Source organism: Lathyrus oleraceus, chromosome 6, assembly GCF_024323335.1.
Source record: "Lathyrus oleraceus cultivar Zhongwan6 chromosome 6, CAAS_Psat_ZW6_1.0, whole genome shotgun sequence".
In the NCBI taxonomy this organism is placed as follows: Eukaryota; Viridiplantae; Streptophyta; class Magnoliopsida; order Fabales; family Fabaceae; genus Lathyrus; species Lathyrus oleraceus.
The window spans coordinates 9,735,888-9,807,976 of record NC_066584.1 but is presented as its reverse complement, the minus strand read 5'-3'; the positions used below and the strand labels follow the sequence as shown (position 1 = coordinate 9,807,976).

General features: G+C 38.3%; 2 protein-coding genes across 2 annotated transcripts; one reads left to right on the top strand and one right to left on the bottom strand.

The window, feature by feature from the left end:
* Window positions 1-37,531: 37,531 nt before the first annotated feature.
* On the bottom strand, window positions 37,532-41,505 carry LOC127096617 (origin of replication complex subunit 2). Its single transcript, XM_051035165.1, has 7 exons — window positions 41,258-41,505; window positions 41,017-41,166; window positions 40,830-40,936; window positions 39,846-39,978; window positions 39,415-39,688; window positions 38,230-38,454; window positions 37,532-38,147 (listed from the first exon to the last, which is right to left on the bottom strand). Exons 2-7 carry the CDS (start codon window positions 41,164-41,166, stop codon window positions 37,951-37,953), a joined length of 1,086 nt encoding a protein of 361 aa, XP_050891122.1. The 5' UTR covers window positions 41,258-41,505; the 3' UTR covers window positions 37,532-37,950.
* A 13,345-nt stretch (window positions 41,506-54,850) lies between these two features.
* On the top strand, window positions 54,851-60,898 carry LOC127096616 (uncharacterized). The gene is made up of 7 exons (XM_051035164.1): window positions 54,851-55,402; window positions 55,595-55,683; window positions 55,793-55,952; window positions 59,406-59,501; window positions 59,679-59,801; window positions 59,888-60,150; window positions 60,241-60,898. Exons 1-7 carry the CDS (start codon window positions 55,231-55,233, stop codon window positions 60,349-60,351), a joined length of 1,014 nt encoding a protein of 337 aa, XP_050891121.1. The 5' UTR covers window positions 54,851-55,230; the 3' UTR covers window positions 60,352-60,898.
* Window positions 60,899-72,089: the final 11,191 nt, after the last annotated feature.

Genomic DNA, 72,089 nt, shown 5'->3' with positions numbered 1-72,089 from the left:
ATCAGGATGGACCATATACTAGGCAGTACCTGAGAAGTGAAGGTCCAACTGGGTCGTACATTAGACCGTGTTGGAGTAGTTGAAGATCAGAATGGATCGTCCGTCAGATCGTATCTGAGTGGAAGGAGTTATATGTTGAGCTGAATCAGAATGAACCGTATGCTAGGCTATATCTGATAGTATTTGTATATGTTGTATTTGCAATAAATGTCTGGGATGGGCTTATAGATGCCATCGTTGGGAGGATGTCAGAATGGATGTTGACATGGAGCAGATCTGGAAGACGTATCTGAAGAAGAAAGTAGTCGTACGCTAGACTACACCTCGGAATGTACCATATGCTAGGCAGTATCTGAGGGATATAGTTGAATCTTGAATGTAATTGATAAAGATGTCCGTCTGAATGGACCTTTGTGTTGGTTGTATCTAGAGGATAATTAACCTGAAAAATAAAGTTAGCTTCATGCCATGTCATGATGCATGAGATGCAAATGTTGTATGCATGCATGTGCTGTGAAGTGATGTAATGAGTGAATTATGCGTCTGGAATGAATGCGAGCATTGTATGTATGCATATGTCATGAAATGATGTAATGTATATGATGCGGAATGAAAATTGTATGTAGGTATGTGATGTGAAATGATGTAATGAAGGCACTATGCGTCTGAAATGTTCTTCCAGGGGACTCTACTGGGAAATAAATCTCGGTCTTCTGGTCGGTGATATTTGTATTGATGACCCTTTCTTAGCTGGGGGATACTTGATTGCCGTCTGACGATGGAAACACTCAACAGAGCCTGGCTGGGGGTAGAAGAGATGACCCATTTGTCTAGCAATGCCACTCTCTTCTGGGAAATAATTGACGTTGCCGGGGAATAGGAGTAGCAACGGATTCATTGGAAAGCATGGTTAGACCTTTTCCTTGGTCCTGAAGTCTCGTAGTAATTGCAATTTCCATTTTAGGCATGTATTTTTGATAAACATTGATCATGTTCAAATGCACATATCAATTCAAATTAAATCAATGGACGTTTACGCAAACAAAACAGAGAAATAAAACCACAACATTTTTCGAAATGAAATTGCATTGATTCTGAAAGAGGGCCTATAAATAGGCAAGTGAGTACAAGGAGACAGAAATCCTAGTAAGAGGAAATTGTCAAGAAAGCAAAGAGAAAACTATGCAGAAAAAGTCCTATTGATTTTAATTCCACTACTGTCATCATGTCTTCAAGCATCTCATCTTCTGCTGTCGGATAGAGGTGATTGGCTTGTTCAGTCCCTTGAACTTGGTTGAAGCTGACAGAGAACGGGACATAGTCATACGCTTGAATCCCTAATTTTTGCCTGGACCGCCTTTTCAGGTTTTCAGTCCACCAGGATACCCGTTTTTGCCCAAGCCGCCTTTTCAGGTTTTCGACTTGCCGGGTGTACATTTTTATGTGTTTATCCCTAATTTTTGCCCGAACCCTTTTGGTTCGCCGGGATGCCCTTACTTTTGCCTAGGTACGTCGACCTAGCGGGTCTCTATTATGCGTAGTATTTTTTGACTATGTCCGCGTTCACAGGATGCGGGAAATCTTCGCCATCCATTGTAGCAAGTATCATGGCTCCACCAGAGAATACCTTCTTAACCACAAATGGCCCTTCGTATGTGGGAGTCCACTTGCCTCTGGGATCCCCTTGTGGTAGAATGATACGCTTGATCACCAAGTCACCAACTTGATACACCTGTCTCTTGACTCTTTTGTTAAATGCCTGGGTCATGCGCTTCTGATATATCTGCCCGTGACAAACAGCCGCAAGTCTCTTCTCATCAATCAAGTTTATCTGATCGAGTCGAGTCTGAATCCATTCATCTTCATCTAAGCCCGCCTCTTTCATGATTCTTAGAGAGGGAATCTGAACTTCCACCGGTAAAACGGCCTCCGTTCCGTAGACTAAAGAGAAAGGAGTTGCCCCCGTCGAAGTGCGTACTGAAGTGCGATAACCATGGAGAGCAAATGGTAACATCTCGTGCCAGTCTTTGTACGTTACTGTCATCTTTTGTATGATCTTCTTAATGTTCTTATTAGCAGCCTCCACGGCGCCATTCATCTTTGGCCGGTACGGAGAAGAGTTATGGTGCTTAATTTTGAACTGCGTGCAGAGTTCAGTAATCATCTTGTTGTTCAAATTAGTACCATTGTCAGTGATAATCCTTTCAGGGATGCCGTATCGACAAATAAGGCTATTCTTGACGAACCGTGCCACCACATTCTTGGTGACAGAAGCGAATGAGGCTGCCTCTACCCACTTGGTGAAATAATCAATAGCGACGAGAATGAAGCGATGTCCATTAGAAGCCGTAGGTTTAATCTCCCCGATCATATCGATGCCCCACATTGCAAAGGGCCAAGGAGCTGTCAACACGTTCAATGGAGCAGGAGGCACATGTACTTTGTCCGCATAGATCTGACACTTGTGACAGGTTCTGGAGTGATGGTGGCAATCAGCTTCCATGGTAGACCAATAATACCCTGACCTCAGAATCTTCTTGGCCATTGTATGTCCATTAGAATGAGTCCCAAAAATACCGTCATGCATGTCTTCCATAATCTTTTCTGCTTCCTTTGTATCCACACAGCGAAGCAGAGTCAAGTCATGATTACGTTTGTATAACACTCCATTACTCAGAAAGAATTTAGCGGAGAACTTCCTCAGGAATTTTCTGTCATTGATGGATGCCCCTTCAGGATATTCCTGAGCTTCTAAGTATCTTTTTACGTCGTGGAACCAAGGTTTTTCCCGTACTCCCTCAGTGTTAAGTTCATAACAGTATGCCGGTTCATCTAGTCGCTCAATGGTAATCCTGGGAGCTTCACCGTCCCATCTGACTCTGAACATAGATGACATGGTAGCTAATGCGTCTGCCAACTGATTCTCTTCTCGTGGAATATGTTCAAATGTAATCTCTTCAAAGTATGGAAGTAATGCCATTACCTGCTCTCGATAAGGGATGAGATTTGGATGTTTAGTATCCCATTCTCCTTTGATCTGACTGATTACCAAGGCCGAATCTCCGTACACACTCAAAAACTTGATTCGCCAATCTATAGCAGCTTTGAGTCCAAAAATACATGCTTCATACTCAGCCATATTATTGGTACAATGAAAACATAGTCTAGCTGTGAAAGGCGTATGGTAACCCTCGGGAGAAATGAGTACAACCCCAACACCATGGCCCAATGCATTAGAAGATCCATCAAAGACCATAGTCCATCGGGATCCCCATTCGGATCCCTCATCTGGTTTAGGTTTTTCGTAATCCGTAACAAGCATGACATCCTCATCTGGGAACTCAAAATTCATAGATTGGTAATCGTCCACCGCTTGATGAGCCAAATGATCCGCTAGCACGCTTCCTTTGATTGCTTTCTGGGTAGTATACTGGATGTCGTACTCTGTTAAGATCATCTGCCATCTCGCTATTCTTCCGGAGAGGGCAGGCTTCTCGAACATGTATTTGATGGGATCCATCCTAGAAATCAACAAAGTGGTATGATTCAACATATACTGTCTTAGTCGGCGAGCAGCCCAGGCCAAAGCACAGCAAGTTCTCTCGAGCAGTGAGTATCTTGTTTCACAGTCAGTAAACTTTTTGCTCAGGTAGTATATGGCATGCTCTTTTCGACCAGACTCGTCATGTTGCCCCAATACGCACCCCATTGAATTTTCTAACACGGTCAAATACATGATTAGAGGTCTTCCTTCGACTGGTGGTATCAGAATTGGAGGTTCCTGGAGATATTTCTTGATTTTGTCAAAGGCTTCTTGGCATTCGTCATTCCATATCATCTCTTGATTCTTCCTCAGTAATTTGAAGATGGGTTTGCAAGTGGCGGTCAAGTGGGAGATAAATCGGGCAATGTAGTTCAAGCGTCCCAAGAAACCTCTGACCTCCTTCTCCGTACGGGGAACTGGCATTTCTTGAATAGCTCTTACTTTAGCTGGGTCAACCTCAATTCCTTTACCACTGACAATAAAGCCCAAGAGTTTACCGGATCTTACCCCAAAGGTGCATTTGTTTGGATTCAATCTCAACTTGTACTTCTTCAACCTCTCGAACAGTTTGTATAAATGATCGAGATGTTCCTCTTCAGTATGGGATCTGGCTATCATGTCATCCACATATACTTCTATCTCATGATGAATCATGTCATGGAACAAAACCACCATAGCACGCTGGTACGTTGCCCCGGCGTTCTTTAGACCGAATGGCATTACTTTGTAACAGAAAGTGCCCCATTGCGTCACAAACGTAGTTTTCTCCATGTCCTCAGGTGCCATCTTAATCTGATTATAACCCGAGAATCCATCCATGAATGAGAATACTTTGTGTTGAGCGGTGTTATCTACCAGAACATCAATGTGCGGGAGTGGAAAGTCATCTTTGGGACTCGCTTTATTCAAATCTCTGTAATCTACGCACATTCGCACCTTACCATCCTTCTTTGGCACTGGCACCACATTAGCAACCCATTGAGGATAAGAAGTAACGGCTAGGAAACCGGCATTGAATTGTTTCATAACCTCGGCTTTGATTTTCTCAGACATTTCAGGACGCATGCGGCGAACCTTTTGCTTGACGGGACGACAGTCTTCCTTCATGGGCAGACGATGCACTACTATGTCAGTATCCAATCCGGGCATGTCTTCATAAGACCAGGCGAAAACCTCTACATAATCATGTAACATCCGAATCAATCTTTCTTTGACACTGTTTTCCAATCCTGCTCCTATTCTGACTTCTTTTCTTTCCACTTCAGTACCTAGATTTACGACTTCGAGTGACTCTTCATGCGGCTGTATAGTCCTTTCCTCTTGCAATAATAGTCTGGCAAGCTCTCCAGGGACTTCACAATCTTCCTCACTTCCATCTTCGGCTTGGTAGATCGGATTTTCAAAGTCATAATGAACAGTAGCGGAATTATTGTCAATAGGATCCAGAGTGGATACGGATCTGCGATTTGTGACGTGAGTGTGTGTAAGAATGCATAGCTTGTTTGAAAGACGGAAGGAAAAATAAAGAGCGCAATATTTGAATGCGAAAAAGTCCATTGATTTATTGAATATGAATATGCTTATGAAATGACAAAACCCTTAACAAATTAGCTATTGTGCCCCGGGCGTAGACACAATGCTTTAAGAAGTTCAATTGAAAAATTAAAATTTGCAATACTAAATGGATAATAACAATTACTCCTGACTAAAGGAGATCGGGATAGTGTCTTCAACCCTCCAATTATTGAGTCTGTCGCCAATTGTTGGGTAGATCCAGCTATCCAGGTCGCAATCACTGTCAGCATCCTCTACAGCATTGATTTGATCTTTGACCATCTTTTCAGAGCTAAATCCCAGACCAGATTTATCAGACTTGTAGGGTATGTTGATCAGTTGACCCCAGCCAGTACAGCCACCATCTTCAACCACAGCTTGAGCGTTCTTCAGGGAAACCATGGCAGGAGGAGCTCGAATAACCTCGGGCACAAGGGGAGTTGGCTTAAGGACAGGACTAGGCGGAGGAACCACTTCAAATGACTGAGTCGGAGTCTCGAAGAATTCACCATCCATCTCAACGTATCTGAAGGTATGCACACTACTGACAATGTATTCTTCTTCCCCACACACAGTGACGATCTTACCCTCTATTGGATACCTCAGCTTTTGATGGAGAGACGAAGCTACAGCACCTGCCTCATGAATCCAAGGGCGTCCCAGTAAGTAGGAATAAGCGGGGCGAATGTTCATTACGTGAAAAGTAGTGTCGAAAACCTGAGGTCCTATCTTGATAGGGAGAACCACTTCACCATGGACAACACTCTTTGCACCATCGTAAGCACGCACCACAATGTCACTAGGCTTCAATTCAATGCTCTTGCAGTCAAGTTTATCGAGCACGGCTTTCGGTAACACATTCAAAGAGGATCCATTATCGATCAACACATGAGACAGGGTGATCCCTTTACACTCAATGGAGATATGCAGGGCTTTATTGTGGTTCTTTCCCGCCGGCGTCAGGTCAGCATTGGAAAAACCTAGGCCACCGTCGACAGTCAGATTAGCAACATAGTTTTCGAACTGATCGACGGAGGTCTCCTGAGGTACATGGGCAGTCTTCAGGAATTTTATCAAGGCATTGGCATGAGATTCGGAAGATAACAACAAGGACAACATTGAGATTTTGGAAGGAGTATGCCCCAACTGTTCTACCACATCGAAATCACTCTTGCGGATGATTTTCAGCATTTCTTCCATTTCTCGTTTGGCAACATCTTCAGTAGTAGCTTTGATCGGTATCTCTGATTGAGAAGGGTTGACTGGTTCCTTTCCTCGGTTTTCGGGAACCGGAGGTGAGATCTCTGGAGAGAAGATCCTTCCGCTTCGAGTAACTTTACAAGTCCCAACAATGTCATTAGGATTAGCAGGGTCACCAACTTGCTTTACGCCATGGACATAAACATCACCTCCATAATTCCACGGAATAGCTTTGCTTGAGGAATACGGGATCGGGCCAGGTGCAGTAATGATCAGGGGAGCTACTCTGGGCTCAGCAACAATCTTCACAGGTATTCTGGGGGCAGTAATCTTCACTGGAACCTTGGACCTTGCAATTACAGATACTTCTTCAACAGGGTTTTCCGTCTTAGAAACCCTTTCAAAGAGAATTGTACGATCGTCCATCAGCTGTTGAATACCATTCCTCAACTTCAGACAGTCCTCGGGCCGGAGTATGCAGAGGTTGCAATCTTCAGTACAACCTGGAAATAAACCAGCTCGCAATAAATTCCTCTTTATGATCAGGAGAGGAGATGTTAAGTCCGCTATAGTAGTGATGAGAGAATCGTCATCGAGAGCATTAACAGCCTTGTCATGATTAGGCATAGGAGCAGTGATGACATTAGGAGCCTCCGGAGGCTCGAACTCAATTTCCCCAGTGTCGATCATGTCCTGAATTTTATTCTTTAACAGCCAACAATCGTTTGTATCATGCCCGGGGCTATCGGAGTGATATGCACACCTGGCATTGGGATTATAACGAGGCGAAGCAGTGTTGACATTTGCAGGAGGACCTCTGAGAGTGATTAGGTTTACCTTCAGCATACTTTGCAGTGCTTGTGCTAAAGTCATATTGAGCTTGGTAAACTGCCTTCTTGGTCTGTCTTGTCTTTGCTGGAAGTTTTGAGCTGGCGGGGCTGCGATCGTCACTGCTCCGATGGCATGGTCACCGATTTTCTTATTATGATTCTTTTGACCATACACAGCATTCGATTCATTCTTCCCATGGTAGGACTTTTTACTGCTTGTAGAAGTAGCTGCCTGTAATTTTCCACTTCGAATGCCGCTCTCCACCCGTTCACCTGTCAGTATAAGTTCAGTGAAACCTGATGAAGAACTCCCCAGTAGGTGGCTGTAGAATGGGCCAGTCAGAGTACCCATGAACAGGTCTACTAATTCTCGGTCAGTCATAGGGGGTTTGACCCTGCCGGCCAAATCTCTCCATTTCTGAGCATACTCTTTGAAGCTTTCTTTAGATCCCATGGCCATATTCTGCAACTGTAGCCGAGTAGGTGCTAATTCAGAATTGTACTGGTACTGCTTGTAGAAAGCCGTTGCTAGATCAGTCCAGGTGCGGATGTCAGAGCTCTCGAGCTGATAATACCATTCCAACTGAGTGCCAGATAGACTCTCTTGGAAGAAATGGATCCACAGTTTCTTATCAGTGGTATGCGGCTGAATCTTTCTCACATAAGCCCTTAGATGCATCTGAGGACAAGACGCACCATCGTACTTAGTGAAAGTGGGGATTTTGAATTTGCGGGGGATGGTCACATCGGAGACCAGACCCAGACTTTCGAAATCCAGACCAGGTGTCTTCTGACCCTCCATGGCTAGCATCCGTTCCTCCAGCAATTTATACTTATCATCTCTCGGAGAGTACTGTTCATTTTCATACTCTTCATCGTCATCCTCAGGGTTAGAGAAATCAGCATTCTCCTCCTCTGAATCATTCTCCGCCCCCTCTTCTGGACCATTCGGGATTCCAAATTTGATTCCCGTAGCCTGTCCTTTACGCCTTCTTCCCGGGTTAATGAAACTCACAGCTTTCTTGTCCTTCTTCTTTTCGGCCAAAAGAGCCTTCAGTTCCTCCTGCCCCTTGGATAAGCTTAGCATCATCTCCTTGAATTGAGCATTCTGAGTCTGGAGATCTTTGACAGTTTGTTCGAGATCCATTTTTCTGTTTAAGAGGCAGACCGTGAGAATATGGTCCTTTGGAATACCTGTTATGCAATGTTATGTTATGCGATGCAATGCATGAAATGTTTTCAAGGACTTTTGGGAATTTAACTTTGCGTAAGTTGCCAACAAGAGAGAAATGTTTATTGCTAATTTTTCAATGTTCATTACAAAAGGAATAATGATAAAATACAATGAAAGTTCAAGTCTCCCAGGGGCGACTTCTTTTTGGGCGAAGATATGCATTGAGTCTTCGTTCCTCATTGAGCTGACTGGTAAGTTCTAACACTTTCTTCCTTTCTGCATTGAACTGAGCTTCGAAAGTATCTCTCTCCTCTCTCAACTGGGTCCAGGATCTTTTCAATTCCTCAACATCAGTAGGCCTATCTGGATAAGGAATGGTCTGGGAAGTACCTCCTTCGACCTCTGATTCAACAATCAATAGTCCGACTGCAAGATATGGCATGACAAGTTCGCGAGCTCTGGCGCGTACCCATCTGAGATAAGGCTCCATAGGAATAGAATTTTTCTTTCCTAAATTGCTTCTTTTCACCATGCCCCAAGCTCGTACAAACCTTTGGCGGAGACCTTGAGAGTCATTGTCGTAGTCAAACACTATACCTTGAACAATCATTTCATGCGGACCATCCCTTCGAGCATACCCAAACTGACGTAGGGCTAAGGTAGGATTATAAGTAATACCTCCTCTTATCCCCATGAGGGGTACATTAGGGAATTCTCCACAACGGTCGATGATGATAACATTTTCTCTGAGGTTAGAACACCAACGGATGTCTAAATGGGAGAGTGCCATTATCCTTTGGGACCATTTCAGATTTTGATCATTCTTCAAGATTGATTGAGGAAGGTGCGAAATAAACCACCTAGACAATAGAGGTATGCAGCACATGAGAGTCCCTTGCCTCTTCATGGTACGAGTGTGGAGGGAATGCAAGACATCTCCAAGCAAGGTAGGCACAGGGTTATGAGTGAGGAATATCTTAATAGCATTCACATCTATGAATTGGTCCGGATTAGGGAATAGCACCAAACCATAGATTAGCAATGCTAGACCATCTTCAAAAGCATGGACATTCATAACTTTTAGGAATTCTCGGGCCTTACTTATCAGAAATTTGGCAAGTAAACCTTTAATTCCACTTCTTGTTACCCAATTAGTTTCAATGTCGGACTTTGTCATGTGTAAAGCTGCGGCAACTTCTTCGGCCTTTGGCATCTTTTCTAAACCGCTGAAGGGTACTTGATCGAGGATAGGTATCCCAAGCATCTTGGAAAACTCTTCCAATGTGGGTACCAACTGATAATCTGGGAAAGTGAAGCAATGATGCTTAGGATCGAAGAACTGGAATAGGACTCTCATCATATCTTCTTTGAAACCAGTGGTAACTAAGTTGAGAAGATGACCATGTTTCTTGTTGAACTGAGCATGATCGGGGAGTTCTGACACCAAATCCTTGAGTTGAGGAGGGATTGCTACAAGATTGATCCGGATAGTCTTCCTGGAAGCCATAACCTGTTCAACAGAGCAAAAGCTAAATTCCTAAGTCCTTGAAATGGTTAGTATGATGATGTTATGATGTTATGATGTTATGATGTTATGCAAGCACAAGCATGTCACACAACAATTATTCCTAGGTTTTAAGGCTTGCATGAGTTCCATAGGTAAGTACCCTCCCCACTGAAGTTTGGTTGGTTCAACCTGTCCTAGAATAGTAACCGGGTTCTAGAAGGATCTCAGATCATCGACCTTTCTTTAGGTCCACTTCAGTGCAACACCAAGTGGTTGACCGAAGCTTCCCTAAAGTCCAATCTCAAAGAGTGTAGTATCGAGTATCAACCAACCTCAGTCGGAACCGAAGCCAGTTATCTCACTACTTTCTAATGGCTAGGATGAGTCAATTAGGGTTCTAAAGGTCTGGTTAATGCTTTGATGACACCACGCGGAAGCCAAATTTTTCCTCAAATAACATGAGGACCATCAGGACAACCAAAGTGTCACATTAACCGTAGCTATCATTTTGACCATTCCAGTATACGCCGGATAGTCGCGATGATCTATTGCTACTTACCTAAGGTACACTAGATCCGGGTGTAGGATCTTTCACTCAAAGCCCCCTTAAAAGAAGGAATAATAAAACATAAATGATTTTTTTTTTTTTAAGATGGACCTCTCTTTGTATTTTCCCCAGCAGAGTCGCCAGTTCTGTCATACGGTGAACTGGACCTTATTGGATTTGTAATCGCAATGTCGCGGTTAGCAAGAGTCGCCACCGACTTTTCTTTTATCCCATAAGGAAAGGCGGAAAAGAACAGGAAAGACCTTAATTTAGATTCTTAGGTTCGAGAGGTACTTTATACAAAGGGAAGGTATTAGCACCCTTTGTATCCATGGTTATCCATGGGCTCTTAATTGCTCAATCATTTATGTTTTCCTTGTGTGAAAAAAGTGGTTGAGAAATGTATGAAAAATGTTTTGAAAACGAGAATTTAACTTTGTAATGATTCTTGCATGAATGTATACAAAGTGGTTATCTCGTATAGTTTTTTGAAAGTAGTTTAGAAAAATATAACTCGGCAATGATCCTAGTATGGATGTGTGCTAAGTGGTGATTTTCTAAAAAGGATATTTGAAAGGTGTGAGGTGTGAAAAGCATTTTTTGTTACGAATGAGCAATTAAGGTTATACCTGTCCGAGGTCTTTCCGGGCATTTCCCATCCTTATGAGGGTAACACTGTCCTTACTATTGAGAAGTAAGTAGTTTTATCCTGGGGATGTAGAAGGGTCATCGTAGGGTCATCGATAGGTCATTGAAGGCAACAGTTGTGAGGATACCTTATCATTCGAAGGGACTATCATCATTTAACCGTAGGCTATACCGAAGGGTCATCGAGGGACAAAAATGGTATTTTCGAAGGCAACGTCCGAGGGACTATGATGATTTTACCGAAGGGTCTTTGCTAAGGATATCCCCATATTCGCGGGACATGACCGTAATATCGAAATTGTGGGGTAATAAAGAGAGGTCCGATATCATTTATTTAAAGTCCATGTTTTAAGTTCATTAGGTAATTATGGTGATACCGCATTAAATCGATACATTAAAATCAACACATTAAGGATCACTACATTAAAATTAATTAGGCAATCAATATGAATCTTCACATTAAAGTGAAACAATTTAGAATCCATCTCCATGAAAGCTTCCCATGCATAAAGCGGAGTACCTAGCCGGCTATTTCTTCGGAAGTATGCTAGCCTTTACACCATGAACACACGGATTAAAGCATCGAGATAAAATATAATTGGAAATTGCACCATAAGATAAATATAACAGCCAGGAATTTAAGCCAAATAATGCAGGATTATCATCAGGTAAACATGAAATGGGCAGCAAAAGGGCAAAGCAGCCCCTGGCCTGGTCGCCTCTGCTTCGCCTAGCGAAGGCTCAGCGAAGGCTCGCTGCGGGCTCGCCTAGCGAGGAGCTAGCGAGCGGCCACGGGTTTGAAATTTGAGAACATTAGGACCTCAACCTGCAGCATGGCTTATGGCATCCAACGCATAATTATATGGTTCAGTTTCACAATATTCAAGCACATTTAAATTCTCATGCAAAACTCCAAAATATTTATGAATTCAATTATAATATCCTCCCCAAATTAAGAACATGAAGTGGTACCATATGCCAAATGAGAGTACAAAACGATATCATATGCAAATTAAGACACTAAAGTGGTACCACATGCAAAATAAGGACACAAAGTGATAATCATGTGTAGATTAAGACCCTAAAGTGATATCATATGCCAATTAAGAAACTAAAGCGATGATAGTGAGGCAAACCTGTTTGCAAATCGAGTTGCAACCTTGAATTGGCGAGCCGGATTGAGTTGGGCGACGGTAGTTTCGGAGCGGGTAAGCGGCCTTCAGGGTTTCCGCCTTCTGAACTCTTTGGATCAGCAGGGTTTCTGTGTTTCTCCCTCTGGATGCGTGTTTCCGTCCGTCTTCGTCCGTCTCCGTGTGTTCCTGTGTGTTTTCTTTCGTGGCAGAGGAGTAGGTATTTATAGTAGTGGTAGTAGTGACCTAATGGGCTTAAAGTGAGGTCCAAAAATTCAAATTCTCGCAAGCTTCGCTAGGCGAAGGAATTGCTCGCCTAGCGAGCAAACTAGGTCTGGGCCTTTTCCTGGGTCCAACTCTTCGCTGGGCGAGTGGCATGAGGCAATGTTCGCTAGGCGAAGGATTTGCTCGCCTAGCGAGCAAGCTATTTTGGGCCACTTTGGATTAGGCCTGTTGTGAGCTGGGCTTTTGTCCATTTGATGTCAGTGCCTTGCAGATCAAGTCAGAGGGTCTTGGAAAATGCTTTGTAGTATCAATGGGCAAATTTTGGGGTATGACACTATATATAGAAGTAAAAACACTTCTATTGACCAACATTTGCTATTTTTGAGTACAAGTGTTCAAGGAAACAAGAAAGAGTGAAATAGTTGTCAAAGATTCATCATCTTCATCTTCAACAGTCCACAATACATCAACTGCACACAATAACTTTTGATGCGATTTGTGATAGTTTGAAGGTGATAAGGTTCGAGGTAGCGATTGAAGAATCGGGTTCGAGTTGAAGTCTTGGCAGGTTCTTTCTTGAATAAAACCATTAGGGTTTTATCCTCCAATACCGGTTTGCGTTTGGGGGTTTTTGGACGGATTGCTTCATTATCTTTCAGCTGAGCGAAGGTAACTGATAAGAGAAAGTCTTCATCAGTTTAGTAGCGGAGTCGGTGTTTGAGTAGTGAAGAATCCGGGTTTGATTCGTTCGTGTTCGTGATCAGCCGGGCCAAGGGGTTGAAGAACGGAAGGTTCATCAACGAGTGGCAGGAAACGGAGGTCAAACATCAACAATCAAAGGTCTTGATTCATCTTGAATCAAGGGGCAAGGAAAAGAAGTATCATTCAACATATTGCAAATTCTGTTGTTTACATACTTTGCACTCCTTGTAAAAACGATTAAATCTCACAGGTGATATCTAATTAATCATCTCAATTCTATTTTTAGAATTGAGGGCAGACGTACCCCGAAGCGAGGACGGCGGGGGAACTGCCTCATCAAATCTCTGTCTCCTTTAATTTTCAGCATAATCTGTTTTTCTGCTTAAAATTTAAGTGATTTTAGTTTAAGCAATTTTAGCCAAACATTGATATAAGCTGAGTAAGTGTTTAAAAACTGCTGTTGAAATACCAAGTACAATAACATACTGTACTAGGATAAATTGATTCACTTACTCAACTCAAATATTACTTGAAGTGTTTGTGCACACCAAGTGTTTGTAAAATTGCCTAAGCCAAAGTTGCCTTAAGTTTGCATTGTGTTTCAATTTGGTATTTTGGTTCATTGGAACTAGGCTTGCAAATAAGTGAACTCTATCATTGATTGTGCATCTTGTGTAGTGAAGTGTATCTCTTTTAATCCAATATCCATTAGCTTGACGCATATCCGGTTTTCCAATAACGGTTCGTTTTTAGACTAATTTTCCTCGGCCGCTTCCGCACCTAAAAACATTTTTAAAACCAATTTTCCTTTTAAATTGGTAGCGCCGACTAAAGTTTTAATTGGGATCTATTCAACCCCCCCTTCTAGATCCGTGCCATAGTCTAACAAGTGGTATCAGGAGCTCCGGTTCACTCCGTGCTTCAAAATACAACGTTGATAGAAAATGGCTAACGAACCTAAAGGGGCTTACAATAGAGCTCCCGTTTTCAATGGTGAAAATTATAGTTATTGGAAAGACTGTATGCGGGTGCACATAAATTCCATAGATAGAAAAATATGGAATGTTATTCTCAATGGTCCAATTGAAATAACCATGACCAATGAGAATAATGAAATAGTGCCTAAGCCTGAAGCACAATGGACCGATGATGATGAAAAGAAATACAACTATGATTGGAAAGCCAAAAACATCTTAATCTCCTCATTAGGGGTAGACGAATACTATCGTGTATCCCATTGTCCTACTGCTAAGGCCATGTGGGATTCACTTCAAATTGCCCATGAGGGGACGAACGATGTTAAATTGGCTAGAATCAATACACTAACGCAAGAGTTTGATCTCTTTTTCATGGAGCAAGGGGAAACCATTGCCGACATGCAAAAGAGATTCACTCATCTAATCAATCGATTACATTCACTAGGTAAACCTATTTCCAATGATGTTGCTACTAATAAAATCTTAAGATGTCTTAACAGGGAATGGCAGCCGAAAGTGACCGCCATCAAAGAGGCAAACGATCTTACCATATTGGACTTAACAACATTGTTCGGCAAACTACAAGAGCACGAACAAGTTCTATTAAGCTTGGAACAACATGAAAGGAAAGATAAGAAAGACAAAGCCAAGGTGAGTGAAAAGAAATCAATTGCTCTAAAGACTTCCTCCTCAAAGTCTCAAGCAAAAGAGCAAAGTGATTATTCAACGAGTGACGAAGAAGAAGAGGACAAGAGTGAAGATATGGGGCTGTTCGTCAAACGCTACAACCGTTACGTGAGAAAGAACGGCATCCAACATTCCGAGAAGAACTTAGTTAACTTCCGGAAGCAATCTAGGTTCTCCAAAAATGATGACTTCAAAGGAAAAACAACTAGAGGGTCGTGCTACAAATGTGGAAAGCCGGGTCACTACAAACCGGATTGTCCGATGAACAAAAAGACAAAGGAAAAGGATTCATACAAATCACATAAGAAACCATCAAAGCCAAGGAGGGCATACATTGCTTGGGAAAGCGATAGCGACTCCTCCGATAATGAAAGCTCAAGTGATGAAGATGAAAACGCAAATCTATGTCTCTCTGCTCATCAAAGGAATAAGAAGAAACAGGTACGACATGCTAAATACGAAAACTCCTCTAGTATGTCTCATCATGAATTGCAAACTGTTTTTGAAACTTTACACTGTGAAGCAAAAGAGGCCTTTAAAAGGCTTGCCTCAAATAAGAAATTTTTTTCTCATTTAGAACAAAAAATTCAAGAATCCGAAAGGAAACTTGAGGCACTTAAGGCTTCTATAGTGGAAAGCACAAAAACTAGTTATGAGGACCTTAAAAGTAGAATGATGAACTATGGGTGTGATACTTGTTACATTTGGCAAGGTGAAGTAAGGAACCTAAAAGCCAAACTTGAAAAGGCTCTCGAGCCCAAGATTACATTTGCTATTGATAAGTCTAACTTTCGAAAAAGTATGGTTAATCCATATCAAAAATACAAATATGTTATAAAGGACGAAGATAGCAAAAGTAATCAAAATGAAAAGTTCTCTTGTCTCTATTGTTGCAAGAAAGGTCATTCCATTGCTAAGTGTAGATTTAGGAGATTTTTAGTTCCTAAAGGCATTTATCAATGGATGCCCAAATGCAACCAATTTGCTTCTCACCACTCAGGACCCAATAAGCCATTGGGTACCTCCTTTTGTTAATTATCTTATCACAGGTACAATGCCTCGAGACTACCGAGAGAAGATGGGTTCTCGATAGTGGATGCTCAAGGCATATGTCAGGAGACATATCTCTCTTCATTGACTTCGTGGCTAAGAAGAAGGGATATGTAACTTATGGTGACAATAACCGAGGAGCAATACTTGGTAAAGGTAGTGTAGGTAATCCCTCTTCCACTACTATTTCTGACGTATTGCTTGTCGAAGGTCTTAAACATAACCTACTTAGCATCAGTCAGTTATGCGACAAAGGATACAATGTATCGTTTTCAAAAGATTGTTGCAAAATTGTGCATACTGATGATAAGAAGAGCATGTTTAATGGTCTTCGTGTGAACAATGTCTATATGCTTGACTTAAATGAAGTATCGTTAACAAGTGACAAATGTCTTGTAACAATGAATGAAGATTCATGGTTATGGCATAGACGTTTAGCACATGTTAATTTCGACTTACTTAACAAAATAGTCTCAAAAGATCTAGTCCTAGGTCTCCCCAAAATTAAGTTCACCAAGGATCACCTTTGTGATGCTTGTCAAAAGGGGAAGCAAACGAGGATCTCTTTTAAATCCAAAAACATCGTTTCAACAACGAGACCTCTCGAGCTTCTTCATATGGATTTATTTGGGCCATCTAGGATTAAGAGTCTAGGAGGAAACTATTACGGTTTCGTAATAGTGGACGACTTTTCTCGATTTTGTTGGACTATTTTCTTAGTAAGTAAGAGTGACACATTCGCCGCCTTTGAACGATTTGCTAAGCTTTCCCAAAATAAACTAAATACAAACATTGTTGCAATTAGAAGTGATCATGGAGGTGAGTTTGAAAATCACTTATTTGAAGAATATTGCGGTAACCATGGTATTGATCATAACTTCTCCGTTCCACGTACTCCTCAACAAAACGGGGTTGTGGAGCGTAAAAACCGAATTTTAGAAGAATTGGGAAGAACAATGATCAACGAAAGTGGATTACCGAAATATTTTTGGGCCGATGCCATTAGTACGGCTTGTTATGTTTTGAATAGGGTGCTCATTCGCCCTATTCTAAATAAAACACCGTATGAGCTTTTAAAAGGGCGAAAGCCAAATGTTTCTCACCTACATGTCTTTGGTTGCAAATGTTTTGTGTTGAACAATGGAAAGGAAAACTTAGGAAAATTCGATTCCAAGGCCGACGAAGGTATCTTCCTCGGATACTCTCAATCTAGCAAAGCATATAGAATTTACAACAAGCGATTACTTACAGTAGAAGAGTCTGTGCATGTTACCTTTGATGAATCCAATCCGAGAAACGTCGGAAAGGATAGTGTTTTTCATGGTGCAGGTACATCTACCAAAGACATACTCAATGATGGCGAGCCGGGGATTGATCAACCCGACACAATCAAAATTGAGGAGGACAAAGATGTACTCCATGATGAAAGAGAAGTAGATCATCCGCCTTCAAACGATGATCTTCCTCAAGCTTGGAAGTCTTCCAAAGACCATCCAATCGACAACATTATCGGAGATATCTCAAAGGGTGTAACAACTCGGTCTAAGATAAGTAATTTCTGTTATCACTTCGCTTTCGTTTCGCAGATGGAACCTAAAAACCCTAAAGAAGCCCTACTCGATGAACACTGGTTTTTATCAATGCAGGAGGAACTTAATCAGTTCACCAGAAATGAGGTTTGGGACCTTGTCCCTCCTCCGCGAGATCATCGAGTAATCGGCACCCGATGGGTGTTTAGGAACAAGCTGGACGAAAACGGGGTAATAACCCGTAATAAGGCGCGTTTAGTCGCGCAAGGGTATAACCAAGAGGAAGGCATCGACTATGAGGAAACTTATGCGCCGGTTGCCCGACTCGAGGCTATACGCCTTCTCCTTGCCTTCGCTTGTGCAAAGGATTTTAAGCTATTCCAAATGGATGTTAATAGCGCTTTCCTTAACGGTCACATAAATGAAGAAGTGTATGTCGCACAACCTCCGGGTTTCGAATCCCATGAGTATCCTGATCATGTTTATAAACTAAAAAGGGCTTTGTATGGCCTCAAACAAGCTCCTAGAGCTTGGTATGAGAGACTAAGCAAGTTCCTACTAGATCAAGGTTACTCAAGAGGAAAGGTTGACACAACCCTCTTCATTAAACGTCAAGGAAAGCACTTGATACTAGTGCAAATTTATGTAGATGATATCATTTTTGGATCTACTAACATGAAGCTTGTGAGAGAGTTTTCTGACCTTATGCAGGGTGAGTTCGAGATGAGTATGATGGGGGAGCTCACATACTTCCTCGGTCTACAAATCAAACAGCTCAAAGAAGGAACTTTCGTGAGCCAGACAAAGTATTGTTTGGACCTTATCAAGAGATTTGACATGGCAAAAGCTAAGGCCATAGACACCCCCATGCCTACGTGTACCAACTTGAACAAAGATGAAGACGGTAAGGAAGTAGATGTAAAACGGTATAGAGGTATGATCGGTTCACTCCTTTATCTTACTGCTTCCCGTCCCGATATTATGTTTAGCGTATGCATGTGTGCAAGATACCAATCATGTCCCAAGGAATCCCATTTAAAAGCCGTTAAACGGATACTTCGATATTTATCCGGTACTCCGAAGTACGGACTATGGTATTCCAAAGGTAATGATTGTTCTTTGGTAGGTTTTTTCGATTCCGACTTTGCCGGTTGCAAATCGGATAGGAAAAGCACAAGTGGCACTTGTCATCTATTTTCAAACTCTTTGGTTAGTTGGCATAGCAAGAAACAAGTTTCTGTTGCTTTGTCAACCGCCGAAGCGGAATACGTTGCAGCCGGTAGTTGCTGTGCCCAAATCTTATGGATTAAGCAACAACTATTGGATTTTAACCTAAAACTGGAACGTATTCCCATATTTTGTGACAACACGAGTGCTATTAACCTAACCGAAAATCCTGTGCTACATTCTCGCACTAAACACATCGAAATTCGACACCACTTTCTTCGGGACCATGTAGAGAAAGGTGACATCGTGTTTGAACACGTAAACACTGAAAATCAACTAGCGGACATTTTCACAAAGCCGCTAGCCAATGAACCTTTCTTTCATATTCGCCGAGAACTTGGCATCCTCGATATTTCGGAAAGGGCACTCTAATCTGCTGTTTACATTCTTCCATTTTAAGCCTTAATACTGTACTTCTGACAAATTTATGTTGTTGCAAGCACATGTCTAATGTTCACTAAGTCACTTCAGCATTAAGGTGATATTGTTCCTCTTTCTATCTCTCTGCTAAATCTCATGACTTCAAAATGTTATCTCAAAATGATGTGGTTTATATATATATACTCTTATTATATCCCTTTGGTTGTGTATTGCTGTATGTGGTGTTAATTATGCATCAAACTTGTCATTGCATGTGCTGAGTAGTGAAAATTGAAAATTTTAAACTGTATGAGTCGACCGCACCAGGGTTATGGTCGACGCATGATTAAATAACTTTTGCATTTTCTCAAAAATCAAACAGTATGCGTCGACGCATACAGGGGTATGGTCGACGCATCGCTCACAGATTTCGTTTTTCTGCAAAAAATTTAAATCATCTCTCATGCATTCACATCATTAAATGTGCAATTACATTCCATCACCTTTCAAACTACCCACTACTTTGTAACTTGCATCTACATAGTGGCTATTGTTCTTTGATCTTCCATTTTCCCAAAACCCTAACCTTTCCACTATAAATTGGGAAAAACCCCTCTCTAGAAGAATCACTCTCAAAACCCTCATTAAACCTTCTCTCTATATCCAAATACTCAGTCTCAAACCCACTCAAATGGCCTCCTCATCACGCAGACCCTCCGGCAAAAGACCCCGAGAATCATCCGGTGCATCTCTTCCCGTATCTGCTGTATCACTCGTTCCACCTACTCGTGTCGAAATCTTCAACAAAGACATTGGTAAACGAGGAGTTGTGCAACAACATGCGTTCTACAGACTTGAAGCTGAACGTATGCACTTACCGGAAGTCCTGTCTCTGCTGCAGCATCAAGGTCTCCTAAACTTCTTGGAGTGCAACACTAAATATAGTGAAGACCTTGTCCGAGTCTTCTACTCCGGTCTTCATGAGAACTTTCGGGGACACAAGCTTTCCTCCAAAGTTGGCTCTACAAAGGTATCAGTTAAATCAAATTTCTGGAACAAATATTTTGATTTGTCTGTGGATGATGCTGGAAATCCCCTGCCTGAGGTGACTGATTCTCATCATATAGATGGCTATGAGTTTAAGCGTGCATTAAATGACATGTTGGTACGGCCATATTCTGATGATTTTGTGCAGAGTGACTTGTTCCCACGAACCGTCACTGCCGGCAAACTGAACGCTGGGGAAAGGATTCTTCAGTGGGTTGTCTCACGCATCCTGCGGCCCAAGAAGGGCGGTCTCTCCAGAGTCGAACAGCCCGAAGTTCATTTGATTTACATTCTGAAAAATAAGATAAAGATCAACTGGCCATACTACATTGCTAGTAGAATGTATAATCTTAGGGATTCCGGACGAGGAACTGCTCTCGCCTACGGATCCTTCATCCAAGAAGTCCTTACAACAGCCAATGTTAGTCATCCGTCCTTCCCGTTAACATCAATCTCACATGACAAAGAGTTTAGCACAAAAACCATGTCTATGATGGGATATCTATGGTGCAAGGAGCGGAAGCAATATAAGTTTGTTAGAAGAGCAAATATTCCTGTAAGGGATGACAGTGATGAAAGCGAAGAACAAGAAGATGAAGAGGGAAATGAAGAAGAAGAGGAAGAAGCAAGGCACGATGTTGGGCACAATGGTGGTGTTGACAGTCCTTCACCCATTGGTCACAATGGTGGCGATGACTACTCCGGCTCTGCTTGGGTACATCAGCCGGATACATATGAAGAAAATGCTCCACAATGGGGTGGCTGGGGTGAATGGCAACATTCAGGTTGGACAACTCAACGTGAATCTTACCAGCCATATCACCAAGTTGAGGAAGAATTTCCTCCATCCCCTCCACATCAAGCTGACTCTTCAGAGCTGTTGGAGATGATGCAAAGCATGCAACTTGCCCAACAAACCTTCATGCAATCCCAAGATGACCGACTTGCTCAAATTAACAATCAACTTCAAATCCAAAATGAGCGGATCGACAACCTCTCCACAACCCTAACTGAACGATATGCTGATTTGGATAGACAGGTTATAGGGAGTCTTAGGCATCTGGAAGGTGTATGTGATTACCTAGAAACTCTGGCTGACCCCAGCAGAAACCCAGGCGTATGCTACCATCCTGGACACCGTCACTTAAGACAATAGCCATTCATATGCACTTTACATGTTGCTTGTTGTTTTTGCATGTATTTTGTTGTTACTTTGCCTGTTTATGCACCACAACTTCATTATGTATTTTCTCCTTCTTAATTAATGACTATTGTTAAGAAATGATATTTGTGTGATATTATTTCGTTGGTATCTATATTTCTACTACTGCCTGTGAATTTGTCGTTGCAATCTTGAATAATTACTCTGTCTCTCTTTTTGATGTTGTCAAAGGGGGAGAAAAATGCTGACATGGCATTATCTGACAAACTGCTGACAAACTGCAAATGGCCTTAGATTACAAAAGAAAGGGGGAGTTGTACAAAATGTGTCAATACTGCATGATGTTCGTCACGCTGAGTTATACGGGTTGTCATCATCAAAAAGGGGGAGTATGTAAAGACAAAGTGTCATACAACATACGATATCAAGTTTCGATGATGACAAAAGACCATCATGCACGTCTACGAACAAATGCAACACATTACTCACCATATCCTTTTTCACGTTATCCTAAAGCTACTATAATCATTAAAAACATATAGACAAAGTGTGATCATGACCAAATACATGAAAATCACTAATCACAGCCTTTTTGCAGATTTGAAGGCTTTGAGTCGACCATAGGGGTCAGCTCAAAGCTCACGGGTCGGCGCAAAGGCTCTGCCCAAACTGGAGGGAGTCAGCGCAAAAACCCCTTGCGTCGACACATAGGGTCGACGCTTAACTCACGGGTCGGCGCAAAAATCCCTTGCGTCGACGCATGCAGTCGGCGCGTGCCCCACGGGTCAGCGCACGCCGACCCTATGGTTGACCATTCGCGCGCAAACTCAGTTTTCTGAGTTAATTCAAAGTTTAAATTTCTGTTATGTTTGTTTGGTTTTGTCTGTTACTATATATAGAAGTAAAAACACTTCTATTGACCAACATTTGCTATTTTTGAGTACAAGTGTTCAAGGAAACAAGAAAGAGTGAAATAGTTGTCAAAGATTCATCATCTTCATCTTCAACAGTCCACAATACATCAACTGCACACAATAACTTTTGATGCGATTTGTGATAGTTTGAAGGTGATAAGGTTCGAGGTAGCGATTGAAGAATCGGGTTCGAGTTGAAGTCTTGGCAGGTTCTTTCTTGAATAAAACCATTAGGGTTTTATCCTCCAATACCGGTTTGCGTTTGGGGGTTTTTGGACGGATTGCTTCATTATCTTTCAGCTGAGCGAAGGTAACTGATAAGAGAAAGTCTTCATCAGTTTAGTAGCGGAGTCGGTGTTTGAGTAGTGAAGAATCCGGGTTTGATTCGTTCGTGTTCGTGATCAGCCGGGCCAAGGGGTTGAAGAACGGAAGGTTCATCAACGAGTGGCAGGAAACGGAGGTCAAACATCAACAATCAAAGGTCTTGATTCATCTTGAATCAAGGGGCAAGGAAAAGAAGTATCATTCAACATATTGCAAATTCTGTTGTTTACATACTTTGCACTCCTTGTAAAAACGATTAAATCTCACAGGTGATATCTAATTAATCATCTCAATTCTATTTTTAGAATTGAGGGCAGACGTACCCCGAAGCGAGGACGGCGGGGGAACTGCCTCATCAAATCTCTGTCTCCTTTAATTTTCAGCATAATCTGTTTTTCTGCTTAAAATTTAAGTGATTTTAGTTTAAGCAATTTTAGCCAAACATTGATATAAGCTGAGTAAGTGTTTAAAAACTGCTGTTGAAATACCAAGTACAATAACATACTGTACTAGGATAAATTGATTCACTTACTCAACTCAAATATTACTTGAAGTGTTTGTGCACACCAAGTGTTTGTAAAATTGCCTAAGCCAAAGTTGCCTTAAGTTTGCATTGTGTTTCAATTTGGTATTTTGGTTCATTGGAACTAGGCTTGCAAATAAGTGAACTCTATCATTGATTGTGCATCTTGTGTAGTGAAGTGTATCTCTTTTAATCCAATATCCATTAGCTTGACGCATATCCGGTTTTCCAATAACGGTTCGTTTTTAGACTAATTTTCCTCGGCCGCTTCCGCACCTAAAAACATTTTTAAAACCAATTTTTCTTTTAAATTGGTAGCGCCGACTAAAGTTTTAATTGGGATCTATTCAACCCCCCCCCCCCTTCTAGATCCGTGCCATAGTCTAACAAGGTGGGGATGAGCGAGATTGGTAAATAAGGTCGCGCTTGAAGTGCGCTAGAAACCCCAGGAAATAGAAGCTCGCGCTTGAATCATACTTGAAGCCCCAAAAAATGGTTGAAGGCTCACTGAGTGCTCCCAGGCAAGACCAAGCGAGTGTAGCATAATTTTTAACCTTTAGAACAGCCAGAAACATGATTTTAACCCTAAATCCCATCATTTTTACACCCCTAAGCATCAATAAGACATGTATTACACAAAATATGCATGAAGAACAACAAGAACATCATGCCTCAAGGAATAACAACATCAACATAGCTTCAATACTCAACAATACATTATCAACATCAACACACGTATCATCATATCACACACACCCAATATCATATATAATGATATAACAACAATAGACATGCAACACACCAAGAAGGTCATGTATCAAACCTCAAGTTCACAAACATGGTAAGAATCATAAAACCCTAACTACCAAATTCGTGCAATTTCCCTAAAAGCTACAACTATCTAAGAACCCACCTCTAGAGATGAAGATGATGAAGAAATTGAGATGATTTGGTGGTGATGATGATGATTTCCTATGGTTTCTTCTTCTTCTTCTTCCCTTATTTCTCTTTTTTTTTCTCTTTCTCTTCTTTCTTTCCTTCCTTTCCTTTCTTTTCTTCTTTTCTTTCTTACTGGTTTTTCTATCTTTTTCTTTCTTATATATATATATATATATATATATATATATATATATATATATATATATATATATATATATATATATATATATATATATATATATATATATATATATATATATATGTGTGTGTGTGTGTGTGTGTGTGTGTGTGTGTGTGTATGTGTGTGTGTGTGTGCGTGTGTGTGCGTGTGTGTTTGTTTATGTGTATGTGTGTGGTTAGGAAATAAAGTTAGAAGTAAAATATCTACTTTTATATTTCTTACTACTAGACCAATTGATCAATTATTAATATTACCAAAATGTTATTTCTTGTACTAATTAATAATCGTCAGTCTTTTTTAATAAGGATTAATTTATAAGTCCACTGATTACTCTATTTTTTCCAGCTAACAACATTTAGAGCACTTAAGGGAATATGAGATATTACTGATTTAGTGGTTTATTTCACGTAATTTTTAGCAAGAACAATATACTTGGCTTTGAGTTACTATTTATATTCACTTTTTACATGTGTTAACGGGATCCCTTATAATGGAGGAAATCCAATCTGAAGTTTGGACGGCCACATGGGATAACTCATAAGTGTGGGTGAACCAAGAGACATGAATACTACCTATGTTTTTGTTCGTGAAGGCGGCCTAGTCCATGCTTTAAAGGTGTTAGGACCTCTTAAAGATTGGGGGGGGGGGGGTTGATTCTCCTTAAAGAAGACAATAGGATATGCAACAAATATGATAGGTGTTTCGTTCCCCATCATAAATGTTTATTCTCCTCGACAATATTTTTCCTTCCTTTCAATGATTTCGTGGTCGAAGTGTTTAATCATTTACTAATTACTTTTTAGCAACTATATCCGGTGAGTTGTTCTTACAGCAATATCTTCAATATTAACGAGAATAGAAGAATGGTGTGCAGACCACGTCGCTTTTCTTAAATCTCTTTAAAGCTTACCATAACTATGTTAATTCAGTGTCGGGTCAAGGTCTGATGTCTCTCAGATAGTGCACCAAGATGTTTCATATATACTCAAAGAGCGTGAAACACTTCAAATATCAGTATTTTTTGTTACTCCCCTCAACAATGTGGCTCATTCCAACATATGTATCATAGATCCTAGGTTTCTTCGTTGATGTTCTAACATATTCTCCAAGTTTTGGCATCAGAGTTATTTTTTGGCAGATTCGGGTTCATAAGATTACGAGATGGATGACCTGCCTCAAGAGGAAACTTACTTAAAAATGAAATTGGTGTATTTTTTGATAGTATGGACTATGTTTATCGTGTTGTCCCTTCTAATGTCACGACAAAGAAATATGGGAAGTGATACATAGAGATACTCGTTAGTTGATATCATCTCGAAAGAGGTTAGGCATACTACTTTTGGTAAGTATCATAGGGATACCCCTCCCCCCTTCTTGAATATCCTTTTGGTGCGTCACTTTATAACATTTTTATTAGTGGCTTGTAGAGAAAATGAAATGTTATAAAAATGATGCAACATGTGAGAATGAGTCATTGGGTCATACCTCTGACATGGATTATTGCCAATGCTCAGACAATTTAGGAGGTTCAGACAACGGGGGCCCTGTCTAGTAGATTACTCTATATACATCTAACATAGTGCATGCAGAGGTTTGTGACTCCCTAATAGGTTTGTAGTACGAGGCTGGGAGGAGTTCGACCGTCGTCCATGGCTGCGAGGAGTTCGACCATGAGTTCTGAGTTGGAGGCGCTCCAGGAATATATATTGTTTGTCTGTCGGTGTAGGATGCTTGAATTAGACATGGGTGAACCCAAATTTTGGGGAGGAACTTCCCTGAGTCGAGTTGTCACGCCCTCTTCACTCCTTCTCTGCCCTAATGTGTGAAAGGTCGGGGAGTTATGCACTTCTATTCCAGAAAATGACTACACTTAATTCTTGAGTAAGGTTAAGTTTGTTCATTAGAAGAAGTTAGAAGACCTGGTATTTTGTACTTGTTAGGCGTCAACTATTTTGGCATTTGGTGTTGGCGGGAGGGCATGCGTCTTTCTATATTTCCATCTTCAAAAGGAAAGGGAAATAGTCTAAATGGGCCAATATTCTTATAATAAAGCGAGACTGATATTTGGAGGAAGTTAAATGGGAATTTGTCTTGATTTCAGGGGTAGGATCTGTTGTATATCCTTTCGAGTATCCCGACACATTGATCGAGAAGGTTCACTCGATTGTCAAGGCAATGAAGAAGAAGGACGAAGCTTTGGATACTATATATACACCAATTACCAAAGCCAAGGACACTCTCCCTGAGGCTAATAAGGTGTTGGACTCTTGACTTAAAAGGGTAGGGGAGTTGGAGGCCTCTTTAAAATAAGTCTGAGAAGGTTGGAAGAAGACTAAGGATGGCCTTCAAGAGATGTGTCTTGAAAATATTTCTTTGTCTAAGGAGTATGTGAAGGCACTAGAAGACGGTTTCTTCGTCGTTCATTTATCCTTTGTGAGTTCATTATATTATGTGTAACATTTTTATCCTCAAGTGTATATTTCATGAGAGAAATTTCACCCATATCACTAAATAATGGATGTGAAGTCGGTTCTTGTTAGTGATGAGTTGGATGTGTAGTAACTTGTTGGTTTTTTTCTGGGCGTTCGTACTCAATGTAACTTCAATAAATATGTAAACTTTATAATTCCTGCTTGGCAGTATATTTTTTAATTTCTATTACTTACCGTTATTTTTACCTCTTATGGCATTGCTTTAAGTCTCGAGTTTGTTTTTGTTGGGGATAGCTTGTGTCTTTGAGGTCACGCTCAAAGTTTTATTAGTCGGTTATGAGGATCATTCCCAACCAAGGGTCAATTCCCCTTCCCTTTACCCAAGTGAAAACCTAGTTTGAGGTCGATGTGATGAGGATTCATTGTTATCTCTGGACTGGATAACTACTAAGAAGAGGTGAGCCTTTAACCGCCACTTAGTGGTTTTTGGTCTTTGTTGTGTGTTGTCATTATGGGACTTTGGTTGTTGTATTTGTATGTCAGTGGTGTTTATGACAACACCCTTAATTCGTTTGTAGTGGAGATTTGATTTCTTTAGTCGTACACTGAGGCGTTTGTGACAGCATCCTTGACTCATTGCTACATTTTACGATCACAAGGAAATGAGAGTTTAGTTCAGATTAATTTATTATTCACTATAATACACTTACATATCACAATATCATGTGCATTTTACATATGTAATAAAGTAAATTTAATCAAGCGGTGTAACCGCTACTTATTGGTCACTAAGGGTAAGTGGTTTTCGAATTCGACTTCCATCTAGAGTCTTCACCTATAGTTGTTACGCAGAATAATTTTCTTTACCTGTCGAGGGCTTGATTACCATATTTTTAAATGCATGACGAGGGAGGATATATTGATCTCAATGGTATTTCCTTTCTCTTTATTTTGGTTGCGTTGTAGAGCCTCATGTATCCTCTTTCCCTAGATAAATTGGTGCATATTATCACCGGCTCATCATGGACATTATGATACTTCAGATTAAGACGGATCGGGGAGCCATTGCGTCTAAATTATAGATGTTTTTGTAGGAAACCACCAGATATTGTAGGTTAGCCATCCATGTATCTCTTCCTTCTCCCAAGATGACCATCAACTCAACATACCCATAGGTATGGGTTACATTGCCATTGAAATCCTGTAAATAGGATCCTTTATAAGGCCATAACTTTTCCTTTTTCATCCCTAGCTATTCAAAGAGCACTTCGTACATGATGTTATAAAAGATTTTTTCGTTGATGAGGATTCTTGAGACATCAAAATTGGCTATTGTATCATTTATAACTAGAGGAAAGATCTCGTTTGAGGTCCCACCTACCTTTTCACTTTTTTGGAATCCGAGGATAGATGTTTCTAGTTCCCTGGTCAAACCCTTTCCCTCTTCTTTGCTTAAAACTATTAGTCTAGAGATTTTCCTCATCATCTTCCCCTTGTAAGGGTTCTTCTCCTTTGGAAGACCACCTGTAATAGATGCAATGTATTGGCGCTTTCCTTTATGGTCTTCCACTTCTTACCTAATGATGTCTTTTGCCCATTTTGCTCTAGTGATAGCTTCAATAGCTTTGTTAGGGTATTTTTTTTCTGCGAGAGGAATGTTTCATCTTTGGTGAATATTCTCTTCTCTTACGCCATCTCTTAATGTCATCGATTCTTTTACGGTAAGTCTTCCTTTATTAATTAGTTATTATATTGCTTCCTTCATATGGTTGCACTTATTTGTATTGTGGTTGTGACTCTTGTAGTAACAAAAGTATCAGGACTTGTCTGTCTCAGATGATTCTATAACTAGGTAGGGATTTGTGATCCTGGCTTCCTTGAACTCAATGTTTACACTCTCTTTCTATATTTTCTCCATAAAATTGTTCAAGGGAGTGTAAGAGTTGAACATGGATCGGGATCCACGATCCTCGTATTCTCTATGACGTGCATTATCTTTTTATGGTGCTCAGTTGTATCTGGAGTTCCCTGCTACCAGGCCTATATCTCCCTTTTAATCCAAGAGTCCATCTTCATAATTGATATAGGGTTAATCCATATTCAATAAATCAATTATATTATAAGCTCCCTCAACCCCTATCTTATCTCGAAACATACAGTCTGATCTTAACCCCTTCTTGAACATTCTACATTTAAGCTTGTCATTTGTGCCCCTCATTGCTACTGTAAATTCTGTAAAGTGGCCAATATAAGTGTGCATGGTTTCTTTCTTTTTCTTAGATACACCACTAATTGCGTCCATGGTCGTAGGTTTCTGCTTTCAGGAAGTAAATTGGGCGGTGAAGGCATCATAGAGGTTCTTCCACGGATCTATCCTCCCATCTGAGAAGGTTTTTAACTACAACATTACGGCTCTGGTTAGGGTTAGTGCGAAGATTTTTCACTTCACCCCCCCCCCCCCACCCTACGCATGGTAGTAATCTGTCACATTATCTATAGCTCAACATGTTCATCTAGATCTCTTGTTTAGTCATATCTCTACAACTTTAGAGGCTTCTCCAAAAACCTTAGGATCCTAATGTCAATTATGCTGAGGGACATTAGGTTCTTCTTTTTCTCTGGAGTTAGAGTTTATGTGTCATATCTTTCCCTTATTTAGGGATGACGTGTTGGTGAATGGTGAGGGCAGAGGACATCGGAAGGAGTATGATTATCATTTCATCCTCGACATAAGTCGTAAACTACTTATTTTGGGACTTATCTATGTGGCATGGTTGTACCAACAAAATTTGGCTCTATGGAGGAAGCCTAATTGCCCCGAGAAGCTGCCTCACATGTAATATTGTCTCTTGGTTAGGCATATTGAAGGCTCGCTTTAATCCTAAGAATCCTTTCAATCATGAATTATGAAATTTGTTGGTGCGCCATATTATATATGTTGTTTAGCAATTTTGTGGCTTCTTAGACTTCGATACTCCCCTACAAAGTTTGGTGGCTTATGAGCATTTCATGTTCACCTTGGCGAGGTTTTTGTGTGGAACTGAAGAACGAAAGGACATGGAATGTTCCTTGACTAACTCTTGGAGTAGGGGAATTTTGTTGTATAGGTTTGAAATGATTTGCCACCACAACTGGATCATCTTCTACTAGAGGAAGAAGAGGAAAAGGCAAAGCTCTACCAGCTTTAGTGGTTGCAACAACGAATTTTCGTTGAGTAAATGATTGAGTGAATTTGGAGTACAAGTTCGACTTTGAAGAAGATAAAAGAAAGTAAGGAGATACCTCAATAACTTCCATATTGGGATTTGAGTGAGCATTTCCTGGATTGTGGTCAGGTTGGCGTGGCGTTGTTCATCCTTTATTTTTCTTTTCTACATGAGAAACTTTGTCTTCCTCATTCCTTTTATCTTCAAAAGTAACAACATGCTCTTTTCTGACCTTGGTTGGGTTGCCATCAAAAGTTGTTTTCTTGTCTTTCTTATTTTTATTCTATCGTTGGACAGATGATTAAGCATGAACCTCACATTTCCCTCGAACTTTAAAGCTTCAGGTTGCAACTCTGATGGGCATGTGACTTTGATATTTTAGAGGAACAGGTGGAGTCGACTGCAAGTTTTCATACTTCTGCCTCTTTCTAGGGAGACTAGGAAGTTCAACAGATGTTAGTGGGATGAAAGATAAATTCTAATAAATGAGAGAAACTAAGAAGGTAATATGCACCAGAATTTCTTGATTGTGGGAGGCTTCAGTGTCTTTGTTCTTTTTACTTTTCTTTCTTGTTGGTCCTGCAGCGGAGGAAGTGTTTTCTCTCTTACGACCCTGGGAGGTAAGGACACAGGTAAGTTAGTTGTAAAATAATTTTTGTTTTAGAAAAGATGAAGGTATAGAAGTTTTAACTGTGTGGTTTCCTTTGTTGAGTCGGACCTTCCTTCACTATTATTGGATTTTTGTTGTGGTTCCTTCTTTTCCTTTGGATCAAGGGAAATAGCTTAAACAAGTTGACATGAGTAAAGGATAACATAAAAGGAAAATTGTTTAAAAAAATCCTAAGAGTCTTTTATTTCACCTTCTGAAATGGGTTTCAAGATTTGGACATGTTCGACATCAACATGATGATGGTCTTTATAGTTATCCATGTGATACTTAGTCGACGTTACTCAGTGACGAGGTTTTTTCAATTCGTTGTTTAAAGATGATAAAGACCCACATGGTAGCTAGTCTGGAATTGATGGTCAAAAAGGCAAGCCAAATTCACAGGTTGGAAATGGTGGAAGTTTGGAAAAGTAAAATTTTAAAGAAAAAATATACATATCTTCGACATAGGGATGAATTTTCAAACTTGGAAGTTTTTCAATAATTTTTTGTTTTAAAGCTACAACTACGTCATAAATGGTTCGAAAATATGACATGCTTTTATACAGTTTCGAAGTATATTTGGAAGTATTGGATTTATTTTATGTGTGTACCTTTGTTTTTCTTCTTCTGGTTCTGTAGAAATGAAAATGCATAAGTTATGCGTTGAACCATAACTAAAGGATCTATCACGCCTTCATAGTAGGCGGACCACCAGTCTTTGAATTCATTTGTGAAGTCAAATGAAGGACAAAACTAAAAAAGGTTGAGGAATAAATATTTTCTATTGAAGAATTTTATACAACTTTAGAGCCATTCTTTATCTGACTCATCAGTAATTATGAAGAGAAACTCTATTTTTGGAATAAGGGATTTTGGTAAAAATTGGCTAAGACCAATTTGCCCAACTACTACATTTGGTTGATAAGCAGTCGCCTTTATACCTGATGGAGAAGAACAAAGTTTGGTCGACAAGGAAAAAGGTCGGATAAATTATAACCAAATGGCACCAAGTTATCTTTGCTCTTTAAAAGAAGAGGTTGGGAATGTTTTTTCGAATCAAACTAGTCCATGACTCCGACTAATGAAAGATGTCATGGTCGAGACAAATGTTTTACAATTGTAAAGCATATCAAAATAGGTCTCACAAACTTTTTATGATGCAACATTGTCATCATCTGTATTAATCTGAGCAAGCCTTGTGCCTTCGACGCTACTCTCTAAATTAGGTGAAATATTGGTTTTGAGAGAAAGTTCAAAGGTGGCATTAAGCCACTACTGCAGGAGCCAAACATGGCCAAACACCAAGAGGCTTTCAGGATTTTCCTGTTCCTTGAGGTTATGAGAAGAGATCCCCAAAGATGCATAAAGGCCACACAAGATCAGTTTACAGAGACAAACGTCCCTCCTTTCATGAAGCTGAGTAGCCAGAGGTACAAACTTCTTGGCCACTTGAAGGGAACTGGAGCAAAAAACATAGCAAGAAAGCTAATAGGTGAGGAAAGTTGTGTTCTCTTGGGTGCCCACATTCTCTGTTGAAGCATAATTCTCTTTAATGTATGTGTTATAACTAGGGTTATCATAGGTAAATTTGGGTTTGGTTTTGGTGATCCTGGCGAGGTCAAGAATTTCTCCAGTTGGTCGAAGACCAACAATTGCTACAATGTCAAAATGCGTTGGAGTTATCATTCCACATGGTAAGTGAAATGTATAGGTTGGAGATTCCCAAAAGAAGATGGTGACAACAAGCATGTGAGAGTTGTACCTAGGGCCAACTCTTGAGAGTTGTATCAGGTCAAAGATACCATGATATTTCCATACATGTCCCTTCTTTTGTTGGACCTTATCTAAACACTTGATGTAGAAGGATTGTTGGTCGAAGAAGATAACTGAAACACGCGGTTCTTCATGAAAATAAGATATTCACGCACACTAAGGGTTCACAAAAGGGGAAACTCAAGAAGAAATATTCCAAAATATGGGTTTTTTTAATTTTCCTAGGTAGAGGATTCATGAAAGTGTGACATGCAATGAAATAGGGTATCAATACATGAGAATACCAGTTACGTCTCTTTTCCTCTTCCATAGGAGGCTCTGGGACATGGGTGCAATTATATTTGAGAATAGGTCCTGAGATATCAACAGCAGAAGGAAGACATGGGGCACGCTTAGGAGTAGAACTGGAAGTTATTATTAATTCTTAGGAGTTGTTAGAAAAGAAGAAGATTTTTGAAAGACGAGAGTAGAAGTTTCAGAAAAAATCTCAAGGAAGTTTCTAGAGTTCTGAGAGAAGGAGATGGTGGAAAAGGAACAAGAACATTGAAGAAGTGTATAAATAGTCACAAAGAGGATAAAACTATTCAATTTCCCTCTAAAAATATTTATGACAAGTGTCATTTCGAGACGGACATGGGCCATTTATTTTCTTTGGAAGAAATTAAATTAAATTATTTCTTAAAATATCATTTAATTTGTGGCCCATAATTATCCTAGGAAGAGCGATGATGATAATCTCCACGCATGTTTTTGGTGTGCTGGTTTGGTGAAAAGTGGTCATGATGACTATGACGTGTACATGTTATTCTGAACAGTATCGAGCAGTTACTAAAAACATCACCTTTCTTCTACTTTATATCATTGAAAGTGACATTTTTTGGGCATTTGTTAGCCTGCAAATTCTAGCTAAAGAAAGTCAACAAAAATTGGTAATAACTGCGTTAAAAACGTTAAGTGTCAAGAGGTTCAACCAAAAGCTTCGGATACTAGCTATGTCGACTAATTATTTTGACAAACCTGTCAGATGAGTCAAGGTAAAGGCTGATTTGGAGGAGTCCCAGAAACAGATCCATAATATTGGGATCACTTTCTCTTCAAAACACATTCAGAATCTTGAAAAGGGTTTCACAAATTAGATCTTCAACTAGTGTTGAAGTCGACACATCTACAAGGTATTATGGACTTAGGTTATTCTCAAGTCTAAAGACCTTGTGATATGAAGATGTCTCAGCACTATGGGAGCTGATCAAAGACTCTTTCCAGAGGCAGTAAAGAGGTCCAACGCAGTTATCAACGTGGTTATCAGCATGATGTTTGGTTTTTTCAGCGGTTTTTATTTTTAAAGATCAAGACGCATGGAAGCACGCTGGAGGATGGGAACACACGTATTAGAGTATGTGTCGAGCATTGAAGAAGTGATTGTTGTCGACGGTTATCAATGTAGTATTATATAAATTGACTTCTTGTATAGAATGAGAGGTTGCAATTCTTATCAGAAATCCCTATAGAACTCAAAGTACCCGAGTTACAAAGAGAAATGAGTTTGAGAGAAATATGTATGAATCTGCACATTATTTGTTTTAAGTCTTTTCAATTACAACAGTTATTTTATAACATTTCTTGTTGTTTTTGTTTATCATTTTTATCCAAAGCTTACTCCAATTAGCATTCACATCCAGTTCATTAGCATTCAAGCATTAACTTTAATCACAAACACTTTTCTTTTTGCATTTCTTTCTACACAAAATTGTCCTTGAGATTTTTTCAAGTTTAATCTCTTAAGTGAGCCGAACTCGTGATTGTTTACTAAATTTACCAGTAAACAACAATTCATTTAATTGCATTGTACCTTACGGTGTTCTGTAATTCTCTTAAGTACATCGTACCTTACGGTGTTCCTTACTTCACTTATTTATTCTATCTCTCATCAATTTGTCCTTATGTGTGTGACCTTGGTGGTTTTACTGTGGGACATGCAGCTCTCAAAGCCTCTTCAAGTAAGGTGGTCAAACATGAGAAAGTGTGTTCTTATAATAAACATGCTTTCATACCATTTGCCTTTGACACATTTGGTTTCCTAGCACCAGAAACAATTGATCTTTTACAGAGAGCCTAAAGACCTATGAATAACAATGTTGTATCTCCTAGGTCTATGAATATAATTTTTAAGAGGGTTGGTTTTTCCAACTAAAAAGAATAGCGGCACAACTTGTTGCTCGTTTTCCATCTATTTTTGTATAAACTTTATTATATTTAAATTTAAAAAATTATAAAGAAAAATATAATAAATAGTGAGCAATATCAAGCAACACATCATTGTTATCCAAGTCATGAAAATGTCAAGTGATCTGAAAAAACTTTTATGTGATAATGTTTGTGTGTGCAACTATCATTTTGCCCTCATGTATATATTGAACACAAGTCATAGACCATGTCACCCTTGTCCAGTTGAATATTTGGCTCATAGACATTTATCCTATTACGCAGGATGGACAAATTTCATATAGGTCACTCACGTCTCTCAGCATGATTGGTGGAGTAACGATCAACTGTCTTTATGATCATCAAGTTATTGACAACGTTTGATCAATAATAAATTACTCGAGTTCACATCTAAGGTTCATAGTGGTTTCAGGTTGAGTTGTGGTATACACCATTATCACCATGATAATAACTTATGATATTTTACATAACATTCTATGTAGTGTTCTCATAGCGGGTCAATATAGTATAAATATTACTCTTAATATTCATACCTATGTGAAGACTTAATAACTATTTATCCATGATTCATGAGATGTGATCGTCAATCTATCCATATAATAGTCACAATACTTTAATATTATCTCACTTCACAATAAAGCTTGACTAATGATACTTCAAAAAATGTCCTTATGTTTAATGTGATCTCATGATTAAGTCACACTTAATGTTTCATTAAACAGACTATCTATTCTAGAGACTTTATTATTTTGGAAAAACAAGTACCAAGTTCTAATAAAATTATTGGCCTTTAGGACTTATACCAAGAATCTTCCACTAGCACTAGAGACAATCAGACATGCACCTAATACTCATAAATCTAGTATGGTCATCATGTTTTTGTTGCACAAGAGGCTTTGCTAGTGAGTCAGTGACATTGACAAGTTTGGTACTTTGCATATATTCATATCTCATTTATCTATTATCTCTCGAATGAGGTGACATCGTCTAAGTTTGTGTTTGGATCGGTGGTGATATATAGGCTTATTAGCTTATGCGATAGTACCATTATCATGACAATAGAGATCAATGGGATCAACAATGATAAAGACTATGTCAAGTTCACTAATGAACTTCTTGATCCAAACAACTTCCTTTGTTGCATTTGAGGCAGCAATATACACAACCTTAGTTATAGAAAACTCACAAATGTGTTTTTTTTAGTGGAACTCTGAAGAGAAAACATAAATAGGACAAATGGTTTGGTTTGGTCCAATTTATATAAATCTCTTATGTGTTCTCTTCATTCATCCTTTCTTTATTTTTTTATGTTATTTTTATTGTATATCGCTCTTCATCTTTCTCTTCTTTCTATATTTTTAGACACCGTTCTCTAATTTTTTTAACTAATATGATAAAAATATATTTAAAAGAGAAAATGATAAGTTTTAAGTAATAAAATATTTATACTAGCTTATTAAAAAAGAAAAAAATGACTATTGATCTTTAAAAAAGAATTGTAAACCTAAATCTAATGATGAATTATGATATCTTAATCGTGCTCTAGTATGGAAGCACTAGTATGGCAGCAGAGTATCCGCAAATAATTGAACATTTAAATTTATGACAATAAAAAACGAATAAATATTTAATATTAGAATATTATGTATTTTTAAGTTAGATGTTCACTTGACCTTTATGGTAGGGTTGTAAGATTTGAAAAATCTATAATTTTCGGGGTTTTTTTTATAAATTATTTCAAGCAATTTATAGAATTTTTTATTAATTTTTCTGATACTATCTTAGTTAAAAAATTAGATATAATTGAATATATAATTTTTTATTTATAAACTAATTTAATATGAGATTAATAAATATGTACTCAAATGTGTAAAAAAAAATTATATTATCAATTCATTATCATCCATTTGAATTACTTTATAAGTGATGAAAATAAATATTAAATTCTTTTTAATATGCAACATCTTAGAATAATTTATAATACAAAATTATTATATTTCAATTAAATTCATTTAATATAATTTTATCAAACATTACAACTAGAATCCGTTAGATTATGGATTATCAGCTGTCAATTAAATTATAAGTCTTCCGCTACAAATTTCTTCTTTATAAGTTAACTTTTGTGGCATATTTTACTAACCAACATTACATTTTTTGTCAAATAAAAAACCTAATCCTTTGAAATCAATGGCGAAGACCCGCAATTGTCGCCTCCATTTACAAGTAATCAATGGAACCAATCAACAAAAACAAGTTAAATTCTCATTCTTGCGCGTGTTTATCACTGCCCATGTGATCAATTAAAATCATAGGAAGAAGAATTGAAATGAAAATGGTCAATGCCTAAAACTTATAGTGGCAGTGTTTCTTTTTCCTGGGTTTTTTTTCATGTGATACTTATCATGATTATAGTACTATATAACATTTTGACTAAGTCTCTGTAGTAACATTTTGAGCAACATAGTACTATATAGCCTATAGAACTTGTCTTTTAAAAAAAAGCCTGTAGAGTTTAATTTAATTCATTCATTGGAAAAAATGAATTGGAGCAAGTCATCATGATTCATGAATAGACGCAGGCGCGTGACAGCTTAATTAAAAAATTTCTAAACTTTTGTTTCTGAAAGAGTCAACTATATCCATAATCATTAATCAGTTATTATCATGTAAGTATGTACTACAGCACCTTATTTGTCTATTTCTATGTGAGTGTCATTTTCCACTTTTTCCTTAATCAAATTATCATCTAAATCACCATTTTGCCACTTAAAATTAAGTGCGGATAAATTTGAACCGTTCGATTAAAACCGACAGACGGTTACATGATGGTTAAATAGAATTTCCATACACATTTGTTCTACTTAATCAGTAGTTAAACTAGTTTTACATGATTAAAAAAGGTGATTTGCTTAACTTATCAAAAACTATGGCTCAATGGCTTTTCATATCAATGGCTTAAGCCTCAGTTATATAAAAGAGTAGACCCCAACAATATGATATTATTCTTTACATTATCAATAAAAAATTCTTTTAGCGTATTAGATGCTCAACCAACCAGTCAAGCCAGACAACATAAAGTTGTACATGTTTTTTGCAAGCTGTAAACATATTCATATTTATCAACTGAGTGTGGCCTTCAAACAATAAACTTTCAAATACGCGTATTCTCCAGCACAACTCACAATCACCCCATTACTTGCGCTATATACTAAATATTATTCTAACTGCAATCTAGTTATTATACTTGTAACCACGCCGTTTCACTGATTATTATTGGTGTGACATTGTCAACAACAATTGTAAACTATTCTTTAATGATATAACATACACCCATGTTATGTGATTTAGATTGATAAACATTTGGTATCTATTTCTCTCGACATAATGGTCCATCCTATCAGGCTGAGAAGGGGACCTGTCCCTATTTCTTCTAATATGTAAAATTTGACGATCAAAACATAGCTTTAAATGTTTTCACAATCAAAACATTTTTTTCAGATCAAGAACAAAACTTGTTTTAGTGACTAAAAATTGCTTCATAAGGCTCCTTCCCATTAGGAATGAGCTTCAGATGATTTGAATTCCATTTAATATATAATGCCTATCATAGATTTCTGGAAAAATGACTAAATGAACTAATTTGTTTGCGCTCGTACGATTTCATTGGAATTGTGATCCCGGTACTAACTGATCTCGAGTAGAACTTTTTGAAGTGCTTCTGTTGTTAGAGGGATGTACAAGCAATCTTGACCGTCAGAATGCCTCTTGGTTTTGACCAGCTCGTGGTCTTTAAATTCCGTCAAATGAGAATTCAAGGTAACCTGGCTGCTAACGAGGAAACGTTCACGGCAGACTGAGTAGAGATCGCTGATTGGCATTCCTGGAGGGATAAAAACAGTTTAAGAAACCATGTATACGAAAATAACAGAATATGATATTTAAGTAAAATGATAAAAACTTGCCTTCATCGGGATGAGAAAGTTGATATTCAGCAAGAACTTTGAATACACTCTGGGCGTTGGGTGTCAAACTTTGCAAAACTATTGAAGCTGTTTTAACACTTTGGCTGGCACTGCCGTGTGCAAGAATCAGAGGATAGAACATGCCTTCAACCTTATATGGGGCAAATGTAGGAACATGATACCAGCACCAATTGAACTGTGTGTGAGCCATATTCTTGTCCCAAACTGCCAACAGAAGATGTAACTGTTAAGCAATAGCAGAGGCAACAAAAATCCTTCATATAGTCGCATAAACTTCATTTTTTCCTCTACTGCAACAAGAATCATTTTTCTGCTCCTACACTAAGATTAAATTATGCCAATATGTTCTATCAACACCTACTCTTGGGTGGGGGCAACCATTTAGGTCCAAATCATTTTTAATAGTTTAGCTGTTTTTCTTTATCGTCTCCTACATCTGATAGTGCAGTCTATTTTCCATTGATCAATTCTTACTAATGATCTTTTGCTCATTTGACCAAGCTAGCTTATATATGTCATTCTAGCACCTTTTACTCAATACGTGCCACTCCAATTGTCTAATACTATCGGTTCTAATCTTATTCATTTCAATCCTATAAACAACTGTAAAACAGAGGTGTGAAAAAATAATATAGTAGCAATTTTATGTTTCGAGACCAAGAAAAGTTTAGGTTCTTCAACTTTCGAAAAGGGTGATACCACATAGTCTCATTGTCCAGTTAAACAGCAGAAGTTCACAGGAAGACTAAGAACTGTGAAACAGAGGTGTGAAAAAAATAATACAGTAGTTCAGCTGGACAATAAGACTATGAACAGTGAATAGTCTTATTGTCCAGTTAAACATATCATCAAACAAAAGTTCAATGATATGTTTTAAAAAGGCCTTTATACATTTTTTTTTTATCTTGAATTAACAATGAAGTAATTGATATATCCAAAATATTTATAAATTGCACTATTCGAGCTCCTATTCACAGATCATAGTTCAAACTCTCAATAAATCTCCAGCAGATGATAAAAAGACCAATTTAAACATGCAGAAAAAAATTCAAGCAAACATAACATCAAGGAATATCTAAAGATGAATTATGCCAATACTGACTGCACTAACAATTTACAAGTATTATATTCACAGGATAATTGGACAGTATGAAATAAACTTACACAGGGGAGCATTAACATGGTCAATAGAGGCAACCATACGAATATGGGTACAAGAAGCCAGTCGGGCAAGAAACTGTTGGGTTTCAGAGTCTCTTAATCCTGGTCCATCAATATTGTGAATGACTACACAAACAAAAAAATCCTTGTCCTCTACTTCCACTTCATACAAAAATGTAAGAAGATCTTCTATAGATTGAGAATTGAGCTGCCGGCCAGAAACCCTTCGTTTAGCTTTCACTTGATCGCATAGAAGTTCAGCTAAAGTTATTAGAACCTAATATATTGAAAGAAAAATAAATCTTAGAACATAGCACACTCGTGATCCTTCACTAATCCATTCGCTTGTCTCTAATGCTGCATTTACTTTTCACTACCAAACAAAGTATAATTACACGCTTCTGTGGAATGCAAGATCTTAAGTGGAAACAAACCTGTTTTAAGTTAATGGTCTGAAGATATCCGTTAATGACAACTACAGAATATTCGGTCAATGTCTTCGAAGCAAAGTCTTCAATCAAAGCCTTCTTAGACCCAAAGCCATACATTAGAAGAGCGAAGCCACAGCTGACTCATTCGGAAAAAAGTGAAGGTCAAAATATTTCCATGGTAGACAAAATCACATTTTAAAAAGATAAAAATTATTCAACAAGCTATTATCCATTATACAGCAACGAATGAGTATAAAACGGTATTTATAAATTATAATAGCTTTTGTGACTAACCTCGTATTACAAAATAGTTTATGATATATACATAAGTTGTATTTAACTTATTTTAATAAACTCTAGGGTATAGCTTATGAAGACTGCTTATGTAGAGCATACTTCAGTTTATCCTTCAATTTCATTTTCCATTCATCTCAAATTCTACATTTATTGTGGAAAGTAAATAAATAAATGCACAAAGTACACAACGATTAATCACAAAGTTCGACTAATTGTACCTATATATCTCCGACAATAGAATGGCCACTGCACTTTTCTATTATGCAATGAATTACAGTTTTCTAGTGCAAAGCTTTGTTAAAATACAATTGTCTAGTAAGTTCTATTCTCTTGCTACACTACACTCAAGCATATGTCCATCTATCTGCGAATATGATCCGTACTCAACCGAAACAAACATTAAGAACACTATTGAGAAAATCTCAAGTCTCACATTGGTTACAGATAGACCATGAAAAGAGTTTACATAGAGGGACACCCCTCACCTTCCAAACCGGTTTTGTAAGGATGAATTAGGTCAAACTCTAATTCTAATAAACACGTATAGATTTTTCAAAATGTAACTTACAGAATTCAATTGCATATGATATAATATATTTTCTAGTGTGTTAAACACGCACTTAACATATTTCATACCTCAAAAGCCCTCTAGATACAATAATTGTCGAACGGTAAGGATGAGAAGCATACCTTAGGGAGAGAAGCCATTCAGGATACATAGCTGTATAAGAATCCATTAATCGAGCAATCTCGTTTTCATGCTTTGGTTGAATGTGCAATGCAGCTTCCCTAAGTTCCTACACACATACAAAATCAAAATGCAAAGTATAAGCAGAAATTCAGAGAATAAAGTTCATTTTCATTCGACAATTGGTACCTGTTCATCAACAACATCGATGTCAGTAATCTTGCGCTTTGATTTCTTTACCGAAGATTGTACTTCCTTCGCTAGAAAATAATTTCTAGAGAATTCCAAATCCTCTTCTTCGTCTTCCTCTTCCTCCTCCCAATGTTCATTGTTTTTCATCTTTCAATCAAACAAAAAAAAAGTAAGCGACATTGAAAACGAAATGCAAATTTATTATTGTGCACCTTATCATCAAAAGTTCATACCATACCTTAGAAAAATCTTCAAAAATAAAGTTCAATACAAACTTATTAAAAATTGATTCTGGATTCTCTGGCGAGGGTGCAACAACGATGCTCCGGTGAGGGTGCAACAACGATGCTCCGGTGAGGGTGCAACAACGATGCTCCGGTGAGTTTATGGAACTGTAGCAGTTCTAACTACTCTTGTGCCCTACTAGTACCCTAGATGATTTCCCGCCATTTTTCATCGGGTTGGTTTAGGATAACCCGGTATAATAAATAAACCAGGTTGGGTTTTCATCGTGGTCGATGACTATTTAACAAAATGAACCGAAATAAACCCACGAAGAGGATGAAAGAAAAAAAAAATTAAACAAAAGTTATAAATTATATAATATTCTCTCCCTTCCTTTTTTAAGTATATTTTTTTAAAACTTTTTGTTTATCTTAAAAAAATGTAATCATTATTTTATTTTTTAAATAATAATTTTTATTTTATTTGTAATATTTTTAATTAATTATTATATTTATTTTACTTTTTTTTTTGTAATAATTGCTTATGAATAATTTTGACAAAAATACAATTAATATTATCTTAAACTATACAAATAACAATTAAAAAAAATTATTTTATTTAATAAAAGTGACACTTAAAAAGAAACTAAGAAAATATAAATTATTAAGTAAAAAAACTTAACTAAAAGTTATAAACTATATAAATTATTAAGTTAGATATTTTTTTTATTTATAAATATCCTACAATTTTATTTTAGTTTCTCTAAAAAAAAATTCTTCCAATGATAGTTCTCTTAAATTTTTTGTTCATAATTTTGATCTCTCCTATTAATCTCCTTTATCAAAAGTTTATGTGGAGGGATATTTGGCATATAATTGGCATATTTGCATCATGCTTGTTGAATAACTACTATATACTATTAACTTATTGAGTAAATGAGTTTATAATCAATATAATTTAGAAATAGAAAAAAATTATCATTTATTTTTAATTTATAAATGGAAAATAACTGACTCTCATTTAAAAAAATTATCATTTACTTTTAATTATCATATATTCACTTTTTATTCATTTTAGAACCTTTCTCTCTTAGTGTCATTGACAAGTGCCATTAACATTGATCGAACTTATAGTCTCGCAACTTTATTTATGTCGCATTGGTTCTTATTTGTAGTAGTGTTTGAAGATTTGTATCACCAAATCGAAGATTGGTGTATTTGAGTAAGAAAAAATAATGTTGCTTTTTGGTGTGGTCTTATACTGAGTGCATTGAAAGCTCCTTGTAGTCTCTTAGAGACATGAAAAAAATCGTAATTTATGGTCCTTCAACTCTACAATTTAGGTTGATCCACATGTTCCTCTCAACTTCTCAAATTGTTGTTTGAATATTAAATTAGGGTTTATGTGTGCCTCTATTTCTGATGTGTTTGATCTTATACTAATATGGGTGAGTTTTAATCCAATTTTAGGGTTTTGTTTGTTGATTATGGATCGTATGTTCGACTGTAGTTTGATGTTATACAATATGTAGTATTTGACACAATTATATTGTATTTGACTCAATTTAAACTAATTTTACTATATGCGTTATGCATAACACATATGTTTATTTAAGGTGGTATTCTACATTAATGGTTGTTTCGTAAAAGACCATAAGTTAAGATATGAGGTTGGGGAAGTGTATGCATACATTGGACAAGACCTGTATTTCTGGTCCTATTTTGAAACCTGTAATTTAATCAAGGGGATGGACTCAGAGTTTGATGTTGAGGTTATGTAAATATGGTGAAAACATGATGGTGGTAGTTTATAAGTATATATAAAACCCCTTAGGGATGGAGATGCAACTGGGATATTTGTGTTTGTTGAGAAGTATTACTGTGAGGTTGAAATATTCACTGAGCCCAAACCAAATGGAGGGGAGACAATATTTATGGACAGGCTAAGACAGAGAAATAAGGGGAAATTGTGAAGAGGATGTTAAAAAATCTAATGAATCATGTGATGAATCTGTCAATGGTGTACCTTCTAAAGATAATGAAGAAGAGAGGACAAATAGATTTAATGAAGGTCAACATATCAATACATGTGTTGGGGATGCTGTTGCCAAAAGTGAACCAACCAATCATGGTTTTATCACAATAGAGATGGATAGGGAACATATCATAGAATAAGAGTATATGACTGATGAACTTGACAGCGGAGCAGAAGTTGACAATTGTGATGATAAGCCAAATGTAATTCTTCATTCTTTTTGGAAGCTTGAATGTTTCAAAACCATCTTGTAAAACCTTTTTTATCTTCACTATCACACTTTTGAGGTAACTTGTCATTATCATATTTCTCAATGTCACTAAAACCTATAAAGTTTTTCTTTGGAACCTCACCTTCATTCACATAATCAATTGAACCACTACCTTCAACTGATTCTTCCACCTCCACTTGTGTTCCTTAGTCAACTAACCTTGGATTTTCCCTTTCTTTTGCCTTTTCCTTTGCCCATCCCCTTTCCTTTGCCATCCTCATTATCAACTGCATTTTCTTCACCAATTCATATTACATCATCATCTGAATCGCCAGAGTTCATATTCAAAGCACGTTCATATTCACTACTACCACCAGCTTTTTGGTTAAAATCCAGTCCCCCATCCTCTTCTTGGTTACAAATTAGTCCCCCATGTAACACCCCGATAAAATAAGATAATTATTTAAATTGAGTTAATAATATATTTATTAATTTAATTAAATAATTGGAATTATTATTATTATTGGAATAATAATTATTGGAATATTATTGGAATTATTATTATTGGGTTATTATTTTAGTGGAATAAAAGTTGGAAGTTAGAAAAGGTCCCATTTAGTAAAAAGGTTTATTTTTCACGTGAAAAAGGAAAAGAGACAGAAAGTGGAAAAGGGCAAAGAGAGCCAGAGAACAAGGGTTGAAGGGAGGAAGAGCTTGAAGCTTAAAGATTCGCCGGATTAACTCAGGTAAGGGGGGTTATCATCGTTTAATGGGTATTATGGGATAATATGTAATGGGTAGTGATAAACCATTGATTTACCTCTGATTGGAATAATTATGCTGGAAATTGTGAACTTTTGGGATGAACGAATCTGGATTGAAATTGAAGGAAATTCGTAGGAATTAGATGCAATAGTGTTAGGATTTGTGAGATTGAATAAGATATGATTTGTGTTAAATGATATGAACGAATACGGTGTAAAATTGGACTGTGGAAGGTTGGATCTGAGGAATTTCGTAGCAGAGAAAGCCATTGCAGATCTGGAAATTCTGGTTTCTGGTCATACGCGTATGGCACTAGGCAATACGCGTATGAGATGCTCTGGTACGCGTATGGCACTAGGCAATACGCGTATGGATGAGGAAGATGATGTTTTGAACGTGTTTTGGTCTCTGTTTGTACGCGTATGGGGATGTGGTACGCGTAGCATACGCGTATGGGATGGTATTACGCGTATGGGTTTTGGCTGAGAAATGGGCCATACGCGTATGGGACTAGGCAATACGCGTATGGGCAGACTTGTGGTTTTCCTGAACTGTTGTTGTGCAGTTTTTAGTTGTTCAGCTGAGTAATGTAATTTAGCTGATGTATGATATATTAGGGATCATTCCCCGTTGTTTCGAGTAGTATAGGTATTAGTAGAGTGTGCTAATACTGTGGTTGTTATTTGGCATGATATGATATGCTTATGTGATAAAATACTGATGATGTGTGATGGTATGCATGATGCTGTGAATGTATCAGTTATGTGTGCAATTGTGAATAGACTGTTTTATGGCTTAGAGTGTGAGCATATGTCTATTCTTGAATTGTTGTTGATGATGTAGCATTGCTAGGTGATTAGCATGCATATTGTGGCCTTATGGTGGTAGCTAATTCCCATTGTGAGGAATTAGTGAGTTAGTCATTATGGACTGTTGTCGATGTTTACATGCTAGGTGAATTAGCGTGCATAGCATAGCCCTTGAGGGGTGGTAGCTAATTCCCGTGGTGAGGAATTAGTGAGTGAGTCACTAGGTCTCAAATGAGTGGGACTAGTTGGACTTGGTAGTCGTGCCTGGATTTGGACGGTGAGGTGAACTATATGTTCACAAATAGTCGGTACCGCATGCATGGAGTCTCATTGCATTTGTATTGTATGACGTATAATATGAATGGATGTATTCCAATATTATACGTGTGTTTTGTGGTTGAATTGAGTATGATTTTAGTTGATGTTGTCGTTGCTGAATGTATGATCTGATTAGGGTGATGAATGTGTGAAATTACTTGGCATTACATGTTAATTTATAATGCTTATTATATCGATTGAGGAACTCACCCTTACAACTATTTTTCAGGTAACGAGCAGTGATTGAGTAGAAGCTAGTCCTTGGAGTCTAGCGTAGTCCTTAGTGGGTCATGCTCTGGTAGATGTAACATCGGGAGGGGATGTTTTACTATGTTTTCATTTGGTTGTTGAACAACTTTACATGTAATGTATTACATGGTTTGAATGTTGTTAGTTTTTATCCGCTGCGAATTATGCAAATGTTTTATTTTGATTAAATAAATGAGCATGACAGGGTATTTTGATGATTGGTGTGAAATGATTGTGTGACACCCTTAAGGGCATAATTACTCTGATTGATATTTTGTTATTTTAATTAAATATTTGGGGTATTTTTAGAAGGGTGTTACATTAGTGGTATCAGAGCATAGTCGGTCGAGTCGAGTCGTAATTATTCTGTTCCCTTGTACGGGATAGGTGTTGTGTAACCCTATCAGTACTTGGGCTTTCAGAATAGAGATGGCTGGAAGAGGTAGAGACGATGCTGTGATTGCTGAGGCTCTGGGTATGCTCGTTGGAGTACTTGGGGGAAATCCGAATGTTGTGGGAATGGGAACTGCTCGTCAACTGAGTGAGTTCCAGAAGAGCAATCCTCCAATGTTCAAGGGGGCATACGATCCAGATGGTGCTCAGAAGTGGCTGAAGGAGATCGAGAGGATCTTCCGAGTAACTGAGTGTGCCGATAACCAGAAGGTCAGGTTCGGTACGCATATGCTGTCAGAAGAAGCAGATGATTGGTGGGTTGCTACCCGCACTGAGTTGGAATCTGTTGGCAATGCTGAGGTCACTTGGGCGGTGTTCAGAGAGAGATTTCTGAGGAAGTACCTTCCAGAGGAGGTCAGAGGAAGGAGAGAGATAGAGTTCTTAGAATTGAAGCAGGGCAATCGGTCTGTTACTGAGTATGCTGCTAAGTTCACAGAGCTGTCGAAGTATTACATTCCCTATGATGAGGCTACTGGAGAATTTTCAAAATGCGTGAGGTTTGAGAACGGGTTACGTCCCGAGATCAAGCAGGCTATTGGGTATCAGCGGATTAGAGTGTTCTCTAATTTGGTCGACTGTTGCAGAATGTTTGAACAGGATACCAAGGCCAGAGCGGAAAGCTATCAGCAGAGGGTTGATAGGAAAGGCAAGAATCAGAATGACCGTGGGAAACCGTATGCAGCTGGCAAAGGTTTCCAGAGACAGAGTGGGATGAGGAGACCTAGTGGGGGAGACTCCAGTGTCCCTGCTAAATGTTATAGATGTAGTCAGGTTGGACATCGTTTCTATGAGTGTACCAGTGCTGAGAAGAAGTGTTTCAAGTGTGGCAAAGGTGGCCACTTGGCGGCAGGGTGCCGGTTGAGGACTGCGACTTGTTTCAACTGTGGAGAGGTGGGTCATATCAGTCCACAGTGTCCTAAGCCGAAGAAAGAGAATCAGTCAAGAGGCAAGGTCTTTGCTTTATCGGGTTCGGAGACTGCTGCAGATGATCGTTTAATCCGAGGTACGTGTTATATTAATGGCTTTCCTCTTGTAGCTATTATTGACACAGGTGCGACTCATTCCTTTATATCTTTGGATTGGGCTGTGAAACTTAAGTTAGAGATATCTGAGATGCTTGGAAGTATGGTGATTGATACTCCTGCGAAGGGTTCAGTGACTACTACTTCAGTTTGTTTAAATTGTCCTTTGAGTATTTTTGGTAGAGACTTTGGAATGGACCTTGTGTGTCTTCCACTTGTGCAGATTGATGTTATCTTGGGTATGAACTGGTTGGTGTTTAACCGAGTTTCTATCAACTGTTTTGATAAGACTGTGATCTTTTCTGAGAGTGAGGAAGGAAAGAGTTTGTTTCTATCAGCGAGGCAGGTGAATGAGGCAGTAGCAGATGGGGCAGAGTTGTTTATGCTGTTAGCGACTTTGGAGGCTAAAGATAAACTGGTGATTTGCGATCTAGCTGTGGTGTGTGATTTTCCTGATGTGTTTCCTGAAGAAGTGAATGAATTACCGCTAGAGCGCGAAGTTGAGTTCTCGATTGATTTGGTACCTGGTACTAGGCCGATATCGATGGCTCCTTACCGTATGTCTGCTGTTGAGTTAACTGAATTGAAGAGTCAGTTGGAAGATCTGTTGGATAAGAAATTTATTCGTCCGAGTGTGTCACCGTGGGGTGCACCAGTGTTATTGGTTAAGAAGAAAGAAGGTACTATGAGGTTGTGTGTGGACTACAGGCAACTGAATAAAGTGACGATCAAGAATCGGTATCCTTTGCCGAGGATTGATGATTTGATGGATCAGTTGGTTGGTGCGAGTGTGTTCAGCAAAATAGATTTGAGATCGGGTTAGCATCAGATACGTATGAAAACTGAGGATATTCAGAAGACTGCTTTCAGAACAAGGTATGGACATTATGAGTATTCTGTAATGCCTTTCGGTGTGACTAATGCGCCTGGAGTATTTATGGAGTATATGAATAGGATTTTCCATCCGTACCTAGATAAGTTTGTTGTGGTGTTTATTGATGACATTTTGGTGTATTCGAAATCTGAAGAAGAGCATGCTGAGCATTTGAGAGTGGTGTTAGGAGTTCTACGAGAAAAGAAGTTATTTGCTAAACTATCCAAGTGTGAATTTTGGTTAGAAGAGGTTAGTTTTCTTGGTCATGTGATTTCAAGAGGTGGTGTTGCTGTTGATCCTTCTAAGATAGAAGCGGTATCTAAGTGGGAAGCTCCGAAGTCAGTTTCTGAGATAAGAAGTTTTCTTGGACTTGCAGGTTATTATAGGAAGTTCATTGAAGGATTTTCTAAGTTGGCATTACCGTTGACGATGTTGACTAGAAAGGGGCAAGCGTTTGTTTGGGACTCAAAATGTGAAGAAGGTTTCCAAGAGTTAAAGAGAAGGTTAACTACTGCTCCTATTTTGATATTACCGAGTCCGTCAGAACTATTTGAGGTTTTCTGTGATGCTTCATTGTTGGGTTTGGGTGATTGTTGACAGATTGACAAAATCGGCTCATTTCATTCCGATCAGAATGGATTATCCGTTAGAGAGATTAGCTGAGTTGTATATTGAGAAGATTGTAAGTTTGCATGGTATTCCGTCGAGTATTGTTTCGGACAAAGATCCTAGATTTACATCCAAGTTCTGGGAAGGTTTGCAGAGGGCTTTGGGAACTAAGCTGAGATTGAGTTCTGCATATCATCCACAGACTGATGGTCAGACTGAGAGGACGATTCAATCACTGGAAGATCTTTTGAGGGCTTGTGTTTTGGAAAAAGGAGGTGCTTGGGATTGTTATTTACCTTTGATTGAGTTCACCTACAACAATAGTTTTCATTCGAGCATTGGTATGGCACCGTTTGAAGCTTTGTATGGTAGGAGATGTCGGACACCTTTATGTTGGTATGAGTCCGGTGAGAGTGCTGTGGTTGGACCGGAGATTGTTCAACAAACTACGGAAAAGATTAAGATGATTCAGGAGAAGATGAGAATTGCTCAGAGTCGTCAGAAGAGTTATCACGACAAGAGGAGAAAGTCACTTGAGTTCCAAGAGGGAGATCATGTGTTTCTTCGTGTTACTCCGATAACTGGGGTTGGTCGAGCTTTGAAGTCGAAGAAGTTGACACCTCGATTTATTGGTCCTTATCAGATTTTGGAGAGGATAGGGGAGGTAGCCTATCGTATCGCTTTACCGCCGTCACTTGCGAATTTGCATGAGGTTTTTCATGTGTCTCAGTTGAGGAGGTACATTCATGATCCGTCGCATGTAGTCCAGATAGATGATGTACAGGTGAGAGATAACCTGACTGTTGAAACATCACCTATGAGGATCGAGGATCGAGAGTTGAAGCAGTTGCGGGGTAAAGAGATTGCTTTGGTAAAGGTAGCTTGGGGAGGACCAGCAGGTGGCAATGTGACTTGGGGACTTGAGAGTCAGATGAAGGAGTCTTATCCTGAGTTGTTCGCTTGAGGTATGTTTTCGAGGACGAAAACTCTTTTAGTGGGGGAGAGTTGTAACACCCCGATAAAATAAGATAATTATTTAAATTGAGTTAATAATATATTTATTAATTTAATTAAATAATTGGAATTATTATTATTATTGGAATAATAATTATTGGAATATTATTGGAATTATTATTATTGGGTTATTATTTTAGTGGAATAAAAGTTGGAAGTTAGAAAAGGTCCCATTTAGTAAAAAGGTTTATTTTTCACGTGAAAAAGGAAAAGAGACAGAAAGTGGAAAAGGGCAAAGAGAGCCAGAGAACAAGGGTTGAAGGGAGGAAGAGCTTGAAGCTTAAAGATTCGCCGGATTAACTCAGGTAAGGGGGTTATCATCGTTTAATGGGTATTATGGGATAATATGTAATGGGTAGTGATAAACCATTGATTTACCTCTGATTGGAATAATTATACTGGAAATTGTGAACTTTTGGGATGAACGAATCTGGATTGAAATTGAAGGAAATTCGTAGGAATTAGATGCAATAGTGTTAGGATTTGTGAGATTGAATAAGATATGATTTGTGTTAAATGATATGAACGAATACGGTGTAAAATTGGACTGTGGAAGGTTGGATCTGAGGAATTTCGTAGCAGAGAAAGCCATTGCAGATCTGGAAATTCTGGTTTCTGGTCATACGCGTATGGCACTAGGCAATACGCGTATGAGATGGTCTGGTACGCGTATGGCACTAGGCAATACGCGTATGGATGAGGAAGATGATGTTTTGAACGTGTTTTGGTCTCTGTTTGTACGCGTATGGGGATGTGGTACGCGTAGCATACGCGTATGGGATGGTATTACGCGTATGGGTTTTGGCTGAGAAATGGGCCATACGCGTATGGGACTAGGCAATACGCGTATGGGCAGACTTGTGGTTTTCCTGAACTGTTGTTGTGCAGTTTTTAGCTGTTCAGCTGAGTAATGTAATTTAGCTGATGTATGATATATTAGGGATCATTCCCCGTTGTTTCGAGTAGTATAGGTATTAGTAGAGTGTGCTAATACTGTGGTTGTTATTTGGCATGATATGATATGCTTATGTGATAAAATACTGATGATGTGTGATGGTATGCATGATGCTGTGAATGTATCAGTTATGTGTGCAATTGTGAATAGACTGTTTTATGGCTTAGAGTGTGAGCATATGTCTATTCTTGAATTGTTGTTGATGATGTAGCATTGCTAGGTGATTAGCATGCATATTGTGGCCTTATGGTGGTAGCTAATTCCCATTGTGAGGAATTAGTGAGTTAGTCATTATGGACTGTTGTCGATGTTTACATGCTAGGTGAATTAGCGTGCATAGCATAGCCCTTGAGGGGTGGTAGCTAATTCCCGTGGTGAGGAATTAGTGAGTGAGTCACTAGGTCTCAAATGAGTGGGACTAGTTGGACTTGGTAGCCGTGCCTGGATTTGGACGGTGAGGTGAACTATATGTTCACAAATAGTCGGTACCGCATGCATGGAGTCTCATTGCATTTGTATTGTATGGCGTATAATATGAATGGATGTATTCCAATATTATACGTGTGTTTTGTGGTTGAATTGAGTATGATTTTAGTTGATGTTGCCGTTGCTGAATGTATGATCTGATTAGGGTGATGAATGTGTGAAATTACTTGGCATTACATGTTAATTTATAATGCTTATTATATCGATTGAGGAACTCACCCTTACAACTATTTTTCAGGTAACGAGCAGTGATTGAGTAGAAGCTGGTCCTTGGAGTCTAGCGTAGTCCTTAGTGGGTCATGCTCTGGTAGATGTAACATCGGGAGGGGATGTTTTACTATGTTTTCATTTGGTTGTTGAACAACTTTACATGTAATGTATTACATGGTTTGAATGTTGTTAGTTTTTATCCGCTGCGAATTATGCAAATGTTTTATTTTGATTAAATAAATGAGCATGACAGGGTATTTTGATGATTGGTGTGAAATGATTGTGTGACACCCTTAAGGGCATAATTACTCTGATTGATATTTTGTTATTTTAATTAAATATTTGGGGTATTTTTAGAAGGGTGTTACATTAGTGGTATCAGAGCATAGTCGGTCGAGTCGAGTCGTAATTATTCTGTTCCCTTGTACGGGATAGGTGTTGTGTAACCCTATCAGTACTTGGGCTTTCAGAATAGAGATGGCTGGAAGAGGTAGAGACGATGCTGTGATTGCTGAGGCTCTGGGTATGCTCGTTGGAGTACTTGGGGGAAATCCGAATGTTGTGGGAATGGGAACTGCTCGTCAACTGAGTGAGTTCCAGAAGAGCAATCCTCCAATGTTCAAGGGGGCATACGATCCAGATGGTGCTCAGAAGTGGCTGAAGGAGATCGAGAGGATCTTCCGAGTAACTGAGTGTGCCGATAACCAGAAGGTCAGGTTCGGTACGCATATGCTGTCAGAAGAAGCAGATGATTGGTGGGTTGCTACCCGCACTGAGTTGGAATCTGTTGGCAATGCTGAGGTCACTTGGGCGGTGTTCAGAGAGAGATTTCTGAGGAAGTACCTTCCAGAGGAGGTCAGAGGAAGGAGAGAGATAGAGTTCTTAGAATTGAAGCAGGGCAATCGGTCTGTTACTGAGTATGCTGCTAAGTTCACAGAGCTGTCGAAGTATTACATTCCCTATGATGAGGCTACTGGAGAATTTTCAAAATGCGTGAGGTTTGAGAACGGGTTACGTCCCGAGATCAAGCAGGCTATTGGGTATCAGCGGATTAGAGTGTTCTCTAATTTGGTCGACTGTTGCAGAATGTTTGAACAGGATACCAAGGCCAGAGCGGAAAGCTATCAGCAGAGGGTTGATAGGAAAGGCAAGAATCAGAATGACCGTGGGAAACCGTATGCAGCTGGCAAAGGTTTCCAGAGACAGAGTGGGATGAGGAGACCTAGTGGGGGAGACTCCAGTGTCCCTGCTAAATGTTATAGATGTAGTCAGGTTGGACATCGTTTCTATGAGTGTACCAGTGCTGAGAAGAAGTGTTTCAAGTGTGGCAAAGGTGGCCACTTGGCGGCAGGGTGCCGGTTGAGGACTGCGACTTGTTTCAACTGTGGAGAGGTGGGTCATATCAGTCCACAGTGTCCTAAGCCGAAGAAAGAGAATCAGTCAAGAGGCAAGGTCTTTGCTTTATCGGGTTCGGAGACTGCTGCAGATGATCGTTTAATCCGAGGTACGTGTTATATTAATGGCTTTCCTCTTGTAGCTATTATTGACACAGGTGCGACTCATTCCTTTATATCTTTGGATTGGGCTGTGAAACTTAAGTTAGAGATATCTGAGATGCTTGGAAGTATGGTGATTGATACTCCTGCGAAGGGTTCAGTGACTACTACTTCAGTTTGTTTAAATTGTCCTTTGAGTATTTTTGGTAGAGACTTTGGAATGGACCTTGTGTGTCTTCCACTTGTGCAGATTGATGTTATCTTGGGTATGAACTGGTTGGTGTTTAACCGAGTTTCTATCAACTGTTTTGATAAGACTGTGATCTTTTCTGAGAGTGAGGAAGGAAATAGTTTGTTTCTATCAGCGAGGCAGGTGAATGAGGCAGTAGCAGATGGGGCAGAGTTGTTGATGCTGTTAGCGACTTTGGAGGCTAAAGATAAACTGGTGATTTGCGATCTAGCTGTGGTGTGTGATTTTCCTGATGTGTTTCCTGAAGAAGTGAATGAATTACCGCCAGAGCGCGAAGTTGAGTTCTCGATTGATTTGGTACCTGGTACTAGGCCGATATCGATGGCTCCTTACCGTATGTCTGCTGTTGAGTTAACTGAATTGAAGAGTCAGTTGGAAGATCTGTTGGATAAGAAATTTATTCGTCCGAGTGTGTCACCGTGGGGTGCACCAGTGTTATTGGTTAAGAAGAAAGAAGGTACTATGAGGTTGTGTGTGGACTACAGGCAACTGAATAAAGTGACGATCAAGAATCGGTATCCTTTGCCGAGGATTGATGATTTGATGGATCAGTTGGTTGATGCGAGTGTGTTCAGCAAAATAGATTTGAGATCGGGTTAGCATCAGATACGTGTGAAAATTGAGGATATTCAGAAGACTGCTTTCAGAACAAACACACCCTCCTTTAAACCACTAAAAACCTCAAAAATAACCATAGAAATCTGAGTCTACTTCCCGAACCTCCTATAATCCCTTGTAACCTAATATGTTAAACTCAACAAACACACCCTCATGATGGATAACACATTGAAATCTATCAATCATGACCTATTCAAACCAAATAATAAAGAGATGAGTCTTTGAAGAAGGAGAAAACGATAAAGGTTTACTTTTTAATATAGTAAACAAATTAGATAATCGTACCTTAGAAGAAAACTGGAAATGAACAATGGTGAAAATGTTTATGTATCGTCTTCTTCGTCGCTCAAGTCTTCTTTTTCATAGTTAGGGTTTGAGATTATGAGAGAATAAACTAGGATTCAAAACAAAAGAGTTTAAAGAGACAAATGTGTTTTTGTTGGTAGGTGAAAAGTTAAGAAATTATATTTCTAAAGTTGAAAAAGATTTTCATAATTTAAATTAAAATAAATTTATTAATAATTAAAAAATAAAAATAATATGCCATGTCATATTTTATATATACTGCTCAACTTCCACATAGACGTTTTTAAATCGTTTTTCCTATAGAATTAACATAATGGATTTTTAGACTAACAAAAATGTTTTAAAGAATTATAGTGTAACATTTTTAAATTAAGGGACTAAATATAAATAATAAATTAAATTAAGAGATTAAAAGATGAATTAATCTTTATTATTATATTTTTTTTAATAATATATATATATATATATATATATATATATCAATTTTTAATTTTTAATTAAAATATGTTTTTATATTTATTTTTTGATAGAAAAGTTTTTAACGTGAAATGGTGATGTATAAATACAAAATACATAAAATATCACCCTTCCTAGAATATTTATGAATATAAATATATTACATTTATTTCTTTTTTGAAGAGATTATTGAACTCAAATGTACAAACTAAAATTAAAATCAAAATCATAAATTTGAATAATTTTTTTTATAAAAATATTAAAATTAATCAAATTATTAATTAAAACAAATATAATTATATTAAATGTGTAATAAATATGCACCGTAATAATGTGAGACTCTATTTATTAGTTTTTATCTTTCAAATATAAAATTAAAAGACAAAACAATTGTCAAATGCGTGAGATCTCTTAAATTATTAGACATATCTTCATGATTAGTTTGATAAATTAATTGTTTATTAAATTTCTTTTATAGCACTGTCTTTTATTAATTTAGGACACATTTAAGAAAAATTAGGAAAGTAAAGTTCAAGCGCATTTTAGCAGAAGCAGCAGGTCCACCATTAATGGCGAAACGAACCACCAAACCGATTAGTTAATCCAACCAATTCCCACCACTCTCACATAATTCCAACTTTCGATTCGCACGAGGAAGAATCTAGCAAATCCTCTTGTGCGACCAAACAAAATTTGGGTTTTTTGTCCCATTTCGTGGATCGATCTATTTTGGGGTTCACAAGCAACATTTAAGATTAAAGTTGCAACCTTTTTGGTCTGAGAAAGAGAAAAAGAAACAAGGGCAATGGTGGAATGAAGATAAAGGTGAAAACAAGAAGAAGAGAAGGGACATGGCAAGAAGTGAGTGGGGGATTCAAATTCAATCTAGAAGTGGAAAGTGGGTTTGTTCATACAAGAAAATCACTATCTTAATTTGTCTTTTCAACATTGCCATTGCTCTCTATTGTCTTCGTTCTCTTTATGCTTCTCTTTATATCTACTCTGGTAGTGTTGCCAGAAACAGTAAGTTCTTTTTTTTTTTTTAATGATGTTTATGTTTGTGTTTATGTGTTGTGTTTTTGCCTAAAACAGAAAAAGACTAAGACAAACTAAAGGGTAAAAAAAGTTTGTGTTTTTATGGTTTATGATTAGTTTTTGAAACACCCCAAAATGGAGAGATTATTGTTTTGCATGTTTCTAACTAAGTCTTTTCAGTTGTAGTGTATAAACCAGATCAGATTCGGAAAATGGAAGAGTCAGACCGAATTAGGAAGTCATACAAACCTGTGGAGTTAATGAAATGGGTAAGTACTAAGAACTAAGAAGTTTATGAGATCCTTCAGCACAAAATCACTTATTGTTAAGCTGGATTTAGGTTTGTTGATTGATGTTATGAATATTTTGTGAAAAAAGGTGAAGGAATTAAAAGGGGAGTTTTCAAGCCAAAATACGGAGGTTGAGTTGCCTCAGCATTTGAAACAGAAGATAATTGATGAGATTTTGCAGAGACTAGTAAGTTTGAATAGCAGAAGCACTAATGGATCTCATTCACAGGTGATTGCTATGGAGCGAGGTGAGTTTATGCTGATAGGTTGTGACAATAATAGTGTATTGTTCCATCAATGATTAAACACAGAGATTGTTTTTATATCTTCACATGTAACTACAATCTCTACTTGAAAACTTGAGTTAACAAATGGGAGTATGAGATGGTTGGACTTGGAGTTATCACTTTCATTTGTAGGAGATGGGAAAGTAGACAGTTCTCTGTTGCTTGTTTATCAAGTTTTACACGGCCAACTTGGTTTTTATATAGAGAAGTATATGTGAAATACGTCTGTTATGAACTTGATTTGAATTTTATTTATTTGAATTGGTGTTGGAACGTTGTTGTCAATTGTAGTCGTTCGTGTTTTCTCCTCTCTCATTTGTGTTTTTTCACCTTTCTCCATCGCGTTTCTTCTGTTTTCTGCTTTTCTATTTTGTTCTCTATCCTGTTCTTCTCTATTCATTGTTTTTCTATTCGTTTTCAGGTTGTTTTTTCTTTCATATCGCTGTTTTTTTTCCTTTCTCTTAAAATATAGTGATTCTGGAATTAATATATGTAAGATTATTCCTATAATTAGTCCAAAAAGTTATTTAATCTAAATATACATCTAGATTATTCATATAATTAGTCCAAAAAGTTATCCCGCTATCCGCTATCCTGCTATTCCATTTTTGGGGTTGGCTGCTCCACTCTGCTATCCGGGATTAATAACTCTGCTATATCACCGTGATAGCCACTATTTTACAATATTTTGTACTAAATAACATATGGGATATTAGCAATTTGTTCAAATTCCGCTATGCTACAACGTCTCTATAGCTGCTAGTTAACTACACTAGTTATAATTAATGACATCGTTCTATTAGGCAAGGAGATCGGGATTTCATACTAATATGACCATTAACCCTTGGAAGTTTGCTTTTTTTTTTGGTGTCCTTAAGAGCACACTGTTTTTTTTGTCTCCTGAACTGCTACGTAACTGATCCATAGTTATAAGGCCCAAAACACAAACTTGTTTAGATATAATGTATTCGTTAACTACTGAACTAGTTCTATTTTAATGTAGCTGTTGCTTGCTGGCTGGTCATAATATTTTTCTTCAAGAGTCACCTAGTTGTTTTATGTTTCAAGCATAATTGGACAGAACGGTTGCTTTATGTATGTCTTAGGGTCAAGTCACAATTAGAAGCATACTTGTCAATCTGTTTTTATAATGATTATTTAGGAAATTCCTTTGATTCGATGTCCTTTCTTTCTATGGATAGTATTAATTGATTTTGGTCCTGATTCAAATATTTAGAAAACATCATTTCATTGACATAAACTACTCCTTGGTATATTCCTCTTGAGGATCACTTTATATAACTTCGAAAAAAATTGTTTACTATTAGAAGATGGCTTAATTCATTTGGATTGTATGCAAGACTGAGATATTTAATAATTTGGCTTCTTTATGTTTTAGTTGAATTATGAAAAATAACTATTAGTGTGTTGTTTACTGTTCACATTAACTAGAGATCTTATGGTCAACATAGTCCTTATACGACTCGAATAGTCATCACCTCACAACTGGTTTTGTGGTATTGAGTTAAGCCTAAAATCCAAATTCTTTGATGATATACCATCCCTTCGAAATATGTTATTGGGCTACCTGTTTTTGACCATGCTCTGAAAGTCCAATCCTAGGCGTGGGGAGGTGTTGTTATTGGGTTACTTGCATTTGTTCACGTTCCATGTTGAGATCCCACATCGACTAGAGATATGGTTAAAGTAGTCATTACAAAATTTGATAGTCCTCACATTACAATTTGTGGGGGGATTGAGTTAAGCCTAAAGATCAAATTCTAAGACATGGCTTGAGTATGTTTTCTTTTGGAAATATGTATTAATGTAAGTGCGGACAAGTTTAATAAAATTGAACTGTAGTAGAAGGGATGCTAAGCAAAAGTAGATATGGGGGTGAGATTTAGAATGTGACGTACCTGAATGTGAGGCAAACAATGACATTTTATATCCTTGTTTCCATGATTGCTATGTAACTTTTTCAGTTAGTCTTTGTTGTATATAACTATCCTCAACTCATATTGGGGGGACTCCCATGTCATCTGATTTGGGCCTTTAGGGACTCCAAATCTAGTCAAGAAAAATGCCTTCAATGTGATGTAGGCGCGGTTACGGTACAACACCCTATATTTGCTTCCCACCAGCTTTGTAGTTGTGGCAATCACATCAAATCACACAAGCTGGAGGGTATTCACGATGCAACCAGTGCTACTTGTCAAAACAATTAACTTGGGGGTGTCTTCTCCCTCTCTGATTGGGACTTCTTGTTGGCCATTTTTTTTACATTCTCTAAATAGTATACGTGCTCAAGCCCTTACATCGAAAGCAAGAGACAAGATCGTTTACCTTGCCTTTTAGTATGTGGGTCCAATAGACCACCAGACAATTTAGCACAAAGGGAAAGACAATGAAAAACACTCCGTGTGTTGTGTACACTGACAGTCTTGTAGGCGGTAGACGTTGACTAACCTTGTTGGTCGCCACCCTTTTAAAAGTCAGTTTTGTTCATCAGTCGGCTCCGCATGAGCAGCTGACTCGAGAGCATCTGTTCTGGACTATACTTGGAGTCTGTTGAAGTCCATACCAAACCACATGGGATCTCTACCAATGTGGTCCTCATGCCTACGACTATTAACAACAATGAATAACATAAACAGTTATGTAGCAATCATCATGGCCAACAAGGTTATAAAATGTTGTTTGCCTTACATTCAGGTACATTTCATTATGAATCTCACCCACCTCAATCATAGATTGAGTTGAGCGTTAAAGTATTTTGCAAGTGGCCACCACCACCTTCCTCTGCTGGTAATATTCATCATCTCTGTCTCCCATCCCATATTCTCATCCTTCCATTGATCCGCCACTGAGTTTATCTCTCACTGCATATTTCTGGAGTTCAAACTAAACTCATTTCATGTTTTCTCATTGATTATGGATTCAGATTATAATTTAGAAGTTCTCATGATATAGTATGGTGTAGGACTGTATTTGAGACTGTAGACTATGGAGTAGCTTTCCCACTAGGCCTAATGTAACTAACTTAGAAAGCTAGTTATGACAGCTGTACAGGTGACTGACAAATGGCAGTTTGTTATAGGGTAACCTGCAATAGCAGGTGAACACTTGGCTTCCATAAAAGCAAGTGAATTAACTGATTTGTAACCAACTTTCAATAATGTAAAAGTAAAACAGAATTTCAGATATTCAATGAATCCCTAGATTTATTTCTAATAGACTGAGTGATTTTTTCCTCACAACTGTCTAAAACATTTGTGATAGGACAATATTATTTAATCTTTTCATTTTTTATTGACTCTAATGTTTGCAGTGTTATGTAACGGGAATTTTGTGTAACCTGGAAGATATTTTATTGCTTATTTTTAATATTTGACTGATACTCATTTTATACAGAAGCAATTGAAAATTGGCGCAAACAAAAATTGAAAGAAGTTAAGTTGGTTTCTGTGGGAGGGATTTCCAACTCTACCGTTTCTCATGAAGAGGCAGGTATGGAGTGGACAAGGGTTTCTTTTTGCAGTGTTGCTAACATTTGAGTTGATTGTGCGACACTTTCAGATGAAGCTTGTGTCTTTGCACAGTTTGCATGCGAATAAATAATAATGAATGCTTTACAAATCTTTGACAAATTATTTATACCTAATATTTATTTCTACTTAATACTAGGGATGCTCGTAAAAGCTTTGGAGTCTGATTGGGCCGTGCTTGCCGAAGAAATTGGCCTTTGGTTACCTGTTGAAGTTACGAACGAAGAGCATAATGACAAACCTGATGGCACAGAGGATTCAGGTAAAGGTTTCGGTAACTTGGTTTTTCCATATTTTTCCATGCTAAAGTTAATCTTTTATGTATTTACCGAGTATACGTTTCTCCAGAGGAGGAAGTTCTTCCTGGCAGGGCCCTTCCACATGAGTGCAAACCTGAACTTCATACGGATTATGACGGTTCAGCAGTAAAATGGGGACTTACTCACCACAAAGATAGTGCAGCTGATTGCTGTCAAGCTTGTTTGGACCATGCTAAACGCGCCAAAGAAGGTGAAAAGAAATGCAATATTTGGGTTTATTGCCCGTCAGAATTTGGATGTCATTCACCAGACGTCTATCAGCACAAACATCAGGAATGCTGGCTGAAATCTGTAAGTTCCACCCTTAAAAAATTTCCTTACGAACTGTGTTTTTTTCGTTTTCGTCTTGCTAATATATACCTATTTGTATTCTGAATCCAGGCTGAGAAACCGAAACTAAATTTTAAGAATAGGTATCCTGAATGGTATCGAAATTCACATCCATCTGCACCGGTGATTGTTCCGTGGGCCTCGGGAGTTGTTAGTGCTTGAGGTAAATAATCAGCACAGAAAGTGGTAAACGCGGTCAACACGAGGCCCGGGCTACCTTGTAGATTACAGGCACTCAAAGCTATCCTTGGCAAAGCCTTTGTCATGCTTTGTGGATCATGCTATTGTTGTTCAACATATTTTTTGCCATTTTAGATTATTGAATCAGGAAGTAAAGGAAAAAAATTGGCCATGATTTTTGTCGAAGTGCGGTTTATCGACAGACCGAGTCTCATTGTTAAAGATTTTCAATGAGAATGAATTCTTTATACATGTGTCTGTATCAGTTTTTCCCCTAATACATGTGTAGCAATGAGTTTTAGATTATTGGACGGTGTAATTGGAGTTTGATCATAGAAACAGATGGTGTCTTTAGAAGTGTTTTGGACATTGTTATTTTTGCGTTTGTATTCACTAAAATGTGAAACAAACATGCCCTTAACCGATGACGAATTGTTTTGCTGTGAGCTATCATGATTCATTGTATCTCTGGCATTTAAGTTCCTATTCATAATATAAATTATGTTAAAGATGTTATTGTTGATGATCATTATCAGTCATTGTTAATTTCTCTATTGCAAACCGTGCTTGCTTCTCCCACCCTAAGTGGTGGACAAATATCTTGAAAATTTAAAAATGTTTTTCGGAATTCGAAAATATATTTTTGGACACATTTATTGCATGCTAAATGCATGCATAAATGAACTACACCTTTTTTTGTTTGCCTTAAATTAATTTGAAGATGCACTTTCATAATAATCTTATGTGCGTTGCATGCATTTTTAATTGAGACATTTATTTTTGCTTTAAATTGATTCGAAGAAACACTTTTGTATTAATCTTATATGCACACTATGCATTTTTAATTGTGACGTTTATTTTGCTTTAATTGATTCTTGCTTTAAATTTATTCGAAGAAACACTTTTGTATTAATCTTATATGTACACTATGCATTTCTAATTGAAACACTTATTGTATTAATCCTACATGTACACTATGCATTTCTAATTGAAACACTTATTTTACTTTAAATTGATTTGGAGATGCATTTTTGTATTAGGCTATGGAGATGCACTTCTATTTTTCCATGATAGTTAATTTTAACTTTTTTTATACAAAGATACATTGATATAATAGACCATGTATTAAACTTATACTATCATAATATTTTTTATTTAATAAATTAAACCATACATTTAATGCAGAAGATTAAAATGTCATATATGGATAAATCAATCCATAATATAGTCACAATAACAAAGTAACAAACATTAATAATATTCATAATGCCTAATACAAACACTACATAATACAAATACTACACTACTGCGTATCTCATGTACTGCATCCCATGTTCATTCGTTATCTCATGTGTTGCAGTGTCGTTCGTGCCTCAGTAAGAATGACATCTATAATGTTCCTCCCAAGAGAGCCTTCTGAAAAGACTCATATGTCTATACTTGCTTGCGCAGGATCCATGATACGCCGACATCCAGACAACATATCAACAACATGATCTGCCCCAACTTGCTCCTCTATTAGTATCTTTTGATGAGATGACCTACATGGATCTCTCGGAGCATCCAGTATCATACAAGAATGTGTCACTCTAAAATACCACTAGACGTAGCCGTATGCAAGCTCCAATTGCTAGGAGCTAGGGTACCTCGTGCGTCATCCGGTACCAGATGATTAAGGTAATCATCATACCGACATCTACATCTCTGCGGACCATAGTAGAAGGAGGAGCAGAACCGAAGGAGTCTCTGGAAATAAACTGCGTATACCAGAACTATCGCATGACGCGCTTAGGAAAATGTGGATACATCAAACGTGGCCAACAAGCCAACTATCTAGAGTAGAAGGCCATGTCGTCCAAGGGATGTGTCTGATAGTGATATATGTATGCTTGGAAGTGTATATCATCTGCTATCATGCGGTCAAGATACACTTTAAATGACTTCGTTTCCTGATTCCCTCTAAGCGCGTTGAACGCGCGAACGCATGACATATCCTCAATGTAGGTATCAACATATCACTAACTAAATATGTGTGGAAAGTGATGGAGGGTCCATATTTGAAAATGGTACACATGTATTATTAGTAATGACGTAGCACAAATGTTGTGAAACAGTAAAGGATGTAAATATATTATCGTCAATAACGTGCAACTGGCTATTATCTGTTTAGTCATCCACAAATAACGTTCAACTAACTTGGAGTACATGTAGACCAAACAAGATGCCCCAAGTTGTACTCATGAATCCACTCCAAATAAGCGAAGTATCTGAGGTAAACGACATACACATAATAGACACTCTTGTCCATAAAAATGCATGTGCCAATCAAGTACAACATGTATGCTCTAAATGCAGAGGCTCTATACTACATAACCTGCTCATCATCACTAGCGACCTACTCCGTCGATGTTAGTTGTTGTGCATACAACCTCTCTAAGAATTCAAACCTAACATGATTCCCTCAGGTGTCTTCTATCTCCTTCAAGGCATCCCCTGGGTCAGCTCCCAGATATGTCACAATCATTTCGAGTGCCTCATCTCTAAGAATCTTGTCGTGGCCTAACAGTCTTCCTCTGATCAAAAGATGCAGCATGCATGATACATCGTACAATGTGATAGACATCTCACCATGTGAAAGATGAACAAATGACATCTCAAAATTCCATATCTCAACGAACGCGAATAACATATCATGGTTAATAGTAGAGTATTCGGTCCGGAAAAAGTCTCACAACTTAGATAGCCGCATCACATCGTAAAACCACTACTCTTGAGGATGACGCAACTTCGTAATCTTCTGGCCATGGTTGATGTATTTTAAAGTATCATGGTCCCGCAGAAAAATAAATCATCGTCAGCAACTACAAATATTGTAAAAAATGTGTTTCAAAGAATAAATATAATTGAATTTTACCTATCTGCCCCACACATGTTTGGAACATGGTCTGGATATATAGGCAACATCGATAAGTCATACGGGTCTTCTTTAAACCCCTTAGGAACAACATCAATCTAGAGTGATTCAATTTGTACAGGTGGGGCTTCTGGGGCATCAAGAGGTGACACTTGCCTCATCTGGGAAGACGAAGTTGGAGATGGACGAACCCCAAAACTTGAAGCCTTAACATCAAACAAACTAGAATTAACCGATCATTGCGAAAGTCAGACTCTTTCCTTACGGATCGATGCATGTTGCGACACTTTGTCGAACCTCAATCTTTCTTGATTATCATCCATAATCCTTATAATTTAACCATACAAGCGTTATATTGTAGAAAAAATCAATTACATATGAAATAAAGGAAATTAAGGCAAACATTGCAGATAAACCAAATACATAAATACATTTCTAGATTTATGGAAAATCAATTTTTGGACGAATATGAAAATGCATTTTCGTATTAACTTGCAACTCAGTAAACACAAAAATGAGAGAAATGCATGGAAATCAAACTTTCTCAAAACACATTGCTCATTTAAGCTACATATCAAACATATTGCTCAGTTAAATAACTAATCTAAACTACCTATTACACAACCTATCAAACACATTGCTAAATTTCTACAAATATATAGAGAAATAAAAAATAAATGGAGAAATAAAAAACTTACCAAATTTGAGTTTGATGGTGAGATCATTGATTAATTGGATGTTGTTAATGGTGGAAACTTGGACGTGATTTGAGAGAGTTTGTGATTGTTTGAGATAGTTTGAGAGTTTGAGAGATTTTGAGAGTTTGAAATAGTAAAAGAAAAATGAGGAAGGAGAATGGTCTCACACATTTTTGATTAAAAACGCGTCCAAAAGTGCATCTCTGTAAGTATATGGGGACACATTTCCGTATTATTTTGATATAAAATTAGGGCCTACCTCAATAAAGAATAAATTGTGTATGAATGAGGTGCATCCGAAAGTATATTTTCGTATTCTATGGGTAGTTTTAGTTTTTCACTAGGGTGTGAGAGCAATCCTTAGGATGGGAGGAGAAATTCCCTATATGTGAAGTGGGGGCTAGAAATATTTTCTTTTAAATATCCACATTTTTTTATATGGTGAAATTTATATAACTCCACCACTCTCACATCTAGTTCACTACTGGTTCTAACTAGATGTGGCAACAAATCTCATATCCGCGAGTATTTGTTCAAATCTGCTTCATTTTGACGAGAAAAACTTACGTTGACTGAGTTTGCGTTTGAGTTATATTTATTTATTTTAAAATATGGAAATGAGTCAGATAATGAGAATACTAAAAATCATCAGAAATCCCTCAATTTTAAAAGAAGGAGATGTATCGGGTAATAGATACATTAGTAAGTACCTTGAACCTATTCCAGAACCTACCTATCCGATTAATTATTTAGAATATTTTTGATAACTTAAAATTTTAATAGTTAATGCATTGATATTTTGTTTTGTATGTTATTATCTATAATATTTGGAACATATGAGAGTGAGATTTCAATACGAATATGGGGTGGAGCTCAAAATCCGTTTGAAATGGATTTTAGGTTCAACTATTTAGCCTCATTGGAATTTAGAGTGAAAAGTAAGTATTTAACTGAGACTCGAGTTTGGGTACGAGAAAGGTAAAATCCATATTCATCCACCCGCACCGTTGTCATGCCTAATTGTAACTCGTCACCTTTCGTTTCCCCGATAAGCGATTAACATGTAGTGTATATGAGCATTGTAAATACGCATACCATTGTAAATACGTGTGTCAGTGTGGGGCTCCGGAGCAGAGTTGCATTGTACCTTTAACATATTGATGGAGTGAATTTGGATTTATGACTAGGCCTCCCCTTTTTATGCTTGTTGCCAACCTAGAACAGTTTCCCCGAAGTCTTGTCGTGGCACAACAATGGGAAGCCTTTCAAAAAATTGTGTAGGAATTTTTGTGTTGAGTTTACTGCTTGGAGATGTGGGAAAAACTTAGGAGCCGAAGCGTGTGATCTTTCAAACAAGCATATTAAATGCTAGTCTCATCGTTAAGATGTCTCACATGATTGTTGATGGGAAAATAGCAAGTGTACTATTTTTCTCACTGTAGTAATAAAAGGGAATTTCCCCGTTTGTCGATCTCAAGGACTGCTTGACGATACAGAGTTTATAGATTGTTTCAATTAGACAAAAGTCTTTGGTTTTTGTGTGGTGAGTAATTATACTACCAATTTAAAATAAAGAAAACAAGTAAAAAGGTTGAACGAGATACAAATGAGAGAAGATTGCTAGGGTTCGGTGAATGAAACTTCCTGTAACAGATATAATTTATGAAAACTTAGACATTGTTCCTGTCAAATTAATTCCGGTCCTCAAGGGTATCTATTCCTAAGTCCTTAGTAAAAGACCTTTGATTATGTAACCTAATTACTATGTCCACAAACAATTAGGTTCATACTCAAGCATTCAAATATCAAGAATTACCGGTCAGATAGAGAATCCCTAGTCCTAGGTTATTTTTACTATCCAAAGTTCTTATCCAGGTCAATGAATAATCGTAGTCCAACTTACACTATTCATATTGATCATCATTCGTTGGTCCGACGAATAAAGCATAAAGAACGGCGATAAGAACAAATCAATGGAAAAGAAGAAATAAGCAATACATTCATAAACATCAAATTTGTCACATTCAGAATCAGGGTCACCCCCCTAGCAATGGGGGGTTTAGCTACTCATAACAGAAGTAAAAACAAAGATTAATATTGTTGTCATTACAGAATTTCGTGAGGAATCAATCTTCAATCGTCTGAAAACTCTTGAACATATGAATCCTTTGATATTCGTTGAGTCTCCAGCTCTCAAAACGCGTCTTTTTTCTCTCCAAGAATGTCCAACCCCCGGAAAATCGTGGTCTGGCCTCTTAATAGCTATTCAGTTGGATTTTTCCTGAATTTGTGCTCCATACGCGTACTGCGCTGTCCCATACGCGTACTGCCTAGTATGAAACGCGTATTGGACGTAACACAGCCTCTGGTACGCGTATTGCCCAGACTGGTACGCGTATTGCCAGACTGGTACGCGTATTGCCCAAACTTATACGCGTATCACCAGAAGCTTGTCTTTTGGCTGATTTTTCCTTCCCTCTGGTCATTTACGTATGCTACGCGTACTGGGAAGGTCCATACGCGTATCATGTAAGGCCATACGCGTATGGACAGCAGGTTCTCCAAAAATTGGCTTTTTCTTCCGTTTTCTTGCTCGGGCTCGATTTCGCATCTTACGTTTGATCTCCTGAGCTTCCAAACTAGCTTTTTACCTGCTAACATACCAAAAAGTGTAAAATATCCTCAAGAAACTCATAAGTAACAACACACTTAATATTATAGAATTGAGCTTATATCTAACTAAAAATGCTTCAGTTTACACAGTTTACCTGACTTATTTACAGTTAAATAGTGAAATGTCTAGCATAATTGGTGACTGATCACAACCCCAAACTTAGCTTGTTGCTTGTCCTCAAGTAACATTTTATTACCATTAAAGATCATGTCACCCCAAACTTACTGTAAAACAGTTCTTACCACAATACTGCTGAAATCTTTCGCACTGGACCTCTTGATGTTTTTCAGGTTTTCTGATTCTTCCACATAGCCAACGAGCTAGAAACTCTTTCCCTCAGAGATATGACTTTACCTGTCAGCTTATATCACACTCTCACCAAGTCTCTCTGGGTTAAAGTATTATCACTCTCAAATCACAATATGCAATATCAAATCAGAAGTTTGAATAAATTCTCTCATCCTATCAACATGTACAATCACACACACTATTTGAGGTCTTTTAGGGTTGTAACGGGGCTTTGGTTTAGGTAGGCTATGAAATTTGAACAAAGGTTTTTTTTTTTTTTTTTTTTGGGTTGTAACGGGGTTTTGGTTTAGGTAGGCTATGAAATTTGAACAAAGGTTTTTGGTTCAGAGTACATGAAATCATTCTCTCACTACGTTTCTTTTCTATTATTCCTGTAGGGTTATGCAATCCTCTTTCCTTTTATCTATAGTGAATGTAGCATCTTTCAAAAGCTGTTTTTCGCTTTTCTCTTTCTTTTTTTCATGTTGTTGTTGTTTTTTTTTCTTTTTTTTTTATACGACATTCACGTACTATTCATGTACTGCAACGCTACCCCAAACTTAAAGGTTGCTATTCCAACAGCAACCCCAAACTTAGATAGAAACGTAGAGCTGAAATCAATCCTCACATACTCTGAACCAGGTAGGATAGGTACAAGGTCATGGCTTTAGAAAAAAAAAACGGGTATATCAAAAATAAATGATTAACAGGCTCAACAGGGTAAAACAATGGATAATAATAATAATGGGATGGCTAGAAAGGCTCTAGGTGATAAACAAAAAAACATGCCTCAGTGTGTGTATTCGTACAGCTAATAATAACAAAAGAACGTACGCAAACCAAGATTGATAAAGACATACCTGATATCGCTCATATGATGATAAGTGTTTGGCTTTTTATGAACTCACCAGGACGGGTTAAGCTGACTTGTTCTATCATACCTCCGAGTTCAAAGCTCATGCTCGTGGTTCTGATGTTAATCTTAACCAGTGCGTCCAATCATAAACAACAGTATCTACAGTCAGGGGACTGAAAGAGAGAACGCCCAAGTAGTTGGTGCACGTGATCAAGAAAACCAATAGCCAGACATAGTCACGTATCTAAAGAAATAAACAGGAAACTGGAGGTAAACCAAATCAAATTCATTAGAATAAGCCAACCCATAATAGGTGGTTACATCAAAGCAACAGAAATTAAAACTGAATAACTAAAAAACAAAAATTACACAAAGAAAACCAAAAGTACAAAAAAACATAATCAAAATCAATCACTCTGTCCACCGTCCTGCATATGGGTATCAAAGTTAATCATATCTGTCGGATCCAACATAGTGTGCCCTCGTGCGAAGGCAGAGATAGGTGTCAATGTCTCTGTGTTGCCCGACGGAGTATGCTGCTGCTGAGGTGGTGTCTGGTGCGGTGGCTGCTGCGGAATCTCTCCCCCTATCTGAACTGGCTGGTTCCACCAAGGAAAGGTGAACTGGCCAAAGTGAGGTGCTGGAGGCGGTCCGGAGAATCTATCTCTAAAGCGTTGTGCCTCCTCCCACAGATCTGTCTGATGAGTAAGAACTCTCCCTGACAGTCCATACTGAAAGCAGAAGTCCTGCATAACACAAAACTGTGACATCTGCATCCGGTACTCTCTGGAGTTCTCATCAATTGGAGGAGGCTGAGGTGGCTGTGTCTCTGCTGCATTCGGCTGAGCCTCCTGGTGCGGAGCACTGGGGCTTCCCTCCCTGTCTCGTGGTCGCCTCAGAGGTCGGGGCGGATCATCTGTGACCGTCCTCTCCTTCATCCAATGGGCGTTCAGCGGTGCAGCCGGTCGCAACATCAGCGAATCAGAGAAATCCGGAACACCCGCTTTCTTGCAAAGCAGGTAAATCACAGTCGCATGGCCTAAGGATTTCTTAGGCGACTGAGCGATGTCATCCATATCAGCAGCGATGATCTGGCCAATATTCAGTTGTTTCTGATGCAGGATCTGATGGAGCAGTAGGGCACGCTCTGATATCAATTCCGACCCGCTCCGATTAGTGCTCAAATTATGATGAATGAAATATGCCAATGCCTTAGGAATTGGAGATAGATCAACTACTATAATCTTCGCCGGAGAGATTTTTGAAGTGGGAGCCCAATCGTGACCTGGCCTAATCAGTGAGTTTTTCATATCAGTGTATGGCCAGTAGTTCTTGTCAGACCGTTTCATTTCGGCAAACGGGCAAACGGAATCATAGAATTTGCATTTCAGCACACTGTTAATCGTCTTCCCATCATATTTGATAACTTTGCCCCTTACCCATGAAACGAACGCTGCATTTCCTGTGGGATCGTCTTCGTCGGATGTTACCCGTAGTGCATTGGCGTAAAACTCCCAGATCAGATCCAGTGAAACCGGTTGGATTTTGTCATTGAAGTAGATCAACTTCTGCCTTTTTAGAATATTAGTGACCTCTGGATACGTGTCATTCTGATACATCCAATGTTTTTCTTCGACCATGCTTCGACTCTTGATTTGCTCATATCTCTCTTCATGGTAGGTGGTACGGAATGTGTTGACTTCGTTTGGTGATTGGGACATGATATTGATCTGCAAACTGAATGAAAGGGAAGAAAACAGAGAAAAATCAAAGCAATACGCACAAAACACGTAACGAAAACAGTGAGAAAATGAAGTCCGTACGGACAAAAACTATATAAGCATGCCCCTAAAACTGATACGCGTATCATACGCTGCCAATACGCGTATCTGATGCACATACGCGTACCATACGCGTATCATTATGCCATACGCGTATCATACGCTGCTGAAACAAGTGCAAAAAGTGATCTGCGTAACAGATCACGTATCATAATGTGATACGCGTATGGCCTGGTCCCTTACGCGTATCATACGCGTATTCTTCTTCTTTACGCGTATCATACGCGTTTCACCAGAGGGGTGCATTTTTTTTGTCCAATACGCGTATCATGAAATCCATACGCGTATTGGCAGATTCATCTTCACAATTTTTTTTTCTATTTTTAAAAAAAAATTCTTAAAAGAAACTGACTCGAGAAAAATAAAATGACAAAATCAATCAAACCTCCCTTGGGTTGCCTCCCAAGCAGCGCTTCGTTTAACGTCGCATGGCTCGACGGGACACCTCATACTCAGATGAGTTTAACAGTTTCAATTGGTCCCCCTTCATCGGGATTGTATGGTTTCAACCTCTGACCATTGACTTTGAAGGTGTCGCCATTCTTCTCATTTTTAAGCTCTATTGCTCCATAAGGAAGTACTTTGTTAATGACGAACGGTCCTGACCATCTTGACCTCAATTTCCCTTGGAACAGCTTCAACCTGGAATTAAACAGCAGTACAAGTTGTCCCTCCCGAAATTCCCTCTTCTGTATCTTTTGATCATGCCATTTTTTTGTTTGTTCTTTGTAAATTTTGGCATTTTCATAAGCTTGATTCCTGAACTCTTCCAACTCATGAAGTTGAAGAATTCGGGATTCACCAGCTTTAAAAAGATCACAGTTTAGGAATTTGGAGGCCCAGAAGGCTCTGTGCTCGAGTTCGAGTGGTAAATGACAAGCCTTACCGTAAACTAATTGATAGGGGGACATACCTATTGGTGTTTTAAATGCAGTCCTGTATGCCCACAATGCATCATCCAGCTTTATTGACCAATCTTTCCGAGAAGCACTTACCGTTTTTTCTAAGATCTGCTTTATTTGACGGTTGGATACTTCCACTTGCCCACTCGTCTGGGGGTGATATGGTGTGGCTATCTTATGTTTGACATTATACTTCTTCAACAGATTCTCCAAGAGTTTATTTATAAAATGCGTACCTTGGTCACTAATTAAAGCCCGTGGTACCCCAAACCTAGAGAAAATGTTATGCCTCAAGAACTTCACCACCACTTTAGCATCATTTGTTGGTAATGCCACAGCCTCTACCCACTTTGACACATAATCGACCGCAACCAATATGTAATTCTTACCCGATGATGGCGGAAACGGTCCCATAAAATCAATTCCCCAAACATCAAACAACTCCACTTCTAGCATGGAGTTTTGCGGCATCTGATTCCATTTTGTAATGTTACCTATTCGTTGGCACCTATCACATTCTCGGACTATAGAATTTGCATCCTTGAATAGCGACGGCCAATACAAACCCGATTGGAGGACTTTTGCTGCAGTTCTATCTCCACTGAAATGTCCACCATACTCCGAATTATGACAAGCTTTCAGAATGTCGGCTTGCTCTCTTTCTGGAACACATCTTCTGATCAAACCATCCACTCCCTTTTTGTAGAGAAATGGATCATCCCATAGGTATAACCTGCAATCATAAAGAAACTTTTTCTTTTGGTGAGAATTAAAGTCATCAGGTATAACCCCACCTACCACATAGTTCGCATAGTCAGCAAACCATGGTATCTCCTGAACAGCAAGTATTTTCTCATCAACGAATGTGTCCCGAATAGGATGTTCCTCCTCAGTTTCTTTGATTGGGGACATGCGAGATAAGTGATCCGCGACCGTGTTCTCGCACCCCTTTTTGCCTTTGATTTCCAAATCAAACTCCTGAAGGAGGAGGATCCATCTCAAAAGTCTCGGCTTTGATTCCTGCTTAGCAAACAAATACTTTAAAGCAGCATGATCAGTATACACAATGACTTTTGAACCAAGCAAATATGATCTAAATTTGTCAAAAGCATAAACCACGGCTAACAACTCCTTTTCGGTAGTTGCATAATTCACTTGGGCCGGGTTAAGGACATGACTAGCATAATAAATCACATGCAATAATTTGTCCTTTCTTTGTCCTAGGACAGCCCCCACAGCAAGGTCACTTGCATCACACATTATTTCGAAAGGCAAGGACCAATCGGGGGCGATTACAACAGGTGCACTGATCAACTTACTCTTTAAAGTTTCGAAAGCTACCATGCAGTTTTTATCAAAATTAAATTGCTTGTCCTTGACTAGCAAATCAGTCAACGGTTTGGCGACTTTTGAGAAGTCTCTGATAAACCTGCGATAAAAACCTGCATGACCCAAAAAGCTCCTTATCCCTTTTTCATTCACAGGAGGTGGGAGGTTAGCTATCACCTCCACTTTGGCTTTATCCACTTCAATTCCTTTGTGGGAAA

What these genes read in the sequence shown, in the direction of transcription:
- LOC127096616 (XM_051035164.1), top strand. Translation starts at nt 55,231, where the DNA reads ATGGCAAGAAGTGAGTGGGGGATTCAAATTCAATCTAGAAGTGGAAAG. An exon ending in TGGTAGTGTTGCCAGAAACA is followed by an intron (nt 55,403 to 55,594) that starts GTAAGTTCTTTT and finishes AAGTCTTTTCAG; the next exon opens with TTGTAGTGTATAAACCAGAT. An exon ending in CTGTGGAGTTAATGAAATGG is followed by an intron (nt 55,684 to 55,792) that starts GTAAGTACTAAG and finishes TTGTGAAAAAAG; the next exon opens with GTGAAGGAATTAAAAGGGGA.
- LOC127096617 (XM_051035165.1), bottom strand. Translation starts at nt 41,166, where the DNA reads ATGAAAAACAATGAACATTGGGAGGAGGAAGAGGAAGACGAAGAAGAG. An exon ending in GAATGGCTTCTCTCCCTAAG is followed by an intron (nt 39,979 to 40,829) that starts GTATGCTTCTCA and finishes CGAATGAGTCAG; the next exon opens with CTGTGGCTTCGCTCTTCTAA. An exon ending in AGACCATTAACTTAAAACAG is followed by an intron (nt 39,689 to 39,845) that starts GTTTGTTTCCAC and finishes TCAATATATTAG; the next exon opens with GTTCTAATAACTTTAGCTGA.